The sequence below is a fragment of the Sceloporus occidentalis genome, unplaced genomic scaffold (genome assembly GCF_023333645.1).
Source record: "Sceloporus occidentalis isolate IW3139 unplaced genomic scaffold, rSceOcc1.0.p SCAF_234, whole genome shotgun sequence".
Taxonomy (NCBI): Eukaryota; Metazoa; Chordata; class Lepidosauria; order Squamata; family Phrynosomatidae; genus Sceloporus; species Sceloporus occidentalis.
Window position 1 is genome coordinate 264,667 of NW_028317214.1, and position 51,065 is coordinate 315,731.

The 51,065-nt window shown below is 39.8% G+C and overlaps 2 protein-coding genes across 2 annotated transcripts; one reads left to right on the forward strand and one right to left on the reverse strand.

Annotated features, from left to right (window-relative positions):
- The first annotated feature begins 4,551 nt into the window (after positions 1–4,551).
- Positions 4,552–33,734, forward strand: LOC149276548 (transcription factor Dp-1-like). Its single transcript, XM_089503468.1, has 11 exons — positions 4,552–4,563; positions 11,289–11,355; positions 19,050–19,156; positions 26,629–26,750; positions 29,466–29,631; positions 29,774–29,920; positions 30,053–30,121; positions 31,406–31,557; positions 32,170–32,336; positions 33,251–33,326; positions 33,584–33,734. The coding sequence occupies exons 1-11, from the start codon at positions 4,552–4,554 to the stop codon at positions 33,732–33,734; spliced, it is 1,236 nt and encodes a 411-aa protein (XP_089359594.1).
- Positions 33,735–39,604: 5,870 nt separating this feature from the next.
- On the reverse strand, positions 39,605–45,271 carry LOC149276549 (potassium-transporting ATPase subunit beta-like). Its single transcript, XM_089503518.1, has 7 exons — positions 45,160–45,271; positions 44,476–44,604; positions 42,394–42,507; positions 41,381–41,580; positions 40,695–40,751; positions 40,146–40,232; positions 39,605–39,766 (listed from the first exon to the last, which is right to left on the reverse strand). The coding sequence occupies exons 1-7, from the start codon at positions 45,269–45,271 to the stop codon at positions 39,605–39,607; spliced, it is 861 nt and encodes a 286-aa protein (XP_089359644.1).
- Between the last annotated feature and the right edge of the window lie 5,794 nt (positions 45,272–51,065).

Sequence of the window (51,065 nt, forward strand, 5' to 3'; positions counted from 1 at the left end):
CGGCTGATCAGAATCATGAGAGTTGCTTTTGGACTACTTACTGGGCACGACACAGTACACGCAAGTAACATTCTAGGTGTCCAGATCTAAACACCCATTTAGGGTGGTGTGGCAAGGAATGGCAAGACCAGTTGTAGAATTAAATGGGCAACAAGCGTGCCTTAACCTAATAGCCATTTGCATTGTGAGGAAGCAAAGTGAGAATTTCACTGGAGCTGCAGGTCACATCGGAGGTTTCCCCAAGCAGGCCCATGTTCCCCATTGCCTATAAAAAGGGCCAAAACCAGGACTGTTGGGAGGTATTCCTCCCCAAAACACATCTGTTACCCCTCATGATGCTTGCCTCATTAACCTCAATGCCAGAGTACCGAGGGTTTCCCTCTCTGACAGTTTATACACAACAGCCGTGCAGCCTGAACTTTTATGAAAAACGCAGAAACCACGCTGCAGCATCTAAGGAGTTAACATTGTCTCGTAAATAACGCAGACGGTTAATTGCGTCATCACTTTGTGCTCGAGTAGCCTAAGCCACACCTCTTCCTTCTCAATGACATTGATTCTAACCAATCAACTTCTAGACGGACGGATGAAGCTCCAAGCTGATATCTCCCAGCCAAACAGAGAAGAAGAAAGTCTCCCGGTGCCGGCGCAAGGCGTGGCTACGTTGCGTTACGTCAGGCACCAACCAACCAATCGGTGCGCGCATGGTCCAGACGCCGCCAAGCTCGGTTTTTTGTTTGAGGTGACGAGAAAGGAGGATATAGCGAGCAGAGGGAAAGGAGTAGGGGTTGGGGGTAGAATAGTTGCAGTGCGAGTAATTACAACTAGTAATAGCTCTAAAGAAGTGAACGCGGGTGGTACACCCCGGAACCAAGTGTAAACAGGAAGAACATCTGCAGCCTGGCGCGCCTTCCCACAGCAGTGAACGCGGACACCGCGTGCAGAGGTGCGAGGCTATAAGGGGGACCCGCAGACTCGAGACGACCGCACGCTGGGTGGAAGCGGCGACACTGCGCGGAAACCTGTTTGCACTCTTCTCACAGCGGTACCCCCGTGGAAGCGGGCACTCGGGGTAGTCTCCTGGCACTGAAGATGCAGCAAGGCAGACTGACCGCGCCAGCACCACCTCACTGCGCACTGTGACACCCCAACCTTCCTGTGTCATTCAAGCTCGGGGACCATCTGTCCGCTCTGTAGTTTGCGGCTAAACCCCTGCTCCTCCTCTTTCTGCTCGCTGCCCTCCCGCCCCCGCTTCCCTACGCCCGTGGGGCATTTGCACCTGTCGCCCCCCTCCATACACACGTTTCCAAACAGCTTACTGCCCCTCACATGAGTCGGGGTCTATCTGGATCCACAGGCCCGTTTTATGCTCGGAAGTAATAGAGTGGCGTCTATTGTGGCTACCTAGGAGGTTGGTATCCTGCACTAGGCCAGAGTGGGGTGGCTTGGGACCGTGTGGGATAAAGGGCTGGTGCACGGCTGTGTAGTCTTGGATGAGGAAACTGTACTCCTCACCTTAAAGGTGCATGTTGTGGGGCGCGTATGTTCACTTCAACCCTATGGCCTGTTGAAGGCATTGTGCTGTGTGCTCAGGCCTAACACATTGCTCCGTGCTGCTTTCCTCTCAGGTACACAAGCTGCCTCTCCTACTATCTTGCGGAATCTCTTGCTCCTTTATGTGCTATTTGGAAGTAAGAATGATCATGCGCTATGCATGCACGTACAGGCCTGAGCCTTGACATGAGGTCCTTGCATACCAATTGCCACTGCATGGTGTGTGACTGAAGTGAATGAGTGCTTTTCAGGCGGTAAAATGGCTACCTAATCCCCCTCAGTTTGCCCTGCTCCATTATTTTGTGTGTGCATTAGAAGTTAGGCGCTGCTCTGCCATCTGCTCGCCTCCCCATTCGCACAAACTGCATGTGGCCTTATTTGTGTTTTTAAGCTTGTATTAGATGTCGGGTTAGCCTCTGAGCTGCCAGCGGGTAGTACATTACTGATGAGGCTTAATGCGAATGGATCACTTTTCTCTGTTTTACTGCGTTTCGCGAGTGGGGCATGTCTCTTGGCTACCACACTTTAAGGCCTGTATTGGTGTCCCTGGTTGTAGGTTTCCTGTTGGCTTTCGATTCAGACCTCCTCTTCCTTTGCTTGGTGATCTAGGCTTGGCTGGGGAGGTGGGACCCGTGGCCCTTGCAAAGGAGGGGTCATGGAATGTTGACATTTCTTGCGAGAAGGTAGGGAGAAGATCAGTGTCTTCATCGTCTGTGTGTAGACGGTAAAGCTGCTGCACATGTACGCTGTGTTTTTCCATGAGACTCCATCCTGCCTGCCTGCCTCCCTCCCTCTCTCTCTGTGCTCGGTGTATGCGTGATCCTTCGTGTGAGGGTTGCTGTGTGCCCTCGGCTTATTTTGGAGGTGGACGGGAGGGAGGCAAGCAGATACACAATCCCCCGACCTGACGTGACCCTGGCTGCTGCTGCTGCGTAAATTGTAGAATCAGGCCTGCAAGTGTGCTTGGTGCTTTACCAGTTAATCAGTTGATTATTGCTATGGGGCACATAGCTCTGTGTGGGTGCTCATCTGCTTTGTAATAAACTTTTTTTTATTTTTCACAGTTTAGGTACAGTTGGCTTCTCCTTTGGCAGGGGGTACTGGTTAGCTGCACGTCCCCGAAACCTCCCACCAACATGCTCTCAAGGAGTTTGGGTTTTTTGGCAGCTAAACACAAGAGACTGGGGCCCACTCTTGGGAGCTTCGTGTTTTACATAGCTGGAGAAATCTTTAAACTTGTTTATGGTCCTACTCTACAATGGATATAACCTATTAATGCTAATAGAACATAGGGAAAGTAGTTGGTTACTTTTTAAACACGATCTTATGGTGTAATATTTTGTCTTATGCTTTTCTGATCTGAAATCAGGTCTTGAGAACATATGGAGAGCAGTAGGGCTTGAACTCTTCGCTCTTCTGCTTCTCTCCTCTTAGAACAATCCGCATCTGAACTCTTAAGGTGTTTATATCTTATTTTTATTTAGAAAGTGTTTTACCAGGAGGAATACTGGCTATACCTTTTTTTCTGTATAGGAGTTTGTAATTTAACAGGAATTTTAATTTAGAAGTTTGTCAGGGATTTTAGGCTATTGGATGACTGGACAGAATCTGAGAGCCTATTCTCTATGTGCGGAACTCTGAAAGAGAATGGAGCTCGACCAGCTTCCTTGAATCTTTGCACTCTTCATTATACTATATGCTTGTTCCTTTTGCTTCAGCAATATCCCACCATAGCCCCCCCATAATTCCAGTGTCGCTAAAACTGTTCTAAAGTGTGAAATTTCTTTGCTAAAACAGAAAATGACGTGTCTGTATAGCGGCATAGCGAATATGCATGATCTAGATAGCCACTACATCGTCATACTGCCTTGTAGTAAGCAGCAGAATGTTTGCTTGTTAAGTTTTACCAGTCAGAAAGACATCAAAAAATACTTTCTGCCCCTTTTTTTTTTTTTTTTTTGCTCTCTGCACTAGCTTTTGTGGCACGAAGCTTACAAATAGTAACAAGAGAGCGCACAAGTATATCTTTAATCACCTAAGTGTCATCTAATGCCCATGAAGAACTAGCAGACATTAACATGAGCAGGGCTTATTTAACATTGCCATAAGGAATATGTTCCGTCTGCAGATAAACCTTTCTTATATAAATGTGCAACTCCCCTTTAAGTTCCCATGTGGTTGTTCCTTTCTACATACAGCGCTTTAAGATTTGTATTCTCATTAGTTTTTGTTTAAATGGACTCCTGTCCAGGTTATGAATGCTAAAGCAGGTGATCATGGAATCCTTGAGTATAGGATATGTATATGTAATCAAAATTAGCATTATTAACCCCCCCCCCCCCCGGTGTGCTGCGTGTGCACCTGGAATCCTCTGCCATGTCACAGAATATTTGATATTGACAAGTTTTGTTTTTTTTTTTCTTCTCCCAAGTTTTCCAATTCAATTTGGTGATCTGCTGTTTTCAATGACTACTTCTCAAACGCCTTAGTGAACTAATTTATAGCAAAGTTAATTTAATCCTGCTTGCACAATGAATTATTTTCGTCTCTGGACGTTAGACTGTCAGGCTGGGTGATTGGGTCTGAGCCATACTATTGTTTACCATAGGCAGCAGTGTCATTGTTGGCTCAGGGACTACCCTAAGCATGACCCAAGGCAGCACCCATCTTTGTTGTGCAGAGCTTGGATATGTCGTCATTCTGGGACCCTGATTTAGTGCCCTTTAGATCAGTTTGCATAGCTGTCTGTGGACAGCCTCCATTGTGGCTAAAGGGAACGCAAGTGGATCACTGATCACCAAAAGTGTCACTAGACAGTATACGTGATGCTGTAATTTTTCAGATTCTCTTTAAAGTTTTTATAGTTCTTTATAGCTGTCCATTATCGTTATAAAACTATGTCAGTTACTTTGATTTACAACTTTGTTTTCCTCTTTTAGACAAAATTCCAACACACTGGGGGGCTAGACATCTCATTGACTTCAAGTACCTGGTAACATGGCAAAAGATGTAAGTATATGATTTCCTGGCTCTAAGGAGCTGTAGCTTTTTTTTTTTTTTTACTATTCTTATGCCTTCAATCTATTCTAGATTTACTTGGTGCCTTCTTCAAAATCTTTATACATGTAATTTGTGTATATAATATATATTAATGCATACATACCATATACACGCACACATACTTTGAAATCTTTAAATTAAACATGCAGTGACTGGCAAGCTTATATAGGCAGTCTTTGGTTTGAAAAAATGGTGCTTCAAACATTCAATGGACACTGTAGCCTCATTCACCCTATAATATAGCTGTAAAGTACCTTGAAGTGGTGCCCTCTTGCAAATTCATTTGGTGGGATTTTGTAGAATACGCCCCAGCTATTTCTGTACAGATGTGTTCAGCGAAACACTTCTCCTGGTACATGTTGCCAGGTGGGGGCTTCCCATTGAATCATGGTGGTGGGGAGTTTTTTTTTCTTTTCTTTCGTTTTATACCCTTTGTGACAGGGGCTGTTTTAATGTTTTGGTGGTGCTCGTGTTTAGCTGTAACTTTCTTTTCTCTTGTTTAGTGTACCTGCACAAATTATATACTCTTTCAGAACAAGAATTGCTTTCTTTAGATACCATTCTTTTGATTATATCTAATTTCCTAAAAAAAAAAAAAAAGGTAAAAATTGGAAAAAATCTTGCTAAATAGATTCTAATATCTGTCCTAAGTTTAGAAATACCCATTTTTTTTCCCCTGAAATGTATATAGCATCTTTGAAGCCGGACAATTCAATTTAGTTATCAAAAATATATATGGTTTGATGGGGGTAGACACCTCAGGGTATTTTAAATGCTGGTATTTTAACACACTTCATGCATCATTTCTACTACCAGCCTTTGTCAGAGTTTGTGGTAGTACATTTTTTTTCCTCCACACAAATTGTACTTCAGGTAAAAATTTACAGCTCCTGGTATGCGCCTCTTCAAAACGCCCCAATATATACAAAAACTTCTGAGTACAGTGATAGCACCCATGCATAGGTTTGAATGACTGGGTGCTAAAAGTGCTAGAATTTTACCATCTGGTCATTCTATCCCCATGTCTTATTCGGGCTATTTTTGAACCCATCCAACCACATTAGTAGACACCCCAGGTTATTTCAGATGGTCTTATTTTAACCCTTCCATGTGATAATTCTACTGCCAGCCTTTGTTAAAAAAAGAAAAAAAAAATACAAAAAACTTTAACACACATTTTTTTTTAAAGTTATTTTTAATAGATTTTACTAATCACCTTGTGACTAGAAAGCTGCATTACCTGTATTCAAACTGTAGGGGATTCTCAGGAGGGTCTGGTCTTTTCGAAACTTGTTTAATTTTTAATGTGCGCTGATATCTTGAGAGGTAAAATCTCTCAATGGCGCTTGTGACTCTCCAGAGCGATCAGTGTGTCCTCTGGTGGGTTCTCTTGTTTTGCTGGACTCCATGCTATTGAGGCATTTTTAAAAGAATTTTTAAGTCCGATGTCTGTAGACGTTGACGCCCTAGAACAGGCCACACGGGGTCCCTGTAGCAGATCTTGGTGTTCCTGAATGCCTCGACATCGATGCATTGTAGCAACACCATTTATCCCTTGCATGTCACCGGTCGTTAACTGACCTATTTTCAGTGATATGCCTGGCACGTCTTTGAGGAGTGCATATTGAAGTTCTCATGAAGTACTTTAATTTTCTCTGGTGAGGCTGTCAGGGGCAGTAAACTGTCCATTTAATTTTGAAATTCATTAGTCTTTATATTCAGGGTGTAACATTTCTACGAGCGATCATTCTGACCTCCCCTCCTATCAGTTACGTGCTTATGTGTTATGAAAACGGGAAACTAGGATTACCAAAATTCAGAGAACATAGTGGGGGGAGAGCATATACAGTATGTTTGCAATTTGGCATGATTCATAACTTGTCACAAATGAGAAGCTATACACGCACCAATGTATATGTGGTTTTGCAAAGCACATTTTGCTGAATGACCCTCATGCTGAGCAGGCATCCACATCAAACCTTTCTGTAAAGAGTAGCAGTATTTTTAATTTATTTTTATGCTGAAAGGTGAGAAACTGATTTTACATACGCTGTTAGAAGCAGCGTTATATAGTACAGGAAGCGTTTCATTTTCCACATTCTGCATGCAATTGCAGGAACTCATTTGTAGTCTGGTAATCGTTTAAACCATCGTTTCTACTTGCTTGTCCATAATTGGCACTGAAATAGCTTTAAATAGCATGGAATTATCAGTTCAACTTCAAATTTCCTTATTAAAAAAAAAAACCAAAAAACTTTATGCAGCTTATAGTTTCTGTTGTATGAATTTTCCGAGAGTGGATACATTCAAACAATGCCCCTAGTTAAATGGGGTTCGCAGGAGAAAAAACCCCACTTTTTCTTTAGTTGGAGCCATGCATGGATGTACATGCATAGAGATAATAGTCACTCTAAAATAGCTGCCAGTCATAACATTTTGGTTACTTTCGCCTGTACAGATGCCTAGGAGTTGAATTGATTTTTGAATGCATGTTCTATTGCTTAGTATTGATACTAGACCACCTAATACAGATTTACCCTGATTATGTAATGTTAAAATCCACAAAACAGGAAATAAGGCCCGCAAGGAATAAAAGTACCAGGTTATATTATTTGCATTGAGACGTGTATTAGAAATATTTTCTCGTTTGACCCCAAAATCTTTGTGTTCGGCTTGCAAATGTGAAAGATGCACCACGAGCAGCTAGATATGCGTGGGGCATTTAATGCACATGAAGGCTTGCGAGGGGGCATCCTTGATAATCTCTCCACGGACGCTTGCCTCTACCCCACCCCCAGCTATTTTCAGTGTCGGCCGAACTCTTGCCCCCAGTCTGTTCCTGCGCTGTCTCAGTGAATTCTGCAGGTAGGGTATCCTCGTTCCCCTGTGTGCGGAAAGTGTGTAAATTATTTGCAACCTTTCATCGCAGGATTTGGGTGCTGCAGCTTCTACTTTAGGTGTAAACACTTTTTCTCACCCGAGACTCACACTGGTCTCACGGGCATTGTTCATTTTTTGCAAGAGTAAAGTTTTATGAGCTAGTGTGCATTTATGGAGTTTATGTAGCCTTTTCAGTCTAAGCTGGTCATGTATTTCAGGTCAGTCATCACATTTCAGTACCATGTAGCTCCTAATTTGCTGATTGAGCCGGCTGTATCTATATTTTCCAAAACACGATTTTTGATTGATGCTTTCAATGGTTTATGTTAATTAAGATCTTGTGTGAGCATAAACCACATAGTTGTATCATTAAATGTTCATTTAAACTGAATACAAAGCTTGTGCTTTGTTAGCTTCACCTGCATCAAGGCAGTTCAGAGGCATTTTTTTCCCCCACGGAAACAAAATATGGTCATTCAAACTCTGGCAAGTAATTTATCCTCACTGCTTTAACAGTAGGATGAATGAAATCACATTTTTTTTTTTTTATTATTCTTATACCACCTTAGCGCATCACGTTGTACTTTTGTACAGTTAACCCAGTGCTCCGCTGCCAATCACTAGGTGCCAGCAAGGGATTTCTTCTTGCCACGGAGACCTGGGCTTTGTCGAACCCTGCAATTTTCAGATTTTAGGCTCTTGGGTTTATTCGCTTAAGCGTTGCTATGTTTGCCATATATAACGGTAAAATCTGTGTGTATTCTTGAAAATCGCCTAATTGAACTGTTGCCTATAAGGGCCATAGAGTAGAAGTCGCTTACTGAGGCTGGCCCCTTCTATTGCACTGTGAAGGTGGCAAGTTGAAACGGCAACTCACCCGGCAGACTCCTGCTTCAGCAAAATAATCCCTTAGATTACGGTATGTCTCATTTTAACACTCCTTTCAATGTTTCATAAACTTCCTTCCTTTCTGGTATAACCACAAAGATGTGCTAATTTCTGCTTTTTTGGCATCTGAACGTGTAAAGGCACACTTTACACTTAGTATAGCACAGTTCTTTTGGTTTTTATATTGGTACAGTTCTGGCGCATTTTGTGTTACTAATACTATTTTTATTGCATTTTTCGTTTTTTTTTTTTTAATTTGACAGAGGTTTTCTCAGGTATACACACATTCAAAATATAGACCATAAGGTCAAGGAGATACGAAGAAAACACACATCACTGCCTTAATAATAAAAAAAGGAAAATTAATAGGTTACAATGTGTTCTGCTTGTGCTTTCTGTTTTGTTGCTGTTCAGGTATAAGTAGCTGGATAGTGAGATGCGTGTTTCCAAGCGAAAAAGAAGTATTAGGGAAATGGAAGAGACAGTGAGTCTCCTTTTCTCCCTTTCCTCCCTTTTATGCAACACCTACACACGCTCACCATTGGTGAGGCATTGCCTTAATCACTTTGCATTAGCTCCAGCCAATGGAACTATGTGGCACTGTTCCTCCATCCAATCCGTTGCGCTATGGGGTCGAGAGAGAATCAGGAGTTTGGTGTTCAGTAGGTGTTTTGAGTATACATTTTTCATTATAAGAAATCTATGTGGTGTAGGGCCGAAGTGTGGCGAGTTGTCTGATAACGCATCCCTAATATTCTAATATTAAAAGGCTCTGAGAGCCCAGCAACTCTACCACAGATGTAATGTAGAGCCCCCGATCTGTACCACAGCATCAACAAAGTTCCTATCCTGTGGAATAGTATTGGAGCTTATAGGTTTTTTCTTGGCTATGCGTAAACGCGCAGCAATGTTGATAGAGTATAACACTTTTTTTCCCCCTCTTTCTGGGATAGTTGCTTCCCTAGTGCTTACTCCTTATATTTTAATTGAGATGGGGGCTGGCGTATGCTTGTGTAATCGGTAGTCTGTAAGTGACGTAGTTGAATCTTGCCGTCAAAGGGAGTGAATTCCTTTGTGAAATTGCCTATGTGGGATGGAGCATATGTAGTGACAGATCTGCAGGTATCTGAAGTGCCTGGTTGGATCTAGTGCGAGAGCAGGCACTAAAGATCGCATATGCCCTTTTCATCCGCTAACCTAGTGAATGTCTCAATTTGGGCAAATATAACACTCGATCCAGGGAGCCCTCCCAACACGGGAAAGTGGGGTTGTAGTGCACCGTAGTAAGGGGCAAAGGGAAAGTGATAAGATGAAATTTAGTGCTATATATTTACCGCAATCCGGCAGTGGCACAAACCAAAGGCTGTCCCTTAGCCAGAGGCCTACACATCTCGGGCTCCAGCCATGGGAGTTAGGAGCCCACAGCTTAGGCGTTGTTGTAGGCCCCCACGCAGCCACTGGGAAGAAGTGCGTAGCGAGGAAGTATTTGTGGAAATCGGGAATTACTACCCCGCTGTTGTGCTTTGAGGGCCAGGAGAGTGTAGCTTGGCAGGATGTTCAGCTTTTAAGGTGTTTATGCAACCCTTCCAAGTCAGAAAAGTCTCTCCATTTATGTTGGTCTGTAGTAAGTGTTCAAGACAGGTAGAAAATTGTCTTGGTACAAAAGTGACAGATCTTTGGTGAGCCAGATCCCCTGGTGCTTTAGGTTGTCTGTGCACCATTTAAACGGGAAGGATCATTTTAGACCATGAACTATTTTATTTATTTTTTTGGGTAATTTCAGGGGTTGCCCAAAAGATAGTTTGCTCACGATCACTGGTAAGGCGTATGTCGCTACTTTATGCCGGTGACCTCCAACCTGCAGGCGGATCTTGTCATCGGCCATGAAAAACCCACCCCAGGACACAATGGCAAAGAGACTACTTTATTGCCGTATAAAAAAAAGCAGTTCCGCAGATTTTTATTTTTATTTTATTTTGCCCTGCTGCAAAACAGCACTTCTGGGGACCTGGATTCTCCTCTCTGGTAGTCGGAGGACGCCTGCATGTTGCAGACAACCCCAGCTGCTGCTGGCACTTCCGTTTATAGAAGCCCTGGCCTTACGTGACCTTCCAGTGCTCCATCATAGGAGCCCAAGCAGAAGTACCGGCCAGCAGCAGCGGAGGTTGTCTGAGCGCATCGCGCAGATGTTCGCCGGATGCCAGAGAGGAGGATCCTCTTTCTAAACAACCCATTCCCCACCTTGTATTTATACCTTGTTTGTGGGTATGAAATGTGAGCAAATTTTGATTTGGAAATAAGGGGTGAATGTTATCAATGTTCTCATTCCAACACCACCTACCATTTTTTTCCCTTTTTTTTTTTTTTTGTTTTTTTAAGGTAAGCGGGAGATTGGTGGTTTTGTTTTTGTTTTTTTTTGTTTTTTGTTTTTAAATAAAAACAGCCAAACTTCACTTCCTAACAAAACATACTTTTTCTCTTTTCTTTCTAAAAATGATCTCTAAGTGGAAAAAGTGGTGCTGGAGAGGGTCAACGCACATCTATTGCATTCTCGTTGATAGAGCACTCCCAGATTTAATAGTATGTCCTGTGTCATGAAGGGATTAAGTGTTCCCCAGGACAGTGGGAATGCATTAACTAAGGGTCTAAATGTGACTAAATATTGTTGGCTGTTGGTATGGTAAAATAGATATACAGTTCAGGGTCATGTATGTTAGACTGGAAACAAACAGCGGCCATAAGTCGTCGTGTACCGTGGAACTCTGCATCCCTGGCACCAAGAGTTGAATTTCTTGTTGAAATTGGCGAGGCTATAAATTGAAATGTATATTTTCCGTTGTGATATGCTGTACAAATAACTTTTTACGTTGCTTCAGTGATTTTTTTTTTTTTTCTTATTTTGGCAGGCTGGCCTAATTGAAGCAAATGGAGAGCTCAAGGTTTTTGTAGATCAAAATCTCAGTCCTGGAAAAGGTAACTGCTTGCCAATTGCTGACTGCTCATGAAATCATAACAACCATAAAGTGCTATAGTGTGTGTGTCTACAGATATTATTAGGGCTGCAACTAACGATTATTTTAATAATCGATTAGTTGGCCGATTATTTTTTCGATTAATCGGATAAAAAAAACAATATGCAAATTTTTAGTTTATTTAAAATAATTTAATGAACTGGATGTTAAAAAAACAACTTAAAATTTACATTCTTATTTTGTTATGATGTAATAAAAAAACAATATTTTCAAAGTACAAAAACCCAAACAATATTTATGAAACAAAATAACCCCAAACATTCTGAAAAGAGGTGGACTATTACTGTTCAAGAAACTTTGCCCCGGCACTTAGCACCCAGCCCCGGCACTTAGCACCCAGCCCCGGCACTTAGCACCCAGCCCTGGCACTTAGCACCCAGCCCTGGCACTTAGCACCCAGCCCTGGCACTTAGCACCCAGCCCTGGCACTTAGCACCCAGCCCTGGCACTTAGCACCCAGCCCTGGCACTTAGCACCCAGCCCTGGCACTTAGCACCCAGCCCTGGCACTTAGCACCCAGCCCTGGCACTTAGCACCCAGCCCTGGCACTTAGCACCCAGCCCTGGCACTTAGCACCCAGCCCTGGCACTTAGCACCCAGCCCTGGCACTTAGCACCCGGCCCTGGCACTTAGCACCCGGCCCTTAGCACCCGGCCCTTAGCACCCAGCCCTGGCACTTAGCACCCGGCACTTAGCACTTAGCACCCGGCACTTAGCACTTAGCACCCGGCACTTAGCACTTAGCACCCGGCACTTAGCACTTAGCACCCGGCACTTAGCACCCGGCACTTAGCACTTAGCACCCAGCCCTGGCACTTAGCACCCAGCCCTGGCACTTAGCACCCAGCCCTGGCACTTAGCACCCAGCCCTGGCACTTAGCACCCAGCCCTGGCACTTAGCACCCAGCCCTGGCACTTAGCACCCAGCCCTGGCACTTAGCACCCAGCCCTGGCACTTAGCACCCAGCCCTGGCACTTAGCACCCAGCCCTGGCACTTAGCACCCAGCCCTGGCACTTAGCACCCAGCCCTGGCACTTAGCACCCAGCCCTGGCACTTAGCACCCAGCCCTGGCACTTAGCACCCAGCCCTGGCACTTAGCACCCAGCCCTGGCACTTAGCACCCAGCCCTGGCACTTAGCACCCAGCCCTGGCACTTAGCACCCAGCCCTGGCACTTAGCACCCAGCCCTGGCACTTAGCACCCAGCCCTGGCACTTAGCACCCAGCCCTGGCACTTAGCACCCAGCCCTGGCACTTAGCACCCAGCCCTGGCACTTAGCACCCAGCCCTGGCACTTAGCACCCAGCCCTGGCACTTAGCACCCAGCCCTGGCACTTAGCACCCAGCCCTGGCACTTAGCACCCAGCCCTGGCACTTAGCACCCAGCCCTGGCACTTAGCACCCAGCCCTGGCACTTAGCACCCAGCCCTGGCACTTAGCACCCAGCCCTGGCACTTAGCACCCAGCCCTGGCACTTAGCACCCAGCCCTGGCACTTAGCACCCAGCCCTGGCACTTAGCACCCAGCCCTGGCACTTAGCACCCAGCCCTGGCACTTAGCACCCAGCCCTGGCACTTAGCACCCAGCCCTGGCACTTAGCACCCAGCCCTGGCACTTAGCACCCAGCCCTGGCACTTAGCACCCAGCCCTGGCACTTAGCACCCAGCCCTGGCACTTAGCACCCAGCCCTGGCACTTAGCACCCAGCCCTGGCACTTAGCACCCAGCCCTGGCACTTAGCACCCAGCCCTGGCACTTAGCACCCAGCCCTGGCACTTAGCACCCAGCCCTGGCACTTAGCACCCAGCCCTGGCACTTAGCACCCAGCCCTGGCACTTAGCACCCAGCCCTGGCACTTAGCACCCAGCCCTGGCACTTAGCACCCAGCCCTGGCACTTAGCACCCAGCCCTGGCACTTAGCACCCAGCCCTGGCACTTAGCACCCAGCCCTGGCACTTAGCACCCAGCCCTGGCACTTAGCACCCAGCCCTGGCACTTAGCACCCAGCCCTGGCACTTAGCACCCAGCCCTGGCACTTAGCACCCAGCCCTGGCACTTAGCACCCAGCCCTGGCACTTAGCACCCAGCCCTGGCACTTAGCACCCAGCCCTGGCACTTAGCACCCAGCCCTGGCACTTAGCACCCAGCCCTGGCACTTAGCACCCAGCCCTGGCACTTAGCACCCAGCCCTGGCACTTAGCACCCAGCCCTGGCACTTAGCACCCAGCCCTGGCACTTAGCACCCAGCCCTGGCACTTAGCACCCAGCCCTGGCACTTAGCACCCAGCCCTGGCACTTAGCACCCAGCCCTGGCACTTAGCACCCAGCCCTGGCACTTAGCACCCAGCCCTGGCACTTAGCACCCAGCCCTGGCACTTAGCACCCAGCCCTGGCACTTAGCACCCAGCCCTGGCACTTAGCACCCAGCCCTGGCACTTAGCACCCAGCCCTGGCACTTAGCACCCAGCCCTGGCACTTAGCACCCAGCCCTGGCACTTAGCACCCAGCCCTGGCACTTAGCACCCAGCCCTGGCACTTTGCACCTGCACCCAGTCTCCAACTCTGCCCTGCCCCCACACCCCCACTCTGCCCTGCACCCAGTCTCCTGCCCTGCCCCCACACTCACTCACACCCTGCCCTGCATCCCCACCCCCACTCTGCCCTGCACTCGGTCTCCTACCCTGGCCTGCCCCCCCACCCCCACTCTGCCCTGCATCCCCTGAAACCCCACCCCCGCGAACCGCTCTGTGCGAACGGAGCCACTCGCACAGAGCGATTCGCACAGACATGAAGAATACTTACCTCCGGAACGCGTCACATCCGTCACGCAACTAAAAGAAGGCGGAGAGTGCAGAGCGTGTAGCGGAAGCGGGGAACGCTCGCGGAGGTAAGTAAAAGGAGCCAACAACGAATCGATCACTCGATTAATCGATAACGGAAATCGTCGACAACGATTTCTGTTATCGATTATTATCGATTTTATCGATTCGTTGTTTCAGCCCTAGATATTATATTATAATTACACATGATACCTGGATATCCAAAGCTATAGGGGCATATTCCTAGGCTGCTGCTTTTGGGAATCCATTATTTTCCCTGCTTACTTTAAAGCAAAACCCTCTGTTTTTCCACATGTTGTGTCCACTTTTACCTCTCAGGCCACGCCAGCCAAAGAGCTTTTCCGATCAAGTATGTATTTGCTGCTTTTGTGTGGTGGTGTTTATGGTCTACCACACTGTGGCACTGTGGCAAAGTGAAAATCCTGTTTTTCAGTTGATCACTGCTGTATTGTTAGGAATTTACAACATACAAGGTGAGCAATACATAGGTTTGTGTTTTTAGAATTTTCTTGTAAGCTTAATAGAGGTGGAATCACAGGGATAGGCACAAACATGTTTAACGGACGTTTTTAAAACCAACTGCATCGGTGGAGAATGCTGGTTTTTCTTTTTTCTTCATTTAAAACAAGCCTTCATAGACTCCCTTTGTTAATGTATTAATTATCAATTTGTAACAGTCACTATATTCCCTTTATAAGGGCCCATAGCCAATATAGTAATAAACACATTGTAAAGCGCTTTGCAAATGATTCCATGGTTTGAACTTTTCAAACATTTTAAAAAGTGATGTGTATGAGTAATGAGAAAAAAGTGATGAAATGTTTTTTTTTTAATTGTCACAGCTCAAAAAATGAAATAAATCAGTACAAAATTTAAATAAAAATGTTGTATGTGTGTCAGAAGCTTGCTATTCAGGATTTCTTAAATGTATTAAAAGCTTATATAACACCTCAGGCTTCTATGTACTCCAAGTCCTATTATCTGGAGCCATTAAATGTTTGGCTTATCATAAAAAGACAAGCTATGTATTCAACCCTTCAGGACTTTTATCAAAGTGGCCAAAGCCCCAGTTTGCCACCTTGCACAAACACATTAACTCATAAGTACAGACGTACATACACCCAGACAATCACACTAACATGCACAATCACACCAAAACGCTTATCCGAAGACTCATACTAACACACCTGGTCACTCGCACCACATTACCATACCCACACACAACTCACTTACTATTGTGACGTCCTAGCCGGTCTTTCCGACGGGACACCGCTCAACAATGCCGCCTCCTTGCAATCTTTTCCTTTTAAATCTTTGATTTGCTATATCTTTCTGTGCTGATTTTTCTTTTTTTTTTTTTTTTTTGTTTTTCATGCTTCTCCCCTTTTTCTCTTGCTGTCCTTTTTTTTTTTTTTTCTGCCTTATTTTTGTACATCAATCCAAGACCACAAAAAATGAGACTACAAGCAAGAAAAGGGAAGCTTGAAAAACACAGAAAAAAGAGGCACAGAAGTAATTAAAACATATAGCAAAATGACATAAGAATCGGTAAAGGGGAGATCAAAGAGAAAAGGGACTGGAAGGCGTCGCTTGCATGAGCGACCACCAATTCAATTGAAATAAATCCTGGCAACCCAAAATAAAATACATCGCTTTCTAGCGGGCAGTGAAGAGAGAAGACTGCCTTTAAAAAGACCACATGGTAGCACCAAGTTAGGTCACCGCAATGCGGCGCTCTTTAATTTTCCAGTGGTGACACCAGAATTCTCTGTGGCGGACACAATGTATGGCCCTCTTGCCGACCAGTGGGTAGAGTAAAGACCTGCAGTGAGAATTAATTTTAAGAAGTATTTTGATGGAGAGGTAACGGGAAATGTGTACAACTAAGCAAAAAGTTGATTCCCAAATTTAGAATGCACAAATGTTTGTACAGCTCGGTACTACAGATGTAATAGTTTTGTCCCTACTAAGGAATATCAAAGTATTTTTTGACAAAAAGTACCTGCCTGTGGTAGACACTGCAACTATTACCCCCCCCTGTCCCCCTTGGTCTAACTGATCTTCCTACTAATTGGCTGCACTGATTCTCCCCCTCTTTAATGGGGGCTCATGGAGGTCTTTGCCAGCAGCTTACACAGAGCTGGATCTGTCTGGGGGAAGCATATTCCAAGCATCGGTGATGTGTTCAACCAAATGCCTCTACTGAAGGCAATAGCTGGAGGGGCGAATAAAGGGGCAAATGCATAAGATTAAGAAAAAAAACAACCTGCAGCTCTCACGTGGATTAAAGTGTATATAATGGCTAGTGTCCCTTTAAAGAAAAGCTGGTAGACCTTGCTTGAACAAGCTTTACAAGGTAGATGTTCAGCTAACTTATGTGTAAAACTGAACATAGGTAACAACTGAAAGCATAGCATGTTTGAGAGTCAGTATGGAATGGAAGTTAATCATATGAAGGGTTGGGTACCACTCTCTGTATTTAGTTGCTTTGTATAAGGTAATAAATTACAGACCTTCGCCACACAACATATCTATTTTTTCTTTGCTCTTTTAATGGTAATCTCCGTGTTTAGCAGATGGCACTTAAACAGAAATATGTTTAATAAACATACACAGTATAACCAAATGTATACATGTATGAGCTTAGAACATTAGTATAGAGTTTACCCACTCGTCTTTAGGACTGTAAAACCTTCACTGTTCTCGAATTTTCAACAAGATTTTGGAGCGTTTCTGTGGGAATTGTTGCCCATTCATCCAGTAGAGCATTTGTGAGGTCAGGCATTGATGTTGGATGAGAAGGCCTGGCTCACAATCTCTGTTCCAGTTGATCCCAAAAGTTATTAGATGCGGTTCAGGTCAGGGCTAAGTGCAAGCCAGTGACGTTCTTTAACACCAAACTCATCCGAACATGGGTTTATGGACCTTGCTTTATGCACTGGGGCACAGTGATGTTGGCACAGGAAAGGACCTTCCACAAGGTTGGAAGCATAGCATTCTATAAAATGTCTTGGTGTGCTGTAACATTCATCACTCCAGAGAACACGTTTCCACTGCTCCAGAGTCTAGTGCCAGTGTGCTTTACACAACTTCGGTTGGCGCTTGGCACTGCACATAGTGATCTTTGGCTTTTGCGTAGCTGCTCCGCCATGAAAACCCTATAAAAGTGCTTGTGCTGATGTTGCTTCCAGAGGTAGTTTGGAACTTTGTAGTGAGTGATGCTACAAAGTATTTTGTTATGCTCTTCAGTAATTGGTGACCCTTCTCTGAGTGTGCATGGTCTACAGCTTTGTGACTAAGCTGTTACTCCTAGACACTTCCACTTCACAATAGTAGTAGGGCAGGGATGAAACTTCACAAACTGACTTGTGGCATCCTATCACATGCCACTTTTTAAGTCACTGAGCTCTTCAGTAGGACCGATTTGTTTGTCTATGGAGGTGGCTGCATATGTGCTTGCTTTCATGCACCAGTTAGCCATGGGTGTCACTGAAACACCTAAACTCTGTAATTAGGAGGGCTGTCCCCATGCTTTTTGTCATATAAGTATATCTTGGCAGTGATTAACGAATGTTCTGGCAGCGTTCTACCTAGCTTGTTTGCAGATCCAACTGATGAAAGGGCTACCAGCTCATCTAGGAATGTAGGGCAGCATTGGAGTTGGATGATCTACATTGATTGACTTGTTTACAGACCTTGCATGATTACAAGCAAGTACAAGATTGTAAGCTTGCGAGCATGGCTCTCTCCTTCTAATGTATCGGTTTGTCTTAGTCTGTCCTCGTCTTGTCATACCCCTTCAAATATATGCATTGTATTAAGCGTTGCGTGAATTGCTGGCGCTATATAAATAAGATGATATAATTTTGCATATTTTTTTTATAAATATCACTCTTATTTGGCTGTCAGGTGTGGAAATTGATTGACAATACACTCATTGCACACAGAAGTAAATGGTTGTATTCTTATACATACCATCAAACCAATTCCTTGCGCTATAAGTCTACCTGCAAGAAACCTCTCTTGCTGTTGCCCTTATCCTACGCCACCTCCCCTTGTCTCATCAGCTGATTCTACGGGTGCCTCCAGACATGAACGCCAATCTCCCCTCTCATCAGCTCTGCCTTGCCTGTTATAAGTTCAGTAGCCTTAAACAAGAACTCGTGTTTTGCCTCTTTTCTGAATCATCCATTTTTAAACTTTTCAACCCCATCAATTCAAAATGAACTGAAACAAATGTCACAAACCCTGAAAACATAACCAGAATTCTTTCATTGTGCATGTTTTTAGAATCTCTTCTGTAAAGCTCAAAGTGGGCACTAAAATGTTATTTTGCGCTCTCTGTTTGTGGAGAGAATGTGCAGGAAAGTTGTGATCTCAACTACTACTTTTATTATTCATTGTAAAGGCCTGACACTGGCTGTTAAATTTGTTAAATGTGTGACATAGAAAGTGTAATAAGCTGTCAACTGTGTGAAAATCTGATCCAGATAATTTGATTTTCCACTGCCGCTTTACACTACACCAAGCGGCTGTCCATCTCCTCCCTGCACGCTACAGAAATAGATAACATAACCCTTCAGACATAGCCGGGGGCCTTCAACATTCAAAAAACATGTAACACACGAGCAGCACACATGGGCACCTCTGTACAGTAACATAGTATGGTAATGTTATTACTGTTGTTGTGTTTCTATATAAATAAAGATATATCAACATATATGTGCATATACGCACACTGATAACATTTTATGGTATAATTGCGAAGCATGTAATCATTTCGATATTTTTATAGGTGTAGTATCGTTATTGGCTGTACATCCAACCTCTGTAAATTCTGTCGGAAAACAACTCCTGCCGAAAACTTTTGGACAGTCTACTGTTAACATTTCTCAGCAAGTGGTAAGTATTCCAAACTAGTTGTGTTTGGGCTGCACAGTTTAATTTAGTGTAATTTGGCACAATCATTTGGCTCTCAAAAGTTTTTTTTTTTTTTGTTTTTTTGTTTTTTTTTAGAACTTTTGCGCTTTTCTGCACAACGATCTGCTCCGTAAATTACATTGAATGTAGCACAGAGAGACGTATTATGGTGAAATTAAATACTTTAAGTGCAGGTTTGATTCAGATGAGTATGTAACATACAGGTGCAAAACTTCACCAGAATTAAAAAAAAAAAAAAAAAAAAAAAGTACTATTATGTCCTCTCCAAGCATGGTTCTTTCCTTTAATTTTTGATACTGATATTGCCTCAGACTGCAATATATAGTATACTTATTTGTATAGAAAATCTTAAAACTATTGCACTTGGAGCAGATTATGCTTTAAGCAATGACTGTCTGTGTATGTATGTGTGTATATGTAGTGGTTGTCAATTTTTTTTCTTCTCAAAAACAAATTTGAGTGGACTAGTTTGTATAATTTCTTGGCTGATTGTGATGCTCTATGGAACTGGTTTGGGCAGTTAACATTGAACGAGGTCATCTGGACTTAAAGCAGATGATAAAAAAAATCCTCTCTCAGCAACTAATAGGGTCATGGTAAGTAGTGCATTTATCCAGTTAAGGAGGAGAACAAAAGGATAGCTAGCTTAAAATAACTCAAGATATTATCTTCTATGAATCAGTGCTTGCTTTTAACCTTGGTCCTTGGCAGCAACATAAATTACTGTAATATAAGGTATGCATTGGCCATCAAAGCAGCATATTCTTCTGTTAATAAATTAGTGTGTGTGTGTATGTGTGTATATATATATATATATATATATATATATATATATATATATATATAATTTACTCACAGAGTCCATTGCACACCATTCCAAATATTCCAAGCCCGGTGCTAGTAACCAGCAGTTTCTATGTAAAACACTTTCAAAAAGATGGTCAGCACTCCAGGTCTTTAAATAGACAATTTCATTTTATTCAAAGTCAAGTCGACGTTTCAGTCATTACTGACTTTCATCAGGACAACGATGATGAAAGTCAGTAATGACTGAAACGTCGACTTGACTTTGAATAAAATGAAATTGTCTATTTAAAGACCTGGAGTGCTGACCATCTTTTTGAAAGTGTTTTATATATATATATATATATATATATATATATATAATATACTATTTTTGTGATTGGTTGCATAGATAAGGGCTGCACGGTTGCCCCTTGTAATGTCTACCTCTGATTTTCCATGTATACCTGAAACTGCCAAATTACAAACTGACAAGAACAAAAATCACTAACACCACTACCACTTTTATCCAAACAAAGTATAAAGAAGGAAATGTAGTCACAAAATAAATCGATTTACTAAGAAATCTTTCTGAAACATAACCTTTACTTAAAATACAAAGTGGTGAATACAAATACTGTCTAAAATGGTAAAACAACCTAAACACTGCAGGCTAGGTCAGTCTACTTGTGGGGCCGTCTAAATGATCTTTCCTCAAATATACCTAAAGTACCCTATCCTATATTTTAACCATTGTAACTCAGAGCTGTCGGTTAACTGATGAATGTCCGGATAGATTTGCTACGGGGAACTTACACAATAAAGTGCTGTCTCCCATTTTAAGATGGATATAAATTATTGATTTAAAAAAAAAAACTTATTCAAGATAGATTTGTACTATTTTACTAACTTCAGGTTGTACTTGGATATATCACTTGCCACTAATCTATAATGTCTATCCAAATGACAGTACTGATACCAATCTCACAACTACAATGTGATAAATTATCTATATTTAAATAATGCTTTCAGCAGGGCTTGACAAATTTGTTGTGAATCTAGGCGCCAGCTAAAAAAGTTAGGAGCCAGGATTTTTTATTTAAACTAACAGTTGGTCAGGAGTGATCTGATCATCATCAGCCCACTTACTAAACTCACAGCATTTGACCTGGAAGCACCCTGGACTTTCAGGTCGGTGCTGGTTTTTTTTATTTTATTTATTTTTTAATAATGTTTAAATGTTAACCCCTGCAATGCCACGAATGTGTTATACACAATTGTGGAATTGAAGGGGTTAATGCTGCACTGTCGCTCTCATGGAGCGATCAGGCAGCAGGGGGGTGTTGTGTCAGGTCCCCACACATGTGGAGACCGAAGAACCCTCTCCCCCTGTCCCTGAAGCTGCCTCTGGCAGCTGGGAAGCAATTGCTGGTCTATAGACCAGCCATTGCAGGGGGGGGGGGGGGGTGTCTCTCTGATGACTGCTGTAGGCTTCCATGCCTACAGGAGTCATCAAAGGGCTTGTGGGGGCTCGTTTTTGCTGTTGCTGGTCAGACCACCAGCAGCAGAGCCCCATACAAAACGGGCATTAACCCCTAAAATGCCACGATCGCGGCATTGAAGGGGTTAACGCTGCCCTGTCGCTCTCATGGAGCGATCAGGCAGCAGGGGGATATTGTGTCAGGACCCAATCAACACTGAACCCCCTTTCCTGAAGCTGCCTGTGGCAGCTGAAAACGCTATTGCAGGTTTTCCTGCAATCGCGGTTTCAGCCTACAGGATCACTCTGTGGGAGGGATCTCAGGCTCGGGGGCGGGCTCGGAGTGGCTGTGCTGTCTGCCCAGACTTCTGGGCAGACAGCAGCAGCAGCGCCCCCGCGTGGTGACGTGGGGGCATTTTTTTGTGAATGTCAGAGGCTGACAAACTCCTAGGCCCTGTCGAGCCCTGGCTTTCAGTGTAACAGGTAACTGAATCCATTCTATCCGGATAGTAAAACAGGCTTATAATTAAACTCCTTATTGATGCCTAAAGGTGCCAAAGTTTTTAACATCTAACCTAAAAGTCTCACACATCAGCCCTCACCCCGGGCCCTGCCATAAGCATTTCAATAACTATGAGTGTCGGACAAGTGGCATCATTGGTATGCCTTTCGTAATAGGGTAGACGCCCCAGCATGTAACCAATTTTTTGGGGCTTTATGGACCCCCAGCCTTTGCAGTGACTGCAGCTGAAACATTCCTTTCATTGGGGATGGTAGCCAAGACCTAACAGATTCTAGTTCTAGGTGTGAATGAACCAATATAGCCCTAATGTAATGTTCCCTCAGTGATGTCACTATATGCTTTTCTAATAAATTAGATTTGAAGGAAGAATTAAATTTCGATGTGCTAGTATTTTTCTAGCATCCCACACATATGATCACTCCATCCTTATCCTGGGACTCTGCATCCTTATCCCTAGCAGAATTCCAGGCCTGCTGAAGGGTTTTTTAGAGTAACTCTCCTCCCTTGAATGCTGACATAAAGGTTTAGCTTTAATGATATCTCTGCAATTTCTTCACAATGGATGATATATCACCTGACCTCAACGTCCTTTGTAGATTTGGGATGGCCGCAATCAACATGTAGCAAACTTTGTCACCATCTCCTTCAGAATTAACAGTGAAATCTTCAAATCTAAAAACCATCAGCTCATTAGGGTCTATTACTGATGTTACTTCAAGTCCGATGGAATTTGAATTCAATCAGAGCACAAATTTGTGAAATGCTTCTTAGGAACCTGTCCAAATTAAGACGTCAATGTAACAACCCAACCAAGTTGTAGTTGCTCATGGCAGGTGTAAAAAGTATGTTTGCATACAGCTCGGCATTAAGTTGAATTTTGTTTATCTGAACTCTGATATAGTTCATTTTAACTTATTACATTTATCACTTTCTCTGACAATACATCTTCACCACATCCACTTTCTGTTAGTTCCCCTCAAAGATCAGTCCTTGATGTTCTTCTGTCTACTGTTAGGGATATTAATGAGACAAAATAGGTAAAACCAATATTTTATCACACACGCAAAATAACGACGCTACCAAAGATTGTAGAACCACATCCACAATGTTAATTTAAGGAGATACCCTATATTTTATCTCCGATCCTAAATCCTTTCAGATCGCCGAAAATTATAATTCAAATTAGATATATATATCACAATAATAATCAATCAAAAATATTATTTATTGTAAACACAATTTATAAAATATATATATGAGTCATACAGTGCATGATATAAAACACAAAATTCTTAAAACATGTCAAATTGAATCAGTTCCAATTACAATATATTATCGATATTATCAATATGAATTACTACTTTATGAGTCTAACACACAATTAATTTCCATCCCACTCAGCAACCAAAATGATAATCAGGGCGGTAATAAAAAGATCACTAACTCTATTATATTAGTTAAACTAATATGACAGATTAAAATAATTTAATAATGTCTAAGAGTATTTAGTGAAATTCCTAATAGATGCAAATAATGTCAAACTTCATCTATTGGTAAAAATACCTTTTCATTATTGTCATTATCACGGGTTATAAGCTGCAGTCTCACAAGCCGTCATATACAATAATGCAATATATTATTTATTTCCCAGAAACAGGGAATTCTATATGAAGAAGACAAAATTTATCTCTATTCAGCATAATAAAACAATTATATTTACCACCACTTGTTGCTGTTGTCCTATTGGTCCTTGTAGAAGTTAATCCAGGTTCAGTGGCAAGAGATTAAGTGGAAAGAAATATACTTTCTAAAAGTTATATAGGTTGGGACTCAAAGTAATTCTAAGAGTAAGATTATGGTGCCAGGATCTTAAGATTCCAATTCTCTGAGGTTAATTTAAATGAGTCCGTCAGGGTCTGTCTGTTTCAGGTCCGTTTCTTTTTTTAAGGTCCGACCCTTAATTATTAAAAACCTAAGCTTTTAAAGACAGGGCTTATTATCATAGCCTCCACCTCTTGATTGGAATTCTCCAATCATAATGGTGGGTTTTACCCATTATAATTAGGACTTCTACTCGTATTTACATCGTTGTAATTTCTTAATTTACCTGTGAGAGACGCTCTGGTCTAAGAAATAACTTAAGACCATTACATATGTGTTAGGAATTTATCCTTGGTCACCTTATCTTTGGATGTTACCTCCTAGATAGTAAATCAGGTCTTTGTAGTCACCCATATCTCCAGACGTTGCCTCCTAGGTAGTAAATTAGGTTTTGGTGGTCTTAAGACGTATCCCCCATTCCAATTTACATTCCTAAGGATATGTAGTGTCTACTCCTTAACTTTCTCATGGAAGATAACGTTAATTGGATCATATATATGAAACATCTATATACATGAATACTTCTTTGTTCTCAATTATAGAGGGAACAAAGATAGAAAGAAATAATCATTATATGTAAAATAAAATGGCTCTGACTCCATTTTGTGCTCATGTAAAATACAGAATATATAGAATACATGTTTTCCCTCATAAAATATCTGACACTACACGTCATCTCTTGGAAAAATACTTTATCTTATCCCCAGTATCCCCTACATGCAGATGATACCCAAACCCACCTGTCTTGGCTCTCTCCTCTGCGGTCAATTGAAAATGCTACTGTTGGGCTTATCTTTTTACACAACTTTTCTTGTTTCCCCAGTCTGTGAAGCCCCCCCACTGCCACCCTATTTCATCATGAATTGCATTTAAAATATCACACTAACGTGCGCATAAAGCCCTTCATGGTACCGCTTCCCATAATTTCCAACCTTTATCACACAATATTCCCTTATTCTACGTTCTTCCCATGAACGAAGGCTCTCATCCTGCCTCCTCACCTCATCCTTTGCCTACAATCCTTCCGTCATGGAGTCCCATTCCTCTGCAACTCACTTTCACCTTCCATCTTAATATTTAAAGAAATACCTCCATATCTACTTCAGAGAAGCGCACAATGTATCGCCTAAAATGTCATGTTATCTGACCCTTTTTCTCCATGCTTTGTGACGTTCCACACCACATCCCCTCTGAATTATAAACTTTGGAGCAGAACACTCTTTACTGTATCCGTTCCATCTTAGTCTGTCAACTCTAGTTTTGTCGTATGCTTTGAATATATGACCTGTATTGCAGCTATATAAATAAAATATTACCATAAGTTTACTGTAGCATGAAGCTACATCGAAGCCAGACAACCAAGCTGTAGGCGGAATGGCAAACTTATTCAGTATTTTTAGCTCCTCTTTTGTATCTCTAATGTCAGAGGATACATTTAAAACATGTGAATAATTCCTCATTCACAAAACAACTTAGATTCATACCTGACACGATCATTCAGCCTGGGGGAGGGTTCTCCTTATTCTTATGAATTTTAGAAGGGCAGTAAAACTTAAGTTTTTGTTTTGTTTTTGCAAGGAGGGATTTAAACTTTTTCTCTAATCAATTTTCATATCTTGCTTTCAAGAGGAGGTCTCTAACTCTGCTAAAAATCTAATCAAAGGGACAGCATCTAGTCTTAAAACCACTTTTGGTATTTAAAATTTGGTATCATATATTGACACTTTAACACCAGCAGATAAAGGGAGTAACCTGGTGATGAACTAAATCATCTCATGTGCTTAATTCTTTAACAGCTCTCCATTTTTAAAATGAGATTAAACACACATGGAGGAGAAACATTGATGTTTTCACTCACCACTTTGTATTTATTTTTTAATGAAGTTTTTTTAGTAATCTTTTTATTGCTTAGTAATGTGGTAAACCGACAGCCTGGAATTATGTACAAAAGCCTAGGTGTTGTTCTAGCTAGTTTGCTTTCAAGCCTATAGCTAAAGCATTATGGCTGTAAGGCAGCACAATTGTCCGTGTGCAGTCATAGTTCATTGCATTTTCAGAGGTAAAAAGCTTTGGCTAAGAAAAACAAATCTAATGCAGCCGCAGAAGGCTTTAAAGAGGAACAGGTATGTGCTGGAAGAGTGTGGTGTGAAAGCCATGCGGGTATATAGATGGCATGTCATAGATGGAATATAAATTAAGCATGACATGAGGGAAGAGGGTTTTGAAGGGATGGGTTCAGACTGTAGTAGATTTTCCACATAATATGAGGAGAGGGGTGCCGAATGGCATAGCTGCTGCGAAAGGAAATTTATGTACATATATACACTGGATGAGTTAGATTTCCTCATACCTGGTAGGAGTTAGATGTCAACAGCTTTTATATCTGCGTTTGCTTAATATAGTATTCTTAAGGTAACTTGCGTTTAATCTGGCATGCCTGAACAAAGCACTCTATCAACATTTGGGCCATACTTCCAAAGTCACTATTCCCAAAAAATCTGCATCTTCTATAAAACAGGAAGGTAGTTATACCTACTTACTAAAGTATATCTGAAGTGTAGCTACTCAGCTGGAATATCTGATAACAGCTTTGTATTGCCGTGTGAATTGTATGCCATATTACTTGGCATTGTTGGTTCTGCCGAGAGACTAAAACCTTAGACGCAGATACGCTTTCTTAAATTGGTTTCTTATAGAAGTCTGAGTATGTTTATTGACTTGTAATATGCAATTTACATATTTTTACTTTTTCACAATTAAACGCAGGTTATTGGAACACCCCAGAGACAATCTGCAGCCAGTACAATCTTATTAGGAAGTCCACATACCCCTAACACGCACTTTGTATCGCAGAACCAAACTACAGAGTCCTCACCTTGGTCTGCAGGGTAAGCGGAGTTTTCTTAGAAGCATTTTTGTGACAGCTATATAAAAAAAAAAGCACTAAAAAGTGATTCTAGTGCAATGTTAAAAAGTTTGGAAGATCCCTGCGGATTGGGACTTCCAGTTCCTATGGTGATAAGACCACTTTTCAAACTTTGCAATAGTATCGCTTTTTAAAAAAGCCTAACCTATAATGTGTATTACCAATTTTTTTGGAACTAGCTTAAAGCACCAATCAGCATGTCGTATGCCATACCTTCCAGGTTTAATGGGCAGTCGCAAAATGTAACAATGGTTTTTTTTGGTTTTTTCTTTTTGTCTGCTTTCCTACGGGTTGGGTTTAGTGATTGACTCAAGAAAGCACTTAAGTATGTTGCCTGCATACACACCTGTAAACGTGTAACCCCCCTCTCTCATGTTGAGTTTCAAGTAGAATTTAAGTCGGCTTTTAACCAGTGAAAATGACTTTTTGTGGTGCCATCTTATACACATCCTGAGATTTGGTGGGAAACTAGTGAGCATATGTTGCCACTGAAATTCTTAAAGGAGCCTAACAGGGCTCATGCACATGTTATGTGATAGGCAAAGTGGCCCCAGGCTTCCAACCATATCTTGTATAGTGTGGCAGCAATTGATCTCACAGGTATGCCCCACTCTGACCTCCTGCCCTGCAAAAACAAATAAGCAGACGTAGGTTTATAAGAATATATTTTCATTTTGTAAAAATATATTTAGCATTTGTGGGCATGAACTCCAATCAGCCCAAATTATTTGTAGCCATTAGAAGCACTAAAGTTTCAAAATTTCTGGAAATATGTATTTCCTAGGCAACTTAGGTGGCCCTCACAGGAGAGAGACGTCACCTCTACAAGGTAAGCTTCTGCCTAAAACGACCCTAGCTGTATGACTGCGGCATACTTGCAGCTGTTGCTACTAGTGCCTAGTAAAAGCAAGAGGGAATCGCGTTTTGGTGCATTCTTTAAAGGCTGTGCTGGGTCATAAATTGTGGAGAAATAATGTCTGATTGGAGTTCAGTTTCTTAAACTTTATTATACATTCCAGAACAGTGAAGGTCTTTCTGCCAGGATTATGATAATGCGGTATCTGGTCCATCTGTTACCCAAGATTATTAATTTCTTAAGCAGATGTTTTTAAGGCTTTTTCCTTGGACAGTTATATGATTTCATTATTGCTCTGGGATTTGTCTCCCTTGCCCCTCTGCCTTTTCAAGTTTCTCCCTCTCTGGTGGCTACACGGTGACATTGAATTAGGCTCTCTCCTGCGTGGGCCTAAAAATGATGACAGTTGCCAGTGCTGTTGGTTCTTGTGACTGGGGAGCACAAACTGTCTTTTCCTTAAAATATTTGTATCCACAGGTAGCAGAATGCCTGAAGCAGTCTATTAGAACTGTTGATGGTCTGGAGATGTTTGTCAACCCGTGACAGAATTCAATTTGTATTGTCAGCAATTCATATTATTGGAGTCCCATAATGTACACCAGATCCACAAGGAAGTACTTTCCACGCATATGCACATAATACACCCCTGCCCCAGTATTTGCCACGGCAGCTCTGGAGCTCTCTTGTGTTAAGTGTATCTCGTGTCAGGAGATATATTAACACTTCTTCTGCATAGAAAATAGCTGGGGGCAGTTTAGGGGGCAAATGCATATGAGATTTTGCAGAATCCCCATGCATTTTGTAAAAGGGACACAATGGAAATTGAACCCCTTAAGGACAATGGGCGGTCCCTAAACCCATTGAAAACAATGCATTTTGAGCCTGTACATGTATGGGCTTTGTTATTAAGGGATTAAAGATGTACATTAGTTTGTGACCCGAGTGTGTCTTTAAGCAGACATGCAATTTTCCCATGAAATCTGGAAGTCGTAGATCTTCAGATCCAGAGATATTAAAGCTGATGGCTTGGAGATTTTTGAGGAGCTGTTATGTGATGGGATGCACAGTTTGCCCTGAACTATTACTGAAACAAATATATAGTTAAATATTTGTTGCAAATAAATGGGGCATTTTGTAGGATCCCATTATACACATTTGCTCATTTCACCAGCTATTTTACGGTCCCAGACCACCCTCTGTGCTCGGCTGAAAACACATGCACAAGAAAGATCCCCTTGATTTCAACAGTAGAACTTTCCAGCCACTGATAGGCTGCCGATCACTGTTAAATGTCAGAGTATGGAGGAGGTGTTACATTGGAGATATTATTTTCCTTCTCGCCCTAAGTTTTACAAAAGCATGTACTTTAATCTGCATTACATTAATTACATTACACATTATTGTACAGCTAACAACCCCCCCCCCCCGAAATACAAAACAAAAAAATGCTCTTCATGCCTTATTCAGCTTACATTTTCATATGTTTGCAACCCCCCCACTTTGCAAAAATAGCACTGTTGGATGAGACTAAAAGGCTGTTACAAATGTGAATGTTGAAAATCACCTTATAGGGTGAACTATGCATGATACCAGGTCATCTCAGCAATTGATGCTGAAGAACTGTGCAAGGGCTTGTCCCTTCATGATGTATATGACATCTGTGATCTGGAAACGTGCTGTACCAAAGGCTTTTCCACAAAATTCTGTATAGTTTTAATTGCCAAGTAATAGGTTTGCAGTTGAACACTTAAGTAAGCCTATGTTTTTTTTATTTTATTATGCCTAATGGTTTTTTTTTTGGTTTTTTTCCATCTTGTTTAGGAAGAGAAGCAAGAAAGGTGAAAAAAATGGAAAGGGGTTGCGTCATTTCTCCATGAAAGTATGTGAGAAGGTACAGAAGAAGGGCACTACGTCGTACAATGAAGTGGCAGATGAGTTAGTTGCAGAATTTAGCTCAGCGGATAACCATATATCACCAAATGAATCGGTAAATATGTGATCTCGGAGTTCTGTGGTTTTTTAAATGTTTCAGTTTTGTGCATCTTGTACAGAAATGCTGTATCATAGTTTCATGTTTGCTGCAATCAGGCGGAAAGCTTTGACTTCATTCTTTCCCATCCGTTTTTCAGCAAGCGTATGATCAGAAGAATATAAGACGTCGAGTTTATGATGCCTTAAACGTGCTTATGGCAATGAATATTATTTCTAAGGAAAAGAAAGAAATTAAGTGGATTGGCCTGCCCACAAACTCTGCTCAGGAATGTCAGAACTTAGAGGTACGTGGTAGCTAAAATTTACTGGCCCTTCAGTTTGAGATAAAATAAATGCAAGATTGGTCGCTCTTGAATAAGAATGCACTTATGGCCCAGAAATGGCAAAGATTATAAAAATATTTTATTTTGTCTTAGGTTGAGAGACAAAGGCGACTTGAAAGGATAAAGCAAAAACAGTCTCAGCTCCAAGAACTTATACTACAGGTGATTAAAATGTCGGCACTATATTTAAACTTCATACGTGAGTGTTAAAATGTGATGGGTTGTAGAGTAGTGTGAGTTGTGGGTGTGTGTATATCCTGGCATGAAATACCCATGTGGTGTCTACCCCATAAAGCCATATCTTTTTGAATACATAAATGAATTGGCCGGATTCCAAGATGTCCCAAATAGGACATGGGGCAGAATGACCCCATGTCAAAATACCAATTTGAAAAACTTTATTGCTCATGTCCCAAATGTGCCCTTTTAACCACAAACAAACCCCTGCATGGATGATATCACTGTACTCAAGAGATATTGCTAAATACGTATTGACAGTAACATACAAAGAACTGTAAATTCTTACCTAAATTTCGAATGTGTGAGGAAAAACATAACACTGCATTATCTATTGCAATCAGTCAGCGGGGAAAGCAATGGGAGAGCACAGAAGGGTCTAGGAGGACCCTGCTGAGGCGCTCCTGACCTCAAGTGAACTTCCGGTGGATGTCAGCTGTGATCAAACATTCCTTGAATTAGTGTACGGGCACTCGTGCAGTTACACACAGACAGCAGGAAGCCAACAATCTTTTGTGCAGTGGCAGGGAGAGGTCCTTGCTGCCAAAGTGAGGATGTACCTGTATGTCCTAATGGGCTTTTTGCCACATGTTTTAAGGCAAAAGCAATTGAAATAGTGTTGCCTGAGTTTTTATCCTGTAGACAATCAAACATTTTAGGAGCCCTTCTCTGAAAGGTCCCAATCTAACTTAACATAACACAGTTAAATGTTCACAAGACCTAGTTTTCGTTCATGTCAATATTTCACAGTTCAGGGCCAGACATAGCCCTGGCCATCCTAAGCAACTGCTTAAGTTAGTCTTGTGGAGAAGTAGCATATTTCTAGGTCTGAAGTGTTGACCTACCTGGAGGGGGGGGTTAGATCACCTTGTTGGGACCAAAATCCCTCTGCTTCTCTTACCTCCCCTGATGTCCTTTGTTTGGGATTTTGTCACATAGCAAACATTTTGGAGCAGTTTCAGGGTTCTACAGCATTAAAAGTCAGAATGTGCATAGAAACAGCAGGAAGTATTCTTATAAACTAAGCTGTGCAAACGCAATAACTGATAAAATATCAGAAATTGCAAAAAATGGCATATGGGGGGGGCGTGTTCTTGCCTGGTATTTGTAGAATGAATAGTAGAAAATACTAAACAAAAATAGCATCTCAAAATCTGCCCACGATTAGAAATATACTTTTGTGCTCTAATTTTGTTTCTATTTTTGCAGCAAATTGCATTCAAGAACCTAGTTCAGAGAAATCGTCAGACAGAGCTGCTGGCAAACAGACCTCCTCCAGCCAATTCAGTCATACACTTACCGTTTATTATTGTGAACACCAGCAAGAAAACCGTAATTGATTGTAGCATTTCTAACGACAAGTATGTTAATATAGATGCTTTTTTGTGAATAAGCATTAAATTATATACTGTGATAATGTACGCTTGCATAGTCTGTAAAATATTTGATTTTTCTCCATTACAAGGTCACCTTCAACAGGTTAACGATAAGTTGACTCATGATCTCTCAGTATTGTTACCTTCTATGTACTTTTTATCTTTATATGTTTGAAGGTATTTGTAGAGAGATGTCTGTAAATGTAATTCAAAATCACTAACCTATGCAAAACATACATTCACAAGCAGTGAGATTTAGTATAGCATGTAAGTAGAGTGGTTTGAATTTACTAACACCTTAATTTGATACCTCTTCAGTAGTAACTTAATTTCCTCACAGGACCATTCTTGGGTTAGTCTGGCATTGAGTACTTCCTTGTCTTCTATTTACAATATAGCTTTTTTTTTAATGCCCATTTTGAGAGGGTTGAATGCTGCATCTGTGAATGGTGTGAATACTATGTATATATTTAACAGTTCAAGGAACTTAGTTACCCGAGAAACTTTCAATTGAGCTGTGCTCAATTTTGTTACAAACTGTAAATGAGTGACTAGTGACCTATATGAATAATAAGCCTGGAATTTTTTTTTTTAAAGATTTGAATATCTTTTTAATTTCGACAACACATTTGAAATTCACGATGACATAGAAGTATTAAAAAGGATGGGTATGGCTTGTGGACTGGAATCCGGAAGTTGCTCTGCAGAAGACCTTAGGATAGCACGAAGTTTGGTGCCAAAGGCTCTAGAACCGTATGTGACAGGTTAGTGGTATTTCCTTTGTTGATTGAATTTGTTTTTTGTATAAAGTAGGGAGCAAGTATGCGTGCATGAATGAATGCAAATGAGTGTGTGCGTTAGCATGGATGTGTAAGGGTGGGTGGTTAGCATGACATAGGGAGGCTGTAATCACACTCCTATCATGCCCAGGTTCTAGCATGTACTGGCTGCCTTGGCATGAAAGGAATGTTATTGCTGTTAGCAATTATATATGTATAGATGTACTTTCATAAAATATAAGTTTGTTTTTTTTTTGTTTTGTTTTTTAAGTCGGGGGTCATTTTCGGTTTCAGCCAAGTGAATGCTGAATTTTCGGTTTTGGTACTTAAAGACTACTTGCACATGGAACTTACTGTATTTACTCAAAAGCCCCCAAAACTTTGCATCTTGAAGTAAATGCCTGAATATAAGATGATGATGACCCCATTGAGAAAAAAAATGAAAACCATTTATTGCTTTTGTCGCTCTATCATGCACTTGCTCAGTCAATGTCGTCTTACCTATTATTCTGACCTTTTCTGTGTCCCCGTCTCCTGGGTATCAGCTTCGTTATCTGGGTACTTCCGCAGGAGTGGAGGGAACGCCCTTTTGCTGAAGTACTCAGAGGCTAAAGCATAATAAAGTAAAAAAAAAAAAAAGGCTCACACACCAAATCGTTGGTACTTAAAGCCAAACCTGGCATACAACCAAATTTTTTATTCCTTATTCCATTATATACTACCCAAAGTTCAGAATAAGAGTCTGTGATAAAATAACATAATGGGGGGGGGGTATTTTGTGTGCATCAAACTACTCATGTTTCGATAACTGTTTTCATAACTTCTTGGTTGCAAACTGTACAGAATGTGTTTTTCAAATTCCCCTGTGTATATACACCCCTTTTGTGTTTGTTTTGCAGAAATGGCTCAGGGATCGATCAGCAGTGTGTATGTCTCATCAGGTTCTGTATCGAATGGAAGGAGGTTTTCTACAAGGTACAGAGACAGTTTAACAATCTACATGATTTATGCACTTCATAAAGTTAATAAAGCAACTCTATTGCAAATATTGTCTAATCCAGTACAAGTGTATACATTTATATTGCCAATGGCTAGATTATTCTACAGGTTTCCAAGGCTTTGGAGAAGTGCAGAATATTAGTTTTTAAAACGCTGCATATATTTAGTTAAGCTGTGCTTCTCATACAGTAGATTTTGTGGTGTAACGTGTTTGTTTTATTTTCCTTGTGCAGTGAACTGACAGGCTGTACAGATGGTATATTGGCAACTAGTTCAAACGGATCTCAGTATAGTAGCTCCAGAGTAGAAACACCTGTGTCTTACGTTGGAGAGGACGAAGATGATGAGGAAGATGACTTCAATGAAAATGATGATGATGAATGATTTGTAGATGGTGTTTGTGTCTTCAGTTGAAAAAGCTTCAGGAATCTTTTGTGTTCAGTTATTTGAGGTGTACTTTCTTTTACAACAGTCTTGGTATAATATTGTTGAGACTAATAAGTCCTAGTTACCAACCAAGGACTGCTTGTAACTTTATTTTTTTATTTTTTTTCCCCTTTTTGAGCTGTGGATGTTTTTTCTCACAAGCCCCTTTTGAGTTTTTAAATATATTTTATTTATGTTTTGTTTTGCCCCCAGTGAAATTGGCTACACTTTATAATATTGTATTTCAGCCACAAAAATTAAATGGTATCCTCATATGTAAAAAAATAAATGGGTTCATCTAATTACAATTATCTGGAGTGTTTCAATAATGCCAGTAATTTCCAAATGGCAATATGTTTTTTTTTTTAAATCATGCATTGTCCAAAGAAAAATACTTTTTTTTTTTTTTTTTTTTTAACCCCCTACCCATAAATGAATTGGGAGTTCAGAATTAACCTGAACTGTGTGTTTTTTAAAAAAATATGTAATGTATATTTTGGGAGAAAAAAAATACATTTTAAGTCATTGCTGGTGCAGCTATATGAAATATCTATATTTTGCTTTTAGTAAAATTTGCCTGAATTTTTTCAGGTAAATGTTTGATTTTTTTAATTCTATAGTTGTTTACATAAGTATCATTTAAAGTATGTACTGAAACAAATGTTTTGTATTTGTTTCCTAAAACCTCTACCTGTAATCTATTATGTTAAAATTATTATAGCGTTAACAGTTTGGTTTTTTTTAACCCAAGATTTACAAATCCTTTTTAACAGTTCATATTTTATATAAGAAATTTAACAGCAGACTCTGGTGATTTCGGACAATTCTCAAAATTAGAACTGACGGCTGCCTGTTACAATCATATTCCTTTTATTGAAACATACTTATGTAATTTTAACTATACAGAGACTTATTAAATGATTTGTTTAACTTGGCACTGTTAGTTTTATTAATAAAACATGCATGGGCATTTTAAAAAAGCTCAGTGTTTTTCTAACAGGATTTTTGTATAGTATGTTTTTGTTTTTTTACTTTGTATGTATAAATGATTAATTGATGTTAAGCAATACCACGGTCAGTGGCATTTTCTGGCCTGAGATGAGTAGGCTTAACAGCAGGTCTGGAGCAGCATATAATGGGCCAGTTGGAAAGTTCCGAGATCTCACTTGAAATTGCCCCATTCACACAAGGGGTGCCTTTCTAGCACAGCCTCCATAGCATATGGTATCATCGTGCGCCGCAAGAGGTGAAGAACCAATTTATGATGTCATATTCTGGGGCGTAGTAGGAAGAAGATGGATGCGTAGGTGAGGTTTGTGTCTGACTTTTAATACACAGAGCCTGAGCCCAACCTGAAGCGTGAAGTTGTTCCACCAGTTTGTGGGCAATCCCCTGCAACACATTGGGGGCAGTTGTGTGGTGGCCGCAGGAATGGAAATGTATGACATTGCTTCATCAATATTTTTACTTGTAATGGCTTTTACAGTATTTGTATCATTGTTAAAAGCATGGATATCTTCAGTTTAGTATTTTCTTTATTGCTTGCACATGTTTGTGTGTTTGACGGTCCTTTTAAGAGCATGTTTCCTCCAGAACCATCTATATCCAGATCTTATTTTTTTTTTAATCCTTTCTTGTATGGTCGGTAAGCAAAAACCTTAATTTGTTCCCTATAACAAGCAAATTCAGCTCCATTAATCAACAGTTAAGGTAAAATCCAACACTATATAACCAAAAGTATTTAGATACCAGACATCCCATTCCAAAATAAAGGTCATTAACCCCTTTTTGGTACCTCAAACCCCAGAGCAATTTTGCCATTTTTGGGGTATGTCGGTTTAGCGATTATTCTCCTTTCCTGTGAATAGTGTACCCATGTAAACTATATATTGTTTTTTCAAGCAGAGATAGAGCTTTCGTTTGACGATTAGCTGAAAATTTAGAATGAGAAATTTAGTAAAAACTAGCCAAGATTAGAAAATTAAACACATTTTTTTTTACATTTTCCCTCTGAATCCTCACAAAATTAGGTAAAGTGATGGAAAAACCCCTCCAAGTTTATCAATTCAGGTGTCCTGATTTCAGAAATACCTAATTTATATAGATTTTCCAGACTTTCCCAGCACCAGGGAGCATACTATTAGGTGTACAATTTTGTATAATTTTTATGCCTATGGCTTAACGGATTTGGGGGTTGTGAACGGGGGCCAGGAGGGTTATACTGGCTAGATGTTATGCTAGGGCAATGGGATGTAAGGTTTTTTTAAGAATTGTTTTTTTTTTTTTTATATATTTAAAAAATTGTATTTTAATATTTTTACATTTTTTTGTTTTTTACATATTTTTTTTACACAGTAATGGTTAGAGGTCCTCCTAGGGACCTCCTGAACATGCCAGTGATGTCACAGTGACATCACAGCTCACAATTTTTTTTAGTATTTATATTATTTTAATGATTTATTTAATATTATTTTTAAATGACAGGTTTTTTTGGTTTTTTTTTTCTCAGCTTTTCTGTTACAGGACGGGAGGGGGAGTGAGAGAGATGGTTTATCACTCCCCTCCCCGTGATCCCCCTGCACCGATCACACTGTGATCTCTATGCAGGTCCTCACTGACCTGCATAGAGATCGCAGCGTCTCTGTGCCTCATCGGAGGGCAGGATATCCTGTCCTCCGATGACCTTCCGGGTGGCGCAACCCGGAAAGGGAATGCCCGATCGCGTGATTGCGGGTAACAGCTTAACGGCTTTCATGCCGGAAGCTGTTACAGGCGATCGGACAGCAGCTGACGCTGGACGTACCGGGACATCCATAGGGGTTTCTTAGTGGGCGTTTTTTTGGACGTCCCGGTACGTCTATAGGGGATTGAAGGGGTTAATATGGTGACACACACACCCACCTTTTGCAGGCATAACGGTCTTCCTCTTCTGGGAAGGCTTTTCACAAGATTTTGGAGTATATGTGGGAGTTTGTGCCCATTCAGCCAAAAGGGCATTTGTTAGGTCAGGCATCGATGTTGAATTAGAAGGCCTGCCTGGCAGTCTGTGTTCCAATTCATCCAAAAGATGTTCAGTGGTGTTAGAGTCAAAGCTTTGGAGACCACTCAAGTTCCTCCACACCAAACTCTTAACATGTACAGTGCCTTTTTTTTTTTTTGTGAAGTTCAACAACTTTTTTGTAGCGCTTTCAAGCTTTATTCTTTGGTCTTGCCCGTTATGATGAATGACTGAATGGCCTATGTTTTACCTAATATTTACAGTTCTGTGAAACAGGAAGTAATGGTTGAACAATTTCCTGTTCCTAGTCACCCAGGTGTACTAAAAATGTAAAAGCAAAGGGAATATGCTTATATTTTAATCTTATGACTTCATGGGTGTACCAATAATTTTGCTACACCCCAAAGACTACTGGGATATTCTGGAGCGATGAGTCAACTGTGTGGCGTTTTGGAAGACATGAGTCCCACTACATCTGGCGTAAAGCTAACACATCATTCCACAAACAAACATAACAGTCAAACTCGGTGGAATGTCTAGCCATGAGTTTGTGACCTAAAGCTCAAGCGCAGTTGGGTTATGCAGAGGAAAATCATCTGAAGATCAAAATAAACAAAGGTCGTGGAGCGGTCTAGTGAAAGTCCTGACTTGAATCTGATTGAGATGCTGTTGCACTACCGTGAAACGGCAGTTTATGTCTGAAAACCCTCCACTGTGGCTGATTTAAAACAAATCTGCAAAGAAGATTTGAAAGATGTGGAAGTCTCATTGCTGGTTATCGCATTTAGTCCCACTCTTCTTTGCAAATTATGTTTAGGGAGGCAATTACTTTTTCAGATGGGTGATATAGTTTTGATTAATCTTTTACTTTCAATAAATGAAATCACTTTAAAGCTGCATTTTGTGTTGGCTCCCAGTGTCTTGATCTTATGTTAAAATGAGTTGGACCATCTGAAACATTTAAATCTGACAAATAGGAGAAATCAGGAAGGAGGTAATGTGACAGATTCATATGTAGATTCCAAATCAGTACTTATTTCTATGTTAATCATTACACAATACTTGTGCACTGCCTTGGTGGTGGACTTATTTTTATTATTGTGTTAAATCATCGCTTCTTCATGCTTGTAATACACATTTGCAATTTACTTTTTGGGGGACATAGTCTAAAACATGCACAGATACAGACCACTTCACTAATGATTTACATTCAGAAACAAAGAATTTGAAAAGAACGGCTCTAAAACAACTTTATATTTTCGGTTATCTGAATATACCACTTATGTAATATGTCAATAGGCTATATATATCAGTGCTAATTGCTCTGTAAAGGAACAGTATGAATTAGAAAAATATTTCCACGGGATTTCTTTCTGTGACATCTGTAATGTGAGCATTTCATGTAGAAGGATGGCTCCATAGATTTTCAGTGTCTTGCAGAAACACAGTAGCAAGCAGCACTCTTTAGTAGGTGGACTATTAAACATTTCAATATGTCTGTGGATTAAGAGAGATTGTTAATGATGGTCAAATATATGCAGCTAAGATTATATACCTACAGCGTTGGTGTTCTAACCTAATTGAATTATGAAATACAGTATAAACACACAGAAGAAAGCCCTGCGCTCAAACTCCCATCACTCTTGGGCGACAGCAACGGCTATAGTATTCATCAGCCCCAAAGACATAGAACAAACACCGAAAAATAGTTACCTGCGCACTATCCCAAATCCCTATTAAGGGCTAATAAATGTGTAGGAGTTTAGAGAATACCCCCCTCTGTCTCAGAGATTTCTACGTTTAGCTCAAAGTAGCAAGGTGAAATGTTCAGTGTAGGACTCGCCTAAGGGGTTTGCCGTGAAGTGGCGGAAAGCTTCCACTTTAAATGGCCATTGGCGTGAAACTAAAAACCTCCATTTGTCTAAATAAACATAGGGATTTGGGATAGTGCGCAGTTTTTGGTGTTTGTTCTAATTGAATTATGGACAGATACAAGAGGATAGCTAAGCTGCACGCTTCTAGCATTCTTGAATTTAGCTGGTTAAACTCATCATGTAGCATTTACTGTAATGTCCAGGGGATATGAAGAATGCCTAAACCACCAACTAATGAATAACCAGCAAATCATAAACATTTTATGTAATCTGTGCTCACACTTTAAAAACCCATCTGAGGTTTTAAGTGTTTCCATTAATAATAAAAAGAAATATCCATAAGGGTGCTAAAATCATTTGGTACAGGGTTTGTGTGTATCTTAACTAGGGCAGAACATTTTTGATATGCTTATTAATGTTTCCAAAATATTTCACTTTTTAAACATAAGGAAACTTGATTGAAAATCTTTGTTGCTTCAGGAGACAATGAAAAGTTTTTTGAATCATTATTAGCTGAATTTGACCAACCCCAAAAAGATGGTCATGCTGTTTATCTGAAGAAGGAACCTCTGAGGACCCAATAAAAGGGTTGATGAACGGCTGGTTTGCCTCTGTGTCACAGGCTCCTAAGACTTATCTAATGGGTCTGCTTATTTATGTAATTTATAATTATTCTGGTAGGGACCATCTTTCTATTTTTCTGCAAGTTAGGTAGATGACCGAACTGTCGAGAGTTCATTGGACAGCTTTAGTTTACTGCATGGCCCAGAAAGAATAAGTTCCTCCCATGGAGAGAACAGTATAGCTATTTATCCGTCTTCATATTGATGACTTTCACATGTGGCAAGTCTGGCTCCATGAATGGATAAAACACATTTGAAGTAAAGTCAGAACATTTAGAACCCACTATTCTTACCATCCAAATGCTTCTTTATCTTGTATATATACAGTGCAACTCAACTTTCTATCTTAAGCTTGAATGAGACTTTGCCTTCATAGGGATCATGAGGATTATCGGTGATGATCCCCTGTCCAACAACTGTGCACACAACATCCAGTTCTTTGTTCTTTTGAACATTAAGGAATTTCACTGCCACCAATGGGTTTGTGTAGTTCGGCTAGGAAAAAAAAAGAACACATTTATTCAATGGTCAATTCAACAATCAACAAGGAACACATTGAATACCTCAGTGAAAAGGGATATAGTAAATTACTGTACTTACAGCGATTATGCTATAAAATTCAATCAATGCCTTTAAAGACTTTTTTAATGAAAAAATATATGTAGGGATATAACTTTGTGTTATACAGATTAGTTATAGCTTGTTGATTGAGTGGGAAATCAAATAAACGTTCTTGGAGTCAAGTAGACATTTTTCCTTTTTTGAGGAACAATTCCAATTCAATGTCTTTTTTATTGCCCCCTTCTGGATCAACAGCAGGGTTGACTTTGAAGGGCTTGTCTTTTCAACCTTTATTATGATGTCAATGTTGTACCTGGGCCTTCTTGCCATAGTAGGGAAAATACTGCAAGCCAAAGGTTCCACCAGGAGGGTAATATTCCACTTCAACAAGACCACCTTCCTGTGGCAAGAAAACACAAAACCAGATAATCTGTAGAAGCAACTTAAAACAGTTCAAACATAAATATGAAAATTAGTTTTAACTACATAGGACAAAGTAGCATAAAATGCAAGTATATCTACCATGGTGTTTGAATGTTCTGTATTTACTCTTAAACATCTTTACTACCCTTCCAGATTAAATGATATCATTCCACAAATGTGACTTCCAAATACATGTCTCTATACATATACAAGTGACCACACTGAGTGGGTTTTCAGATGTTCAAATAACATGATTGGAACTTAAGCCTTAAGCCCTGCTCAATGAAGCCAAGAATGTCCATACTAACATGCCCTTTGCACGATGGGAACCTCTGCGGCTCGTGGTGTACTGCCGTGATGGGATCCCTTGTGGAGGGGGAGGCAGAACTATCATTTTAGTGATGGGCAGATACACTAGTTGTAATGATTTTATACTAACCTCAGAGGTGCAGTTCACATAGGGAGCTGTATTGTTTCCTGGGACAAAATGTATTATCTAAAAACAAGATAAAACACATAATCGTGATTCATTATTGTGTTTCACATTTGGAACAATAATCATTTGTACTTTGCTTGTAAGGCAACTAAGATAGTAACTCGTAGAAATGTTGATATTTTTTTTATTTCATTTCAGGCTAGTTAAGTAATACGTCAGGTTTGCCAACTGGTCTGCCAAGGATGCAGCCTCGTTGGGAAGCTTGTGTAGCAGGAATATCAGTTACTGCTAGGTGGGAGCTGGCGTTAATACTTCCTTGATAAAGGCAATACTTCTTTATATGAGCTTTTTGTGTTTCATCAAGTTAATAAAAACGGTTCCCTTCTAACTTTGATGCTTTGTGCTACAAACCTATTGTTAAACGCCTCTGTTACCCTCTCATCCATTTTGCTCCTATTATGCTAAATACAATGCTTATGAATATCACTGGTGGTCTGGTTTTAAAGTGCTAGAGCCACACGTCTTCTCTAATCCTGCCCTGTTGATGTTGAATAACTTTCCTACTAGAAGTCCACACGCAAAATCAACGCCCTATCTGTTCCTCATTGTGAGATCAGATCATGTATTCCACACTATCTCATGCAACAAAATTGTTTTTGTCTACAAATGTTTTAACAGTTAAATCTTACCCTATTAATTTTTATAAAAACACAGGGCTGGCCAGATGCAAATCCAAAAGTAGGGTCATTTTTGTAAGAGCAGTTTCCAAGCATATCAGTAGTAAATTGACAGGCGTACTTAGGGAGGCCCTTTGCATTCAGCAGGTTCCCGATATCTGTGTTATTTGAACAGTTTTTGTTCATCTTCTCTTGTGTTTCTGCCTTATAAACTGCAATAGAATCAAAGGAAAAAAAATAAACATAAAATGAAGCTGATCTAGATAGACACTATGTTAAAGAGAGAAAAAAAGGTGAGAAAAAAAAATCCTTTGAAGCAGCAGTGTTTTCATTGAGGTTCCAGACACAAGATTATATTCTAAATGAATGAATGAACAAATGAATGAATAAATGAATGACTGGATTTAGGCTGACATACCCCTTTAACATGCTCTTTTCTTATTTCCAAAGCAAATCAGCTATTGCTTTTGTGTTTTCGCTATTGGATAATATAGCATCATCTAAGCTTATATAGTCGAAAGTAAAGTGAAGAATGGGATTCTAATTACCCAATACTGATGGGTTGGAAAATCAAATAAAAAGAAAGCATATGATTTTTTGTTCCTATAATCACATAAGGTTTTTAGGATAATACATTTACTATGCATATGAAAGGGAAAGTGATGTACCAGTGCGTGTAACAATACCAATAAAATAATTGTAAGCAAAGCTGGTATTTAATGGGACCTAAAATTACATAATATTAATAGGGGAAAGGAAAGCTGTGCAGATTACACTCGTCAGTGATATATATATATATATATTAAAGCAGAGGTTCTCAAACTTAGTTATCATTAGAAGGACTTACTTCAGTAAAATTAACCCAAAATCAAACATAACTGCGTCATGGAACTAAGGTACAGACATAGAGACCCCCACAACAGAGGATTTTAGGAATTATAGTCATAGATAGGAATGGATGTTCCAGCGTTTTGGCTTCATTTCTTTATGAACACCTGCGAATGATGTGAAGAAGGTGTTTTTACCTGAGAGAAACTGGCATAGGTTGGATACAGTGAGGTTGTACGACGTGTTATCAGTCATATTGTAAAAGATTTGGAATCCATCATCCCCATGAGAATTTGGTCTTACAGTCACACCTGTAAATGAAACATGTAGGTTTTGTTTTACACAAACAGCTATCAAAGCTAGTAATAGGGATTTTATTTTCCAAATTCATGCCACAAAACCAAATGTCTCATGAAATAAAAAAAACGAAAAAGTTTAAAGTGTAAAGAAACAATGAGGATTAGCATCCTCCCTCCATCTAAAACCACAGGCTCCTCACTAGCACTCTCTTATTTATTTGGTCCTTACTTTCTCCAAAGTCTGCCCTATTTTTCCCACACTGTAAAAAAACCTCAAACCTTATTCAGCCCTCGTTCTTCTCTTATATTCAGAGTTTTATGCCTATTACATGCATGCTGATTAAGGTTGTTTCACTGATCTACTACACTCTCAATGAAGTATGACTTCCTTAAGTCACAAGACCACTTCCACAGTAACTCAAAGTATTACATCTAGTTAATAAACTGTTCACTCCTTTGTCCACAGGCAACGATAAAACAGAAAGCCTGTGCAGAATAATTCTTCTACGGTTTCAACATTTCAGTCTAATAATCTAATTGTATAATCTTTTCTAATACATAATAATATTGTCCGAACTTGTAACTTTGTAAACTTCAAACCACCTTTTGATAAAAATCCTAACACCTTGTGATATTTGATTACACATGCGCAATGCACTCTTGTATAAACAAACAGGGGAATTGTCCTTTGGTCTAATCTCAAGGTCCTTTTGTCAAGTGTTGATTGCATCAAGGTTCCTACTACAGACGTTTACATTGACCTTGACCGGCATTACTAAATTAATGTTTCATAGTGCCAGGAATCCCCTGGAACATTCATTTCTCCTACTAAACCCAAAATAACTCTGTACAGGTTCAGATCAAGAGAGTATTCTTGTTGGCACCGGTTGCATTTTTGAAGGTTCTCCATGAGTTGTTGCAAAAGGCAGTCAGTCCAAGTTGCAGAATTGTCTCTAGTCTAATAGATACAAGAAAGTTTTGCCCAAGAACCTCGGTGGGGGAGTAGATACTATAATGAGCTTTTTTTTAAGTACATTTCAGGTTTAAAAAACACCCATCAATTGTTTTAGTAAAAATCACTAGTGAACATTAACATTCAGCTTTACTATTGCCACACATGCAATGTCTTTGTAACCTACTCACTGGCATATATGTCAACAGAATACGGATAAATTCTGTACATTTTAAATAAACATACATTTTTCCTGAATGTGGTCATCTCACTTCTTAAATTATGCTAAATATTATGTGGGACTGAAGACAAGCCATTGGAAATCTCTAATAAGTAACCCAACAAGGGTAGAAATTGATGTCTTAAACCTAAAAAGAACCAAATTTGTCATTTGACTTTATCCTAGTGAGTAAAGTAAAAAAAGTGAGACAATTGACAGTATCAATCTGTAAAAGTCCATTCATCTATTCATCATCATCCATTCAAGTCTGCTTTAAAATGATGTATCAGTCAAGGTGCTCTCTACTTTGGCATATATTTTAGGTTCTTATTACTTTAAGTTCAAGACTTATGATTAGGCAATAGGGTGCAAAGCATGCCAGGAGTATATCTCCTGATTTGCTTCACTGAAGCTATGTTAGTTCAAGAAATCTACTCATTACTGCAATTGGGCTTAAAATGTACAGAATTGGGTTATGAGCCCCATTTATAAGTGGAAGCATTATTGGTACCATGCTGTGAGAACTGTAAGGCAAGCTAACTTTCCTTATGAAAATCCTAGCTAGATTTGGAAGTTCCTTCTGTACAAAACACACCTAGAATATAACATGGATTTAATCTCTATTATCTCTATTGTATCTGTTTTAACCTCCATAATTTGCTTACAGTTGGTGAAAGTAGTTCATGGTCCTGCAACAATTAATTAAAGAAATTTGCAAAAGTTTACGGACAATCATAACATGCTTAAGAATGGAGTGTTTTCCCCTTATTTTCCATTTTTTTTTTTATTTTATTTTTTACTTACTTACCTGGGGACTTCAGTCGATCTTGATAGTCTGGATGATACGGACTCAGGGTTTTCATCAGGGAATATATAGAGAGTGCAAATATTCCAATCATAACAATGTAGAAGGCTACATAGTAAAGACTTATGTACACTGTAAAGAAAAATAAAGTGATCACAAGTTACAACTAGAAAGCTACATCATGCCATTGGATATGTATGATTACTTCACCACTACTGCCCAGATACAAAAAAATGATTCAAAATCAAATCAGAATACTGACAGCAGTAGATAAAACATGGAAGGATTTAGTACCTCTCCTAAATTATTGAGATCTAAATTCCAAAAAGAACTCAAATGCTCCAAGTGAAAAAAAGAATACAATCATGAAGTCCTGATTTTACCACAACTTTGTAAATGTCCTTACTTTAAGAAATATAGCATATAATAATCCCTAACAAAGGTAACATTTGACCGTATAGGCATTAAAACAAATACATCCAGATAGGCCCAGAAAGCAAACCTTTAGAGAATGTTATGAGAGGTGGCAAGACCATTTCCTACTAACTTTTGGAGTTCTTGCACCTGTGTTATTCTCAGGTTCTTCCTTGTGTTACAGAGAGAAATAACCCAAAAAATATTACATACTAACGCTATCACTAATCTAAGTAAATACTTTAGAATTTTAGTTTTTGCATAAAGACCTACCCCACTTGATCAGGGTTCTTCCCATCAGCTCCCCTGTGTCAGGATTCCATACAAAGCGCCCAAAGTTCTCCATGCGCTCGCTGCATGTCTTCTTTTCATTGAAAGTTGCCATTTTTTCCTAACTGTGATGGAACCCTTTCTTCGGTTCAAAAAAAATGAAACATGCAAGAAGCGGCCTGTGCCAAGTTTTGTACTCCCTTATATAGCCATTTATGAAGGTTGTTCAGATGTCATTGACGTCTACCGCCTAATCACATGAAATACTCTTCTTATATTAGCATAGTTATCTCCCTGAAAGCACTGCTGATAGCAGGTAGCATAGAATTTCTGGATATCATATGCCCTTCCATTTTCACCTAACTTGTTGTACGCATTTCCAGAGGCTGGATAATAGCGTGCATGAACACCCTGATTACTTTGTTTTGATAACTGCCAACCGTTTAGCGAGTAAAACGTTTAGCGAGGTATTTCTACTGAAAATAAAACTGACCAACACAAATAAGGGGAACATGAAGGAGGATTGGGAGGACAGTGTTTAATCCTGCTATACCACAAAAGAAGTGCAATGATCAGGGGAAGGGAAGGTGTGTTTAAGTACATCCTAGAGGCTATTCACAGTAAAAACCCATATATCACCCCATATATATATCCACAATTCTAGAAATGCACTAAAAAGGTGTAATGATGACAACTAATAGAAAAAAATAATTTTCCTTGTTAGGTCTAATATCTTTAACAAATCTAATATCTAACCATAAAATGTTCATCATTTAGCAGATCTAATGGAAATAATTAGAGTTGGAACTTGTAGGTTCTATCGCATGCTGAATGCAAGATTTCAGGCCAAGTTTACAATAACTGCACAAAGGGGTGGTATGATTTTTTTTTCTTCATGTTTAGTAATTAAAAAATCAATGGGCTATTGTGTTCTACAGAGGAAAAAATGTAGTGTGTATATACAATTTTACAAACCGCAAGCATAAAATATTCTTGCTAAATAGGAATTATTTTTCAGAAAAAAAATATATTAAATTGTCTCATGAGCCAATCATTTTTTTCCAGGAAAATGTACAGAAATGTCAGGAAACTATTAACAGGTCTACTAGGGGGTTTCAATAAATGGAAGAGGATCATTCTCAATCTCATCTTGTCGTAAGATTATAGGGCTGTGTACATGTATAAACATCTAATCTTGTTCTGAGGACATTAGCTCAAAAGCTATGGAAAGTCCCTTAAACAGTTTAATGGTTGCACTGTAAAGAGATCCATCTTAAGGCTGCTTTACACCGTGATTCAGTTTCTGCCGAAGCCACTATAGAAAATCACCCCTAGAAACCACAATTTATTTTGCATGTTTTATGATCAGGGAGATAATGTATGTAGAATAAAACTAATTAAATAAAATGAATGGGGAAAACAATCCAGTATTCAGTAGTTACATAGTAGAAAAGGATGAAGCCAACTAAGAGAGCAGTAGGGATCAATACTTTTTTGACGTGTTCAGAAGACAGATTGGGTTTCTTTACTTTGTAAAACAAAACATTTGGACGTTGCCACCAAACAATACCAAGTCACATTGGTTCCTCACACAATTGTCACATTTGTTATGTTAAGTAAAGGCTACTACATAAAACTCAACTTAAGTTGTTATGATGTTGAGGGACAGCGATGGAAAAATAGATAATATCTATTGATGACTTATTCTATTTAACACCAGTTAGTGAAATTGTTACAGCTAGTAACATTAATTTGAGTTACTAATACTACTCATAGCTTGTGTTTTGTTTTAAAGGAATACTATAGTTTTGGAGACATCTGGTTCAAAGTAAGGGACTTTTAATGAAATGTCTTAAATTTCTGGGAGCGAGTTATGCAAGTGGGAGGCTGTGTGGTATTGAATGGGAGGTTGTGAGATACTTTGCTCTTCTGTGTTAATGACTGTCTTTGATTAACAGTATTTTCCCTGCTTTCTTTGGCAGCACAAATAATATAATATTAATAATAATAATAATAATACCAGTGGCACTCTACCTAGTGCTGTTCTCTATCAAGAGTGGATGACCTTGACTAAAATCCCTTGGGGTGTCCTATATTTCTGAAATTCAAATGTAAAACTTAAAATATCAGACTGAAGGCCCACTAAAGTATGGCCAATCAATGCGGCCAAATGAATAGTAATGGATTTTGTAGTTTTATCTTTTTCCTCTACAACTGGGTCTAACCTACTTGTTCAGGATGGATCAACTGAGGTTAAAACTATAAAAGGAAATTAAACATCCAGATATATCTTGAATCTAAGACAACACTAAGAACTTAGTAAGGTCTGAGTCTTTAACGCATGGGAAAAAAAGATGGTCCCTCAGTTCTATGAGTCTGTGGCTCATCTGGGATGGTTTTGTTGTGAAGCAGCATCTGAGCTGTCTTAAAAAGTGGCAATGCATATGTGATGATTGCTCTATGGAGAGGCTACAACATGGGCAAGTATTCTAACCTTATCACTCTTATTGCCACCTTAAAAGAAAAAAAAGGTTCAGCGGAGATGAAAGTTTTGCTATCTAGGCAGTTAGTTATTAACTTGACTTTCAAGGTTAGTTTATGTTTTGGGGTAGTCGGTCTCTGCAATTCCATGTTTAAATTGTTTTTCCTAGGAAACCCTATAAAAACCCCAAAAAGTATGCCTGTTTCCCAACCCACGGCTCTTTTGTCTAGAAAGTACTGTTTAATTCTGTGTTGGGTAGGTGGGTGAGATGGAGATCAAAACCAATGAAAGGTCTATGTGTTTTTCAACCATATAGACTAACATTCAAAAGGTTAGGGTCAATTAACTGTTTTCATGGAAAACAAGGACATTTCTAGCTGTGCTAACATAATTGCAGAATGGTTTTCTAATGATCAATTAGCCTTTTAAAGCTAAGCTTGGATTAGATGACACAACGTGCCATTGGAACAAAGGAGTGATGGGAGTGATAAAGGTCCTCTGTATGCCTATGAAGATATTCCATTAAAAATCAGACTTTCCTAGCTACATTTACAATGTCTACACTGTATTTCTGATCCATTTTAATGGACAAAATGTACTTTTCTTTCAAAAACAAGGACATTTTCAACTTTTGAAGGGTAGTGTAAATTACATATTTTAATATTCCATGATTTTATTCAGTGTATAAAACTGTTAAATGTATCATTTAGGAAACCAGCAGAGTTTTGGTGATTGACAAGAAAAACACATGCATTATAAAAAACATATATATATATATGTAACAAGAAATTAGTAGTTTAGTATACTATTACTATTGACAATAATTACATCCCTAATTATTAACGGTAATAATTATTGTAATCTACCATATTAAAAGTGGCATGCCTTTAGAATGACAAAGCTTGTAGCCAAAAACAGTACCATGGTTTAACTGTATTTAAACTACGGATCAATTTCCCAGCAGTGCGAGGATTTCCATGTGTAGTTGTGTTATCCCATGGGATTTACAATAATGTGCATATCCCTTCCTTCTGATCGGAAGGTACTGTAAGCTTGGACTTACAGGATCATCACGGTCATTGTTTACTTCAAGCTGTCTGGGGCTATCCAATCAAATAATTTTGGTTGTTAGAATAATGTTAGAATAATGTTTTATTCGATCAAATAATATATATACCATTGGGATTTTGTTTGTTGCCAATAATGCATCAATAAACATAGAAAAAGCTAAAGGGAGTCTAGACAGTTTTACCTTTAAAAACTTACTAAACTGTTACTAAACTAATAAATTGTTTCTGCTTCCTGCTTATTGCAACAATGTAGCTCTGTAAAATTAACCCCACCACTAATACATACAATCTGCTGCTGCCATTCTTATTCTAACCACGCTGTCCTTCCTGGGTGGTGTAGGGTTAAAATCAGCTGGGGCCCCGTAGAATAAACATATACACAGAGTGCATAAAAAGCCATTTGCTTCTCAAGAGGGTTACTACATTTATCGTCTATAATTATTTAATTCACATCCCCAAGAGTTATTTAATTACCCACCTTCCCACTATGTACGAGACGGGTTAATAGGGGGTTCTAGAGACTTCCATTTTTTTCTGCTTAACTAAGGGGTTAGCTATATGATGTATATCCACTTTTTTATTTCCCTCCAATCCCACAGCCTTAAGTATAAAAAAACACAAACCAATTGACCATTAACAGTTAAAAAATGGCAGCCCTACAGAGACTGCAGGTTACTCTAGAAAGACAAAGGTGTTTAAAGAAGTAGATTGTTTTACTCATCCTAGAAGTGTTCGAGCCTCTCTCTCTGCCTCATGATCACATTGAGGTAGAGAGAGGCTGCAATCACTTCCAAAGACAAAGTCACCATTGCTAAACAATTATCTACAAAACACCAGACAAGCCAGAAGGCTTGTTCTTCCCCCAGAAATCTCATGGTGCTGCCACAACCACAAGGGATTCTGGGTAGGCGTCTGCAAATAAGGTCAACAATGATCACCTTTTGCCTCTATATCCACTTTATACATGGATCCCTTGAATCCCTGTCCTTGACTGGTGATCTGGTACAGCGGGCAATAACTTTCAAGGGATCCTTGTATAAAGTGGCAACCTGTGAAGCTCTGGTGAACTCCATGCCCACGAGGGTTAAGGCAATGCTGGAACATAATGGTGGCCACACAAAATATTTACACTTTGGGCCAAATTCCGACATTTCCAGTTAGGGGTGTACTCACTTTTGTTGCCAAGGTTTAGACATTAATGGCTGTGTGTTGAGTTATTTTGAGGGGACAGCAAATTTACACTGTTATACAGGCTGTACACTCACTACTTTACATTGTAGCAGGGTGTCATTTCTTCAACATTGTCACATGAAAAGATATAATAAAATATTTACAAAAATGTGAGGGGTGTACTCACCTTTGTGAGATACTGTATATAATGATGTGTTTTGTTTTGCAAGGTCAGCTTAGCCTTTCTTATAGGAGAATATCAAATTTTTTATGATGATGGCTAAATGCAATCCATCTTTCATGCAAGAAAAGGGGCACCTACAATGGGCTGTTCCCCATTATAGGACCCGTCCATACACAAAGCTTATCCCAAAGAGAGGATTCTATTATAGCCACAAAAGTGTTGGTGGTATTCCACATTAATGCCTGTTTTAGTATTCAATGTCCAACAAGCTCATATAAGTGTGATAGTCAGATGTCCACATAATTTTAATCATGAAGTGCATTATTGCATTTCATCTTGTGCCTACAAATTCTTCAACACTGTACAATAAGGATATTCATAATAATGGAAAAAGAAGTGTATGGTCTGGGTTGCTAGAGCTTATTATCTCAAGGCTTTGTGCTAAGCAACATTCTGCTTTGAAGAAGGAAGGTCACTAAGGATTTTTGTGACTGGAACGTATAGCTAGGGCATATATGGTCATGTGGTGTATGTGATCATGTGGGATATATAGTGTGAGATTTTGGGGTAAGCATGAATTAAGGCTTTAGAAGAAAAGTGTGTGAAATGATGAGATCTCAAACATGTGTGCAAGGCAAGATCTAATAAAGAGCATGGTTTATAGAACATGCATAACATTAAGCATTCAGTTCATTTATGAAATAATACATATTTAATATCATTATATCAAGTAAATTTCACAATGAAGCTATGTAAATCTTTGTCCTCTATAGCGTCATTGAAAGGACATATATCATAAGTAATACATTCTGTAAGGGATCTGTGTTAGGTGCACAAAGTTGCCTAATTTTCTAGCAATGGCAATCAGTGTAGGTAATTTAATTATATTATAAAAAATGGTTAACTGAATTTACAAATGAAAACAAGGTTTCTTGATAAATGCTATCCATTAGTTCTTAAATTCTCCACCTTAGTTGCTCTGTAAAAGACACTCTGGAAGGTC

Bases quoted from the DNA above. Each gene is read 5' to 3' on its own strand.
- LOC149276548 (XM_089503468.1), top strand. The intron at 26,751-29,465 runs GTAAGCGGAGTT...CATCTTGTTTAG, and splicing joins TCCTCACCTTGGTCTGCAGG to GAAGAGAAGCAAGAAAGGTG. The intron at 33,327-33,583 runs GTACAGAGACAG...TTCCTTGTGCAG, and splicing joins GGAAGGAGGTTTTCTACAAG to TGAACTGACAGGCTGTACAG.
- LOC149276549 (XM_089503518.1), bottom strand. From the start codon at position 45,271: ATGGCAACTTTCAATGAAAAGAAGACATGCAGCGAGCGCATGGAGAAC. The intron at 40,752-41,380 runs GTAAGATTTAAC...TCTTGTTTTTAG, and splicing joins TTTTTATAAAAATTAATAGG to ATAATACATTTTGTCCCAGG. The intron at 39,767-40,145 runs GTACAACATTGA...TTTTTTTCCTAG, and splicing joins ACTATGGCAAGAAGGCCCAG to CCGAACTACACAAACCCATT.